The following is a 64,319-nucleotide window of genomic DNA, read 5'->3' on the forward strand; positions in this document are numbered from 1 at the left end:
CACTGGCAACTTAGGCAGAAAAAACACAACTTCCTATTTCCAGCCCGGATATTGTTGGCAGGACTGATGAGTCCAGTTAATAAAGGTGAAATGATGAGTCATGCTTACAGACAAAAGTCCAGAAAGTGCCAGAGCGGTGAAGTGAAACCGATCGCATGATGCAGGAAAGTTGGGTTTTTTTGACAGTAACTGGCGAAGCACTTTGACATTTCAATATGTAGAACTAAGCTCCAGCTGTCATTTTGCGAAAGTGGAAGGGGAAAAAAAAAAAGTCTACAAGACGTATTAGACAAAAACAACAACATGAAAAACAATAACGGCAGAGTAAGGGGAAAAACAGGGAAAGCTGATCCTGTTTGTTTCTTAAAAAGGACCATTGGAAAGGCAGTGTGGTAAACAGAGGAAAACAGAGTCAGTGGAAAGGATACTAATCTAGACGTAATCCCCTCAGCATCTGCCACTGATGCATTAATCAGACAGAAAGGAAACATGTTATTCTGTAATGCCTCTTCTTATCTAAAGCCACTGTTGTTGAATTTTACAGAGTGGACGTGGGTCACAGTTTTTTTTCCTCTAGAAACAACAAAAAAAAACACCCTTGTAAATCAATTTCACCCCTTCTTGGATATTAATAATTTACGTAGAGTGAGAGTGTTTAGCTGATTGCACTTATAACAACACTTTGAATTAAGGGTACATGTTTAAATGGGTGCCAAAGGATTTTCAAAGTGCTTCTGATTAGATTATAAAAGATTTACAGGCTGTATATTTTGCGCTCGTGTCCTCTTAAAGGGTTCTTATTAAATTCACTGCCTCTGCTGTTCTGCTAGCAGCAGATCGTGGTTATTTGCAGGTTGAATCGACCCATATTTGCTCATATTTAACAGTGCTGAGGTGTTCAGCATCTTGTGTTGCGTTCTAATCACACCTCCAAACGCAGCCCCGATCTACTGAATCAATCAGAGCTCCAGGAGGCTGGCAAAATGGCGTTAACCCTTTGAACCCCAAGCACTTTCTGGACTTTTTTGTGACATTTTTACTCACTGTGGGCTCATTTTTCACGGCAATGGGAAGTCCGGCACCTCTACAGAAACAGCACAATCATGGCTAGAAATAGAGAGAACTCAAAAATATCTTGTAAGCAGTATGAAACAGCTATAATGTTATAAATCACATAAACAGAAAAAGCGGAACTTTCATTTCTTTGCATTAAAAAACTTGAATCGGTATTTGTGACATTCTTCCTGGTTCCCAAGGGTGTTACCAATACTGTACTGGGAAAAGTGAGGGGTTCACATCATGTAGATATTTTTAATGTTTTTAATTTGTTGCTCAGTGTAAACACAGCCTGCAGTTCAGGCAAAAAGCCCCTGAATTGTTGTCATAGCCGAGTGACTCATGGCTTTACAGTTGTTATTAAACTTTGTCGTATTTTTAGTTTTTTGCAGAATCCGGTCTAAGTTAGCCACTTATTTTTGTGATTTTTAAAGTGATTGAAATGAAATAATTTGATTTTAAGCTTAGGTTTGGTTAACGTTGCCAACCAAACAGTAGTCTGTCAAAGAAAGATCACCAAAAAAATTTTAAAAAATTGTGGATTCTCTCTGTTTTTACAGTTTCTTGGTCTGATAAATGGTGGATTTTTTTTAAAGACAATTTGTGTTTTAGACCCGCTGACAGATTTTGGAGGTCAGAAGGTGAAAGTTAATCCATATATTTATCTGTTACAAAAATCTCAATGAATGTCTCAGATGAGTGCATTTCTGTAACTGGAATAACACTGCATGGTTCATTCTAGTATCAGGGTGCCATTAGCACATTGATATAGATCAGTCAGTTCTCACTTTGCCTGCCACTACACCTATTCTCACTAAACAAACACGTCATCAATAGCACCACAGTCGTTACCATAAACGACCTCACACCGCTGATGCCGCGACTGATAGATTCAAAGCTGATTGCCTGTGCATATGGATCCAGACGGAGCCAGTGTATTGTTTAGATGATCAACAGCACCTGGAGGTGTGATGCCTGGTCACTGATGGGATCTTCACCCAGCGTTTAATCATCATGAAGCACACGCTGTCACTCCACATCCCTGAGCCCCATCAGTTAGGAAGAGGACCAGTCCCAGCGGGGCTTTCGTTACCGGGGATGTCTGTAGAGCGAAACAGGCCTTAAGGCTTTACATACATATGCAGGGACACTGTGATGTCATTTTAGGACCGAGATGATTAAAGTAGCCACAATGCGCATCAAATCTCAAACACATCATGGGATCTGCTGCCTTAATCTCCCCGGAAAGGCTGGGCTTTTCGACGAACAAAAAGCAAACACTCGGTCTCCTTCTAAAAACATAAAACGTGTTTACACGGGCTGAGGTCAGCTGCTCAGCACTGATTGGATTCACTTTGTTGTGTGTTTTTAATCGGGTAGCATTTACAGCAGCGATGCACAGTTAGCGCCGAGGTGTCGACCCTGCTTTCCCTTTTTATTTATCTCGGGATGTCAGATAAAAATTAATCTACTACATCACGATAAACACATTGATTATGTAATGACACGTAATTAGGATAATGATTCAATCTGCCACACATGACAGCGAGCGCCTGGGTTTAAAAGGAAATAAATAACCCCTTTAGCACATGAGTTTTGTTTTCAGATTCGTCTTTGCTCATCTCGATTAGTCTCATTAAGATCTGCAGCATCAAAGGCATTTCATGATGTGTGCTGAAAATGAATAAAATATATAGTTCCATCGCATTCGCTTGCACAAACATACACAAAAAGGCATTATACATGAGCTCTTGACAAATGAAGTCCTGTGTCTGCATGTGATGTGCGACTCCCTCTCCATTTCACCCTCACGACCTTCCTCCTGGTACACAAATATTGCTCATTACATGGGGGTTTATGTGCTCGATATAGCCATTGACCCTCAGCCTGCCGCTGGCTCCTGCCTTTCCTTCTCTCTTCCTCTTCTCCTCCCTGTCGATGGCTAGTTACCGATGGGGCCGTAAATTATAGCGAATGGGCTGGGATTAGGTATGAGAGGTGGGGGGGTGTCTGAGAGGAGAGAACGCACACACAAACGTCCCCACACGGATGATTGTCTCTTCGTATGCCAGACAACTCCACATTTTACTGCTCCTCCCCCTCTTCCACCTGCAGACTGTGCTATCAATCAATCCAATTTCCTGTTTTTTTTTTTTTACTATGTTTGCAGATGCACAGGTTGGAATGCGTCTCCAGCACATTTTAACACAGGAAAAGGAATATTTCTGCAGCTGTTCTGGCAGCAAACATGTTGGATAGCTGGGAAATGAGTGCGTGGACTTGTTGAAGAGAACTTAGTTTGATCACCTTGTTAAAATCTCGTACAGAGGTGTTATATGTTGTTTATTTTGTAGAAGAGCTGGTGTAAGAATCTGCCAGTGGGTGGGATGATTACATTTATTACCAGTGGAAGAACTGTTGACACATGCACACAAAATTTCAGTCATTGTCTCCTATCTAAAACTGCATATGGGGGTGAATGAATTGTAAAAGTGGACATAGTTTTTTTTGCAGTGCATGTTTGGGGTAAGAGGAGCCTGTGGTCTTAATATAGGGGATGACCTCAGCAGTGTCCTATCCTCAGCTCCCACTGTAGACGGACTGTGCACACATGGACTCGCGCTCAAGGCAACCGATGGAAATAGACTTGCTGCAGGGATTTTCTCCACCAAATGACCTGGAAAACATTGCCTGCTTGACTTGTGGGAAAATATGTGTATCTCCTGCGTGTCTTTACGCCGATATCTAAAGTCTCAGGACGGCAGAGTCATCGTTAGCCTACTTGCACCATTAAATCACGTCCTGTTTTTTGCATCATAATATGAAATGCGCGCTGCTCTGCATCGCAACATCAGGGCACTTTAATGTCTTAGATATCAGGACTGCGCTGTGTCGTAGGAGCAAATTCACTCCATGACTAAATGCTAAACCAATTCAAGACTGCTCTCTTGGTGTGACTCCAAACTATTTGGCATTCCTTTCTCAGTTCTCTCTGCTGCGCGCTGCCAAAACATTTTAGAAATAATTATGTGTACTTCTGTGAATACGCTCAGGAATCTCCTTCTCTCCCCTTTTCTTTCCCTGCTCTCATATGCCCGAGCAGATATGCAAGTATTCGTTGTGTTCGCATGTGCAAGTGTGTGCCGTGGAGTCGGCGTGTGGGGTCTTTGTGTCCAGGAGTGAGAGACCTGCTCCAGTGATTAATGGGGTCCCTGTGTGAGGCACTGCAAGGCGCCGTACACAATCGCTGGGCCAGACCGCAGCCCCGCCAGGCTTGTCCTTCACATGAGAAGAGAAAGGCGGGAAGGAGGCGAGGGGGGTTTGGAGGGGAAAATTTTTCCCTCACTGTCCTTTACTCTCTCTTTCCTTCCCTCTGCCCATCCATTCTGCTTCTCCCTAAAACCATCCAGTTTTGCACAGACTCCCACCTCCTTTCTACCTCTCCTCTCCTCTCTCTCAGCTGGCCTCTTGTCCTCTGTTCACATGTGCTCTCACACGTGCACGCAAGACACCATGTGAAAAACATTTTTTAAAAACACACACAGGAAAAAGGAAAAAAGTGCGAGAGAGAGAGAGAGAGAGAGAGAGAGAGAGAGAGAGAGAGAGAGAGATAAAAATGAAGTGCTGGCTTTGAAGAAAAAGCCGGGGCGGAGGGTGAGTGGCCTGCTGTGAATCCCTCTCCCTCCTTCCCTCCCTCCCACCCCAGCCTACCCTTCCCTGTGGTTCGGGTATGTGGCCCCTCTTCTCAGTGTTAAACAAGCCTTTTAAATAGGCTTTAACCTGGGCCCACCCTCAATGGGGCCATTGTGGGAACGGATGTGTGGACAGTAGTGCTCGGTAAACACTGCTACTTGTCCCTTTCGCACATTCTGAGGCCGTGCAGCGAACCCGGCTAGCCCGGAGGTTGGATGTGTGCACTAGGGGGGGAAGTGTGTGGTTGTGTGCGTCACATTGCGGAAAAAAAGAAGAAATTAGCTGATAGAGAAAGAGGATCAGGTGCAAGAAAGTGTGGTAATCAGGCAACTCCGGCACATATAGCTGGTGAAATTAAAATTGCACCTACAGACTTCTTAATTTGTCAGTCGATAAATCTTATCCGGGGCTTTTTTTTAATTTTTTTTCCCCTAACATCTACCCACTCATCTTTTTTGTTAACGCTAAATGACTCTGGACTTATTTAGTTAACCCACGTCAGTCTACGGCTGGATTTCATTATCTTCCCCCTCCCAGGGTCTCTAATTGGGTCTCACAGTTGTCGGCCTGGCACCTGCAGTCAGCCTGCATGTCACTGTAGCCGTGGTAACAGCAACGCGCTGTGATGCTGATTCTCCGAGCCTCGGCGACTGCATGCCCCCCCACCCGCTCCTCCCCTGCCGATCCCCCATTACCAGCGCCGTATTGTCCTCCTTTCCCCCCTCCAAGTGAAAAAATGGCACTCATTAGACGTTATGTGGTGATTTTGTTTGACGACAACAACTGCCTCAGTGCCAAAAGATCAGATTTAGTTAATTGACAGAGCATGGGACTGTTTTGATGGACTGGATGCACGCATGACTTAGACTGTATATGTATATGAAGACAAAATGTATCCAAAATGAGTGAAATTGATGCATTTACAGGATTTACAGCAACCTTGTTTGATCACGTAGACGGAGGTGTTTCATGTCCAGCAGGAAATTGAGGATATTTGTTGAGAAAATGCTCAAATAAGGTACTTTGAATCAACTTTAATAGCATGTGCAAACACTTAGGAAAGAAATCAAGGATATAAATTGTTAATTGTAGGTTTTTTAGAGTGTTCAGGTGTGACTGCGAGTGAGCTGTTTGACACTTGACTCACAACTTTGCTCTTGTTCCTCAAGACAACATGATCGAGTTTCTGCAGTCGCCCAAAACGTCACTGGGTCGGCTTGCATTTTCCCAGCATCGTCCCTTTTTATGATAAACTGTGCGCTTTGAAATTGCTACACAGACAATGAGAACAACAAAAAAAAGGAGGAAGTGCTCAGTTTGTTACGGGAAACATGGCAGTGTGTGATTTCCTTCTCCTTGTGTCAGTGAGAGTGTGACATGACGAGGGACTTCCATTACATTCAGGCCGATTCTCACCTTCTGTTGCCGAGAAACTGCTTTTTGATTCTTTTAGCTGAGGCAGGTTGTTTTTATAAAGCAGTATTAACACACATAAGAGGAGAATAAACTGAAGTAAGTTATTAAAAGTCAGATGTAATAATAACTTGACTTGCCAAAACTTGCAAAAGGCTGCTGTAACAGTTTTATATGATCAGTTTTGTGTCGTATTCTAGCACGTTATCAGCTCTGTATCAGTATCAGAGGAGCCACTTGCAGCAAAGCGCTTCCTGTGCTTCAGAAGCCTCTGTCTTTTCTTTGAAAGCACGTGTGCCGCATGTAAACATTTCAATGAGGAAGAGCTGCAGTCAAAGGAAAATAAGCTGATGAGGGGTTTCGGTTTTGTTGTCTGGCACTCGGCTGAGCTAATATCTCAGCGCGCACTCCTACACTACATCTTTTAGAACTGTTATGTAGCCATAAAGCACGCGTTGCCATGTATTGATTTCTTGGGCAATGCAGAGAGCCATCAAGCGCTGTAAATTCTGGAAGACTGTGTCCCGACAACACTGCCGCCTGAGCACTGACGGCGGTTCCACGGCAATTGAGGAGAGTGTGATGGCAGCTTAGAGGTCCACGATGATCACGGCGTCTTTGTGATGAAGTGGCCAATTGCAGGGTCCCGTGTTGGAAGTGAGGGTTAGCTCAGCGTTGTGAGTGATGACCCCGAGGATTGCTGAGTGATGCGATTGGCCGGGCTGTGGGCTAAAAGCAGGAGCCTCGTTCTCTAACACCCAGTCATCATTAACCCTTCCAAGACACAACATGCCTCTCTTTTTTTGTTCCACTTTCGTTTCCATGTAACTGCTTCTGGTGCACATAAATCCTGTGCAGTGAGGGATGTTGTTCGATTCATAGTGGAAAACACTGCGATAACAGATTCAGCCTGTTAGCGTTTTATGGTGCGGCTGTTATTTGGACCATGTTAAGGTTTTGATATTGTCCATATATTTATACTCACACCCACATACTTGAATCTATACGGAAAAGCATTTACAATTCTGTTCTATATGTACACACGTGGACAAAATTGTTGGTACCCCTCAGTTAAAGAAGGAAAAACCCACAATTCTCACTGAAATCACTTGAAACTCACAAAAGTAACAATAAATAAAAATTTATTGAAAATTAAATAATCAAAAACAGCCATTACTTTTGAATTGTTGATTAACATAATTATTTTAAAAAACAAACTAATGAAACAGGCCTGGACAAAAATGACGGTACCTCTATAAAAGATTGAAAACTATTTGACCAGAGTGACATGATTAACTCAGGTGTGTCATTTAATTGACATCACAGGTGTTTCCAAACTCATAATCAGTCAGTCTGCCTATTTAAAGGGAGACAAGTAGTCACCCTGCTGTTTGGTGAAAAGGTGTGTACCACACTGAACATGGACAACAGAAAGCGAAGGAGAGAATTGTCCCAGGACATCCGAAAAAAAATTATAGACAAACATCTTAAAGGTAAAGGCTATAAGACCATCTCTAAACAGCTTGAAGTTCCTGTGACAACAGTGGCTCATATTATTCAGAAGTTCAAGACCCACGGGACAGTAGCCAACCTCCCTGGACGTGGCCGCAAGAGGAAAATTGATGACAAATTGAAGAGACGGATCGTTCGAATTGTATCCAAAGAGCCCAGAGCAACCTCCAAAGAAATTAAAGGTGAGCTCCAAGGCCAAGGTACATCAGTGTCAGATCGCACCATTCGTCGTTGTTTGAGCCAAAGTGGACTTCATGGGAGACGACCAAGGAGGACACCACTGCTGAAAAAAACTCATAAAAAAGCCAGACTGGAATTTGCAAAAATGCATGTTGACAAGCCACAAAGCTTCTGGGAGAATGTCCTTTGGACAGATGAGACCAAACTGGAGCTTTTTGGTAAGGCACATCAACTCTATGTTCATAGACTCAAAAACCAAGCATACGAAGAAAAGAACACTGTCCCTACGGTGAAACATGGAGGAGGCTCAGTAATGTTTTGGGGCTGCTTTGCTGCATCTGGCACAGGGTGTCTTGAAAGTGTGCAAGGTACGATAAATCTGAAGACTATCAAGGCATTCTGGAGAGAAATGTGCTGCCTAGCGTCAGAAAGCTTGGTCTCAGTCGCAGGTCATGGGTCTTCCAACAGGACAACGATCCAAAACACACAGCCAAAAACACCCAAGAATGCCTGAGAGAAAAGCGTTGGACTATTCTAAAGTGGCCTTCTATGAGCCCAGATCTGAATCCCATTGAACATATGTGGAAGGAGCTGAAACATGCCATTTGGAGAAGACACCCATCAAACCTGAGACAACTGGAGCTGTTTGCTCATGAGGAGTGGGCCAAAATACCTGTTGACAGCTGCAGAACGCTCATTGACAAATACAGAAGTCGTTTAATTGCAGTGATTGCCTCAAAAGGTTGTGCAACAAAATATTACGTTATGGGTACCATCATTTTTGTCCAGCCCTATTTCATTAGTTTGTTTTTTTAAATAATTATGTTAATCAACAATTCAAAAGTGATGGCTGATTTTGATTATTTAATTTTCAATAAATTTTTATTTATTGTTACTTTTGTGAGTTTCAAGTGATTTCAGTGAGAATTGTGGGTTTTTCCTTCTTTAACTGAGGGGTACCAACAATTTTGTCCACGTGTGTATATAGCAGTACACATACAGACTCAAGCATGAATTAGAAGTACCTTTTTTGCAGTTGTTTAAACACTGGATCTATTTAATCCATTTTGTTTATATCTCAGTAGCTCATTTCAAAAGCCTGTCCATTGGCAGAGGCTGCATATTTTTCCATAGCTGATTAATCTGTCAATTATTTTACTGCTAATTAATTAGTTTTAGAAAATTGTTAAAAACTGTTGATGAGTTTCCCAAAGAACAAGATGATGTCTTCAAATGTCTTGTTTTGTCCACAACCCAAAGATATTCTGTTTAATGCCATAGAAGAGTAACAGAACCCGAAAAACATTCAAGTTTAAGAAGCTAGAGTCAGAGAATTTCGGCTTTTTCTCTTTTAAAAATATTCCAAGCAGTTAGTCAGTTATCAGAATAGTCGTTGATTGATTTTGGAGTTGACAGCCAATGAATTAACTGATTAATTGTAGCACTTTTGCCACAGATTACTGTCATTTCAGATATATATTTTGCACATTTGTTGTATTGCTTTTTCCTGTGCAGCAAAGTTTAACTGTGTTTAATTAATGGAATGAACATAAAAAAACAACTGTCAATCATTTTCATAGTTCTGGTAATCTTCACAGTGATTTTAAAACAAATTTGCTACACATTAGAATAGATTTAGCTTCTCAGTTGTGAGGATTTTGCTGCTGTGTGTTTGCCAGTCACACATTATAACATCTTTCACAGTACGGGATTTAGGAAACTGCAACTGTGACTTTTTAGCCCAAACAAACGCCTGATTAATTGAGAAAACAACCGGTATATTAATGTCTAATGATAATCACCATTTGTTGCAGCCCTCTCATTGTTTCTTCAATCAATTATCTGCAAATCTAAAGGTACTCTCATCTCTTGCTGCCTTAAGTGCAGCCATTCTTTTGATAGTCTATTAGGAAATCAATAATATTATGTCAGGGGGGAGTCTATAGCACATCACACCAATGAATAAAACATAGAACCAACGTCCTGGGAGAGACAATCCAGAATGCATTAGTCAGACAGCACTGTGACGTTGCCAAGTAAACAAAACACAAACTGGCAGCTTTTCTTGCCCTACAGCTAAAGAGACATAGTAGAGACAAGCCATAAGAGCAAACACACATACTGTATGCAGCGAGGGCAGCCCAAACATAGTGCCTGTTTGTTACTGAATGAATGGAAGCATTGAAAACCGAACATTTCTTGTCGCAGCGAAGTGGTGACAAAGAAAGACGGCAGAGGCAAGTTGCTGAATTTATGAATCGTGCCTGTCTCAGAGCAGAACAAATGAAACTCGTGAATATTACTTTGCCGTTCAGTTTCGGACAATCGTGGAAGGTAAAACGTGAATACAGCGCTATAAGAATCCTTTTATGTAAATTATCCGTGTGAGAGGGAAAGGCAGTTGTTCCTCAAAGAGTTCTTGGAAATCACATTTCCTCAGTTATCCTCAAAAGTGGAGGAGAAAAGAAAAAAGTGACCTCTCCTTTAATGGGCAGCTGATGATGTCATATCACTACACAGATTCTTTGGTCTCCAAGTAAACCAGCTCGGCTACGTGCTGATTGGCTGACTGGCTGTAAGAGGGGGAGGGTGTATTTTCTCTCCCTCTTGCTTCTGGATTAATCCCTGCGCCTGAGTGAGCTCATCTCTCCTTCTTTTTTCTTCCCCCTCTCTCTCTTTCTCTTGTAACTTTAACAATTATTCCTAATGTAGCCATGTCCGAGTAATGACATGCAAAATTGGATGATTTAGAGGGCCGCGTTTTCATTACAACCTGATGAGGTGTGTGTTTTCCGCTCAGGTTTTTGAGTAATCTTATTAACTAAACACTTAGATGTCGAATTGGTCTTTCTGCTTAGAAATCCTATAAATTAGCCTCATGCATGCTTCCATTTGGCCAAATCCTCAAGAGTTCCTTTTTATTCCTTAAGTCTCATCCTCCCCTCCTGCTGCAGACTGGCTCGCTTGTTTTCTTGGCTGTGATGAACAGCGGCCTGAACTCTGCATTGCACTGGTTGCCCTCTGCAGTGAAACACAATGCCTTGCGCCTCGATCACACTCATGTCTGGGGCTACAGGTGACCAGCTGTCTGCCTGTGTTCCTCTCCTCTGGGACAGCTGGAGCCATCAATCAACTTCCTTCCCCCTCTTTCGAGCCCCGCCGTTGTGTCCGTCTGCCTCGGCCTGACCACCGCAGACAACACCGTCTCATCTGGTCTCCTCTAGGGAACATTTCTCGACTTCTACCAACGCGAAGGTTGTTTAGGATTTGCCTCTTTCTCTTGGTTTCTGAAGTGCTGTTTTCGACTCTTGCGTCGATGGCGGTGGCGTTTCACTTTAGTGCCCCCGATCCTTGTGTTAAATGTAGTTTTATGATGCCTCAGATGGCCATAAATTGATACATTGTTGAGCCCACTCCACACAGCACGTGCAGTCACAGGCCTTTCTCCACTCCGCAGATGGAAAGCATTGAAGTCCATTATTGTGCTCTTGGAGGGGCGTCTTCCACCATGAACTCTTTGGCACACTTTTAAAGAGAGTGGCCTTAATGTATTCAGGCCTGATTCACAGTGGCTTTGGCACTACAGCTCCCATCCCCCCATCCTGAACACACACACACACACACAGCTCTTTTTCTTAGAAGAGAGGGTAAACATGTGTGAGTCGCACTGTTCCCTGGAACTTCTCCTTGTTTATCAAAAAGGGAATTGATGTGCCTGACAGGGGACTTCAAAGGGGCCGACATAAAAAGCATGAGTCCTGCCGCCAAGACATTTCCTGTTTATCTCGGGAGAACTTCATGAAGGACACTTCATCAAAGAGCCAACGCTCAAGACGACATTTTTATGCTGCCCAGATTTGCCCGTTACATAATGCGTGTCTGTCGAAACAACATTGTTGAACCTGTGTCAGTGATCCGATGTTTGCCAACGCTGCTGCTATAATTACGCCGGACCAAACCACAGAATGTCTCCGAGCTGCAAACAGAAACTAGTCCAACAGAGGGCTAATTGTTAACGTTGCTTGATTATTAGGTATTTTGTGTGTGAAGAGGGCAGAATTCCTCAGTAATGGCCGTGACTGCTGCCGCTGTGCATGTGACCGTCGGTTTCTTCCTGCAAGGCTGTGGATGGCTCATTGTTGAGTGTTAAGGAGTTACAGGGCGACAGGGAAGCTAACTGGGTGGAGTCAGTCTGGACATGCAGACTCCCAGGCTGTCGGCTGAGCATGAAGTGCGTCACGAACCCTCACCTACCCCATCACACACCTTTGGCCACATGAAAACAAGATAGTATCATTATTATCGCACGTGCTGTCTGACCCGAGACAGCAACAAACATTCCTAATGCTGTGTTTGTTCAGTCGCGTGCTCACTAATTTAATTACTTCACCTTTTGTTTTACTGCTCCACCTCAAGTGATTTGTCACGAGCAGCTTAACCTGGCTGATAATTAAAGGATTTTAAATGCTAAAAGTGATAAAACTGAAGCAGTCTGACAAAATAGCACAAGAATGTCTCTGTTTTTTCTTTGCCTTATCCCATTAATAGTCTTACAGCTCTTGGGATCTGTGTTCTGTTTTAGATCAGAACAATGCAAATGCTCTTCACACATCCTAATTAAGTGTAGCATCATGTGATGAAATGCACATATTGTTTACTACATTTGTTTTTGTTTCCACATGGATCACACTACCGGACACGGCAAATAAAAATACATCTTTTCACTGTTGTCAGTCTGGAAGTTCTCTCACTTCAAATTACTCCCCTGTGTGCACAAATAAGACACATGACGAGCTGCGATCTGTAACGTCCTCATTATCACAGAGTTATTGTTCAAATGCTAATTTATGGCTCCAGTGAAACTACTACCTCCACAGCAAAAAAACGAAATCAAGTGAATCCACATGTTTGGATGCTGTGTTGTGTTAGTATTGAAAAAGAAGCACATCCTCACTTTAGCTGTAATGGCGCTGTTTCTGCTGTCACTCAGCTTGATGTGCTTGTTTTGAGAGTGACGCCCTAAATGAGGCCCTCAGGCGAAAAAGCCAGTGAGGATCCTGCTAAAAGGTCCTCTATTAGCAGGAGACAATTAGCATAGGCCTACGTACACAGCTTTAGGAGACCTCTCCCCAAATATCTGAGCCCAGCACCTGTATTGACATTGGCGGAACACTTTGCCTCAGGGTTCAGGTCCAGCTGAGAATGAAAGCAAAGCATCTCAGTGTGCTGGCCTTGGGCAGCTCCACTCGTAAATACCTGAGAGGAGTGAGTTCAGCAGAAGAGGGAAGGGTGTGCGCCAGCGCTGCTTCCAGAGAAAAGTGTCACACATTTACCCCATCAGTGATTACAATAGTGTGGAGTCACAGTATCAGAGCCCTGATGGGGAAATCGTTCATGTACAGCAACCTGGAAATTCATTCTTGATCCCTGGAACAATAGTTTCAGGGTTTTAGAAATACTGAGATCATAACAAAAGTCTGCTGAAACCCCCTCACACTAGAATAAAATCTGTAAAGTTTTGTACTTTTACTTAGCTGAGGCTGCAAAGTCCTGCGAAGATCAACTAGTGTCTATAAGCTCAGCTAACTAAACTCTAGCAAAACGACTTTCAGTGCCTATATTTTTTTTTTTAAGATATAAAAGGATTCAGCTTAGCATTTTGGAGCAGTAACTTTATGGAGTCTCCAGTCGTTGCCTAGCAACTGCTTCTAAAAAACTGTTCGGCACATAACCCTACATAAGACTACATATTATTGTTTGTACGCCTTATGTGTGGATTAAACAAATGAGATAGGCTACAGTATGTTAAGCAGGGAAACTTAAAGATGCTAGTAGGTGGAATTTATCACCTGTTGCAAGATTTGGCCCAAAACCCTTCGCAGTATTCGTAGTTTTAGCTTAAATCTCCACAACATTGCTATAAAAAACACAGAACATGTGACTACAACAAGAAATCATGAGTCAGAGCGCATATGTCATGGTCATCTCTACTGAGTTCATAGAGTCAAGGGTTTTCTTTTAGTCTGTTTATAATTTTAAGAAAGAAATCATTTTTGTTTGTTATGGTAAAAAGGTGCTGTTTCCGCTAAAGCTACTGTTCGATGTTGTGTTCCATGTAAAAGAAGTGAGTCATAATTTCATAGACCTTAGTCAGTGTTTTCCTTTAACTGGAAATAAGCCACACCATGCAGCAGCACAGCACCTCCCACGTCATAAATAGAGATGATGTTATTATCTGTGTGGTGATCACACTGGTTATTTCTTACTGCTCACCAGCCACTCATTTAGAGAGCAACATGAGCATTCCTAAAACCGGTTTATGAGTGTATGTAAGCGGGAATAATAAGACTTGGGCGTCATTTAAGTAGTTTATTTGCACCATGTAAACACCATTATAAGATTATGAAGATTGTGAGAATATTCATTAGACTTCCCGTAAACACATAAAATCATTACAGTATGTTTCAGTAAGTCTATCTATCTATCTATCTATCTATCTATCTATCTATCTATCTATCTATCTATCTATCTATCTATCTATCTGTCTATCTGTCTTTTCTTTTTACACAAACCATGTTACATACATTGTGAGATTTATACTAGATTTACACAAAAATATACAGAATCATTAAAATATCAGCCAGTCTCTTATATGCGTTCTTACGTCTTCTATTCTTACTCGGCTACATTGTGAATGAGATTTTGTTAGAGTTGAAAGAAAGGTTAAATAAATGAATAAAACAGAATCTATCTATTCAACTACCATCAGGCAGTTTAGATGTTTAATTTTAGCTTATTTTACCTTGTGCTATTTTTGGTATAATAGATTTTTTTATTTTGAACTTTGTTTTTCCGTAGGTTTTGATTACTTTACATCCAAGTTTCTTGTTTGTGTACACAAACCTTTTACTTTCTGACTTGGCCTTCAAACTTCAATGCATTCCGAGTTTGTTTGTTTTTTTAAGTTTTCTTTGTGTCGAACATTTGAAGGGACTATCATTGCGTAGACTGTAAGTAGCCTATTGAAGACTTGCACTAGGTTTGCTATCTTTCTGTTTATGGTTTTATCTTTCTACTAATTGTCATCGTTAATCAAGTTTCTTATCTTATCTTTTTCAGGAGAATTTAAGTTAATTTAATTAAGCCAACTAATCTAATTTATTGAATCTAAAATGTTAACCTTGAATGGTCTAGCTATTATTAATCTTTTTATTATTTTACTTTTTTTTTTTTACCTTCATACCTATCCATCTGTCTCAACTTGTTTTAATGGATTTATCTGTTTTTTTTATAGAAATTGTACAATTATTTCTAAAAGTTTTAAAGATTTTTACAAATTTTACCTTTAAACATCTATCTGTCTATCTATCTATCTATCTATCTATCTATCTATCTATCTATCTATCTATCTGTCTATCAGATGTTTCCAAGCTCACCACCAGAGGCTGACTAAAGCTCTGTCGTGATATTATTTTCTTATTATCATCACCACCATTATTATTGTTATTGTACTCACACTTGAGCTGTGTCTACATGTATTTTCTCACGCAGGTAGCTCTGGTACAGTGAGTGAGGAGGACAGGCAGGAAGCGGCGTGGGCAGCCTCCCTGTGTCACCGCCTGCGTCAGACCAGACGCCAGGAGGGAGTTTTCCACTGACGAAAAAGGCTGCGCTTCTCGGCAGTCTGCTACAGACAAGGGAAGCGCTTCAGCTGGTACGGAGCCCCGTACGGCGCACGGACGCACAGACAATAGCACCGAGACACCGTGTGTATATGCGGGGATCACAAGGCGCTGTGTGTCCTTCGTGCCATTCGGATTACTTCCACTGTTGAAGCCGCTGTTCCACCGACGCTATTTGGTCCCTGATGGTGATCGGATACTTGAATTGGTGGTGAGTACAACACAGAATCGGGGGAGTTCGCTGCTGGTGTTTATTGAGCCGCCGTAATCAAATGTGTTTAACCTCAGCACAGGAGGGAATAGTTTCACTGTCGGTGTCATTTAAATGTCCTGTTAGTGTCGCTGTGTGAGGGGGGAGTCCTGTTTAAAGCGCTTTATTCTCCGGATTCCTTTAAAAAATACATTTAGTTAACTTGACGCATTATTGGAGGTAAATAGTAGCCGCTTGTTAAAGTGAGTTACTTCACGTACAGGTGATCACAAACTGTTAACAGCAAAGAAATGTAATGATTAGTTGATTTAGGAGAGATCCCAGCAATGATTCACTTATTGGTTTATGGATTATACAAATCGGTGATTTTTTTTTTTATGGTTTTTTTTTTTTTTTGGAAACTTCCCAGCACACGCCGAGGAGGTTTGCGCATTGGGTTTGCGGTGTTTTCCTTCCTTTTTGTCTTTCTTTTTTCTCTTTCTCTTTTGGATGTGGATTTAATTTGTGTGAACTGTTGATGAGGTCGGCTTTGTGTATTGAGCCCGTGTGGAGTTGTTCTTGTTCACCTCAGCGGTGCTGGTGCGCCTCTTGTAACTAGAGCGACTCCTGAAGGCAACTACATCTGAGCGCACAGCTGACAGGGGCTGCTGTCATTAGAATTAGCATTAATCATGAGGAATGATCGGGTCAGGCGGTGGAAACTGCACCCGGCCGGCTTCACGACGCACGGTCCAGATTTAATCATTGATTCCTGATTGGTGATTGATTTCTTTTTCTTCTTCTAAATGTATTTATATGTAACAAATTAACCTCCGCGCAGGTAGCAGCTCCGGTGCCAGGTGCGTGGTGTTGAGCTCCTTCATTGTTTGAACAATTTTCCATATTTTTTTTTTTTTTTGCCACAACCGCTCATTTTTTGGGAACATAAATCCCTATTAAAACGTGCGTTAATTTAATTCCCAAAAGCGCAGCGATCCTCCTTAATGATTGTTTTTTGTTTTTTTTTTGTCACCTAAAGCTGTTTATTTATGCATTTCCCCCCCAGATATGACAGTTGTCTTATTTTTTAAAGCTACACTGTGTCTGTTTTTGATAAAGCGACTGAATCAATCCAATCGTCTCTAGCGCGACCTCACCCGGATCATTTTTGGAATCATGTTTTCTGGAATTAGGCTACAGAGAGCTGAATGATCCTTTGTTTACTGAGAGGGAATCTAACACTGGGTGCTGTGCATTTAATGTGGCATGCATTTCCCAGGAATCCTCAGACATCTTAAACAGCTCTTTATCTTCGCTTTTGAAAACCATTTTTTCCCATTTCAGCCCACGTTTTATACTCTTGATTTTCCTTCAAAACAAGAACTGACCAGTTTGTTGCCCTCTCATGAAATCTAGCAGGATTGACATGAAAGCTGCGTGAACATTTGGAGGGATTTCAAGCACAACAAATGCCATCCATACATCTTAATTCCCCCCCATCTTCATCATGTGATCCTGTGTTCAGTTAACCTTGTGGTGCCTGCAGCTGTCAGACACAGCAGAGATAATCTGGATGGCCTCTTCCTGTGCACTGCAGTGTGGGTTTCACAACCTCAGGAAGCTCGCGCACACTTTTTTAGTATCCGTCTCCCCCAGCTGGGAGAGGCAGCAGTGGCAGCATTGCTGGGTTCAAACGAGGTTGTCTGTGCCTGCTTCATTTTGGTCACGCAGGATGGCCCCACGCTTTTGTGCCTGGAGACGAGAGAGAGGAGCAAAGTGAGGGAGGCGGAGTGTGTGTGTGGGGGGTAACGGAGAGCTTGCTGACAGTCTCCAACACAGCAGCAGAGAGCTCCCATCTGCTTTGTCCTCTCCCAGCATTCCATACAGCAAGTGTCCCAGACTGGAGCACGACCCCTGAACCCACAGTCGCCTCCTCCCTTCCTCCACACTCGCACCCATAAAGCTGCACATGTTCTACCGTTATGCAAAAGAGATTATTTTTTTCTTGTGTTTGCTGTTTTACACTCTGTTACTGATCCTTGCAAATCTGACAGAAAAAAAAGGAAACACAGCTGCATTTTTTTGTTTGCTCTTTCTGTGTAGCGACTACCACACCTTTCCAAGGAATTAAAGTGAAACCTGTCTTAAAGTAGGAGTAAACCAACCCAAATCGGTGAGAGTCGTCTGCATGCATCACCCAGACGTTCAAGTCTGTCCTGCGCCAGAGATTAATGACAGCTGAGGGCAGGCGAGGTCCACGTGCAAGCTAATACCCTGTCAGGTGTGGCGAGGAAAGGTAGCTCGCTAAAATGCCTTAAGGGAGCAGGACTTTCCAGTGGTTAGCAGTAGAAAACACATCTGGGTTAGATAGAGCCTGTGTTCTTCTCCCACTGTTACAGCAGGAGTAGCGCTGCCAGAATGGAATTCCTGTGGCTTGGAGACATGACATTATTTATTTGTTTTGTACAATCCTCCCTCCTTCTTCCCACTACCTCTCCTTTTTGGAATCAGTGTGTGCACGGGTCGAGAGCGGAGGAACAGAATGTTTCTGTGGCACAGTCACGGCGAGCTTTTGGGCTCCAGTGTGAACAACAGGCTCATAGAGGAGAAAGCTGCAGCTCTCCCTGCATTGTTCCAGCAGGTGGAGCGCTTCTCCACCAACAGCTGAGTTGAAGAAATGAGCCAGTGTTTCCCCCCCTCTACAGCTGTGCAAGAGCTGGAATCCAGCCCGCCGTCACCTTGATGGCTCCAATCAATTACCTCCGTCTTCGCGGTGACAGAGCTGGAAGTGAGAGGTGCAATACCTTGAAGCCCAGGGGGTGGTGAGGAGGGACGGCCTGCCCAGACACGGTTGCGCACACGCAGGAAAGACTCCCAGGCTCATCATTATCACATTTTATGAGCACTCAGTCAGTCATTCAGACACTGCACAAGGTTGTCAGTGTGCCATGTAAATGCTCTCGGCTGGCTAAGATTAGTGCGACTTGTCGCTCCCACCCACACTGTTATCAGCTGCAAAGGGGCTGGACAGGCGGTGCAAGGGGGCAAAGTCAACTGTGACTTGTCCTGTTGGGCTGCAGGGCAGACAGGGGCAGTTTAAACAGGCTGCTTTCTGATGCCTCTGCAGAAATGTGTGCAAAAACTCTTATAGATTTTTCTGGACAAACAAAAGATAAGCTTTAGTGCTTCTGATTGTACTTCCAATAAAATAAATACCTTTAGATGAATTTCCAAGAGTAGAGCTTTCATTTTTTTTAACAGCTACCTTCAGTGAAGAAGTTCAGCTATGTTATCATATTAGATTTATTACTGAATCTCATGAAACTAACTGTAGCCTTTCTTACGTCCTGTTCCCACCTCTTCGAATAATTTAAGGCTCCTTAATACAGACTTTAGAAGCTGTCTGCAGATAAAATAGAAATGAATTGGGATTCTGAAGTCGTATGAACAGCCTGTAGCTGCATGTATCAAGATAATCTTATTCGACTGACATAGTTATGCATCTGACTTGAGCTGTGTAGTGCTTCTGGTGACAAATCTCCTCGCCAGAGATTTATCTTCCCAACTCTGTGACAACTGGCTGGGGAGCACCTCAGTGGATGCGTCCTTTATCTGCCTGCCTGTGTGCGGTTGATGGAATGACAGTGATGCATAATTTAGTGCGTGCTGAAAACATGCTGTGCTCCCTCTCTGACTCGGCTGTCCGATCACATCCATTCTCCATTTAGAGCAGACATTCACAGGCACTGCTTTCTTGAGGAGCCAGCTCTGAATTCCTCTCTTTTATCTTTGTTCCTTTTTTTTTTCTTCCACCGTCTCCCTCCACCCTTTTGCAAATGAGTCATTGTACGATGTTGTCTTTTTAGCCCCAGTCCCTTGTTCCATCCTCTCGCCGTGCTCTCTTGGCCTTGTTCCGTGAGTGCAGCGGCTGAGCAGGCTGAGAAGCTCCAGATTGACTACAAGCCGTCCCCTTGCCAGGATTAACCTCTCACCATTGTTTCTGCCCGTTGAACAGGATTAACAAATCAATGTGTCAGGTAGACTGCAGTCAAGAGACAATGACCCAGTTCTGACACCACTGCCCCCCCACCACCACCTCTCTGCCTCTCCTCCCCCTTCTGCCTCACTGCAGCCTTTAATTAAAAAGACTTTGCTTAGCTGGCGCTATGCTCTCCCTTGAGGATGCCTCACAGCTTTGTTTTCGGGTTTTTTTTGCAGGGAATTGGGGGTGGGAATAATGGCAAAAATGTAAGGTGAACCCCTTATGTGCTCCTCTTTTCCCACACAGAAACATACGTGCAGCATTTAAGCCACACATGTCGTCCGATAAGTGAACACGTAAGCAACAGATGCTGCGCCCAGGTGTTTCTAAATATTTTTTCAAGGCAAATCCCACGATGTGATAATATTAGTAGCTGTGAAAGGCATTTGGAGATTATTTCGTGCTTGAGTAAAGTTGATGGATAGGAATTTAGCGGCTTCTTCACTCATTGGTTCTGTGATGCAAAACACACTGAGGCGCTGCGGTGGCTACAGTGTGGAGAAGGCTTTTTGTTTGTTGCAGAGACAGTATGAGCCAACTTGACCTATTGCAAGGTGATTCATTCATCATACGAACACCGGGGACAACAATATCTGACTACAGCAGTAACAATAACCCCCTATACAGCTGCAAAGTTGCCCTCGCTGCCTATACAAAGGTGTCAGCCTCTTGCCCTTGACTCTGACTTCGCCTTTATCCTTGTCAAAAGGAGGACTGCTTTTGCATAATTGCTCCCTGTTGCATGCTGAAAATGACCCCTTCCTTGCAAACCCGCTTAGGTGTTTTCCCCTCCCCCCGTTCTTCAAGTGCTGACACTTGCATAACATTCTGACAAGACAGGCCCGACATGCAGGTTGAAGTCAGTGGAGGATTTCTGACATATCCTTCCTTTGGCACATTTATCTGTCTTTTAAGGGCTGCTGGTGACACTTGAGCCTGCTGGCAGGACAGTTTGGTGTTTATGTGTCTGAGCCATGTTTTATCTAATAATTGGCACATTTAGGACTTAAATTTAACTTAATCCAAATGTAAACTTGCCTAATCTTTAATTACCCAAGAAAAAAAAAATCTGGAAAAAAAAGTGCAAAAATTACCTTTGACTGTGAGCATTTTTACAATTATAGGCATTACAGAGAAAATATTTGAACAAACGCAGCTAAAAATAGCCAAAAATTGAAGTGGATTCACAACATGCTCGAGCTGCAGCAGCTGTAAGTGATTTGGCTTGGATTCCGAGGACAGTAAACAGTGCGATGGTGAAATGATCTCTTTATGGGTGAAGTAAAAGCCTCCTTTCCCATTCCACATCATCGTTGGGAGTGTCTGCGCTGGAGCTCAGCCCAGTCATGTCTTCCCTCTCCCCTCACTTCCTTCCTCCCTCCATCCCTTCTTGTTTAAGTTAGCAGGAGCTCGGCCCCAGACTGTGATGATGACTTGTCCTGTCTCACGGCCGCCATCGCCTTGCGCTTCCCAGAAGTTGCAAAAAAGGTTGTCTGTTGTTTTCTTAGGCCTGTGTGAGACATTTAAATCCCTTAGCCAAAAACCCTGTACTCAGAAGAGGTTCCACAGATGTTGGGCAATATTTTTGAAGATTAGAGGGTAAATGGCATCGAGAGCAGTGAGTGATGATCATCTTTTCTTTTCCTTTTATTTTTTGCCTGCCTCTATCAAAGGATTGATTGTTTGCATTGCTGAACCAGCAGTGCTTTGAAGAAATGCAGGAGTTGCATAACAAAACATGTAGACGATGCACAGCTGCATGTAACGTATGTGCTAGGAGTTCCATGTGAACGCATTAAACGGGACAAGTGGCAAATTGCTTTGGCTTCGGCGTGCATGTGTGATTGTGAAGGCTGTCTGGGGAGAATGGCTGAAATGAAATGTCTATGGTGAGATGATTGGGTCACCTTTGTTCAGTCTTTCCTCTAATCAATGCGTTTGCTGAGCTGATGGGATTTGGAAGAGGGTGAAGGGTCCAGTAATTGTTGACTTAGGCGAATACGACTGATTGATTGCTTCCTGTGCCATGACTAACTCCCGCTCTCAGCTGAGTGCAGCACGAGACTGGGGTGCGTATAGTCTCACATGGCCGAGCGCAGGACTCGGTTGTACCAGTGACACTCTACAAAGACTGCACATGTGTTTACAAAGGCTTCCATGCAGCATACAGGCAGTGAAAATGTGTATGTCCTTTTAAAGTCGTTGAAATGATTGTGGATCATTTGCTAATAACCCCTCCCTCTGCTCCTTTCTCCAGATTGTTCGCACTAGCGCCATGAGTGGGCTACTCAAGAGGAAGTTTGAGGAGGTGGATGAGGACCCATGCTACTCCTCACCTTCACCCTCTTCCCTCTCCTCTGCCTGCTCAGGCTGGGACTCAGAGGGGGAGAGCTGCTACTCTGACACCCTGGATTCAACTCCCAGCAACCCCAGCTCCCCGGCAACAAATTTCAACAGTGAGTGTCCTCCCCGAGTGACAGTAAATCATAGAAAGTGCTGATGGTACATGCTTCCTTTTTAAAAAATGTGTTCTCTCACCTTGTCTTTAACATCCACAAAGGCTCTAATAACAAGCTCATAAAAAATCGGGGGAGAGGTTAAGGAATTTAGGCAGCTGGCAGCCCATGAAACACTTCACAGAAATGATTTCAGACTTCTGCAATGAACACCTCTTTTGATTTCATGCCCTAAAGCTGCAAAATGGCTAATCGCATTATGCAGTGGCTGCTCACCTGGGCTCCAGCTCCACCTTTCTCCCAGAAGCCTCGCAGACAGACGGAACCTCACCTTTCCTTGAGAGATCTGGGTCGAGCCGCTTTAGGGTGTTTTTGTCTGGACCTGGGTGCGTCTCCTTGGTCTTTAGGGTGACCGACCGGGTTGGAAGAGGGATTGTGGTGTACAGGAGAAGGGCAAACAGTTGTGAGGTTTCCAGGATGGCGGGGCAGGAAGCCAGGAAGAGAAGCGTGGCAGGTTGCCAAGGCTGGGAACACATAGAGCCTTGTCTGAAGCCCGGGCATGCACCCAGCACAGGTGCTGAAAGAGGCTGGGTGAAGGGATACAAAAAAGGGGGTAGGACAATCAAGAAAAGAAGGCATGTAGACACATCTAGAAGAGCAGATTGGATGGAACATTATAATCCAGTGTTTGTGTTGGACAGAAAGTTGTTTGCCATAGTGAAGCAAAGGCGGCGGGGGGGGGCAGCAGCAAGCAAAGCTATCTCATTTAAAGGCAGTAGAGAGGGTGTCATTTGTCTCCTGTGGGTGTCATAAGCCTGACTGGATTTGATGGATGTGAGGCTGAACCTGGCAGTTTGTTTCATCTGTATTACCCCCTTGCAGCAGATTAGACGGCATAGTGAGGCTATTGTGTGCCGCTCACCTGTATTGAGGTAAAAGGTGACTTTTCTTCGTACCAGCTTCGATTTTTACACGCCAATTGTCTCGTTTGACTCCTGTAACTTTCAAGGCCAGTTGTTCAGGGTGCCACATAAAAAAAAAAAAAAAAAACCTCCTCGGCTTGGAATCTAAAAGGGGTTTCCCACCACATAATAAAGGTAATGCCCAACACGTGCGTGGCGGATTATCATCTTTTTCTGTGCTCACATAAAAAGGAAAAAAAAAATGCTCTGGTGGCTTTAGCAGAGGAAAAAGTTGCTTGTCTGAGGTTTAAAAGTTGTGTTGAATATTCCTGGGCGTTGGAAGTGGAACTTATAATAAAGCTTAAATAATTGTTGAGATTTTCCCCACATATGGTTCCACTCTGATTCCCATATGGTTTTATTGTATTTGTCTGGGTATAGAAAGATGACTCGTTGCTGTGGGTCCTGAATGTGTTTAACAGAAAGAGGACCTTTGACTCCTGTCAGTTTCTAGGCCATTTGTGGGGATTGTCAGCCAGCAGGAAGACCAGGGTGGGCAGGTTTTTATTCCTGTCCTGAGAACTACACTTCCACCCTCCACCCCATCTGGAAGCCTCAAGCATTTACTCACCGCTCATTCTGTGATCCTGGCTGCACTGCTTCCTCCACTGTGTTGGCCACCAAAAGGAAATTCCTGGTCAGGGTGGTTTTTGTCGCACAGTAGGACAAGAAACAAAGCTAAATGGATTCTTGGTAGTTTAGGTTTCACTTTACAGGATGTAAGTGTGTTGGACTCCTGTTAGCCGTGTCTTTTAATTGGGTACATGATAAGGCTAGGGCAATGAATCAGAGAGGTGTCCTTTTACAGTCTGCTCAGCAGCATTTACAGGCATCTCAAGGATTCAAACGTTGGGGCATTATGCCATCTAGTGGCACAAAAGAATGCTCCAATGCCAGTCTCTTTGTAAACCTTCTTTCCTTTGGACAGTATATATTCTAACCCTGCCTGTTTTGCTTCTACAGCGACATCTATCCTTAAGAAATCCAAGAGAGCTCGACGAGGCAATGTGACGTTTGACCAGGTGACGGTGTTCTTCTTCCCTCGGTGCCAAGGCTTCACCAGTGTACCCAGTCGAGGAGGATGCACTCTGGGCATGATGCAGCGCCACAGTGCGCTCCGCACGTATACGCTTGCGGAGTTTGCCGTGGAGCAGCGGCTCCTGCGCCAGGAAAAACTCCTCAACAGACTCAGGGAAGAGAAGCTGGAAGCTCTCAAACTGAAGGTGAGCAGTGTTGCAAAGAAATGTTAGTTTGTTGGTGAAATCTGTAAAAATATACTCATTGATTCAGTTTGACAATTAAATGTGATTTCTCTGTTCACTCCAGCTGACTAAGAATGGAACCCAAGAGAATGAGGAGGCAGATCGGCTGACTGTGGACGACATCCCAGAGCAGGACATCGACATCAGCGGTGCCAACCTGGATGAGGGCTCTTTCCTGCAGCCTTACCCATCGAAACGGCGCTATGCACTGCTCAAAGCAGCTGGCGTGAAGAAGATCGACAAGGAGGAGAAGAGGCAGCTGCACGAGCTGAGGATCTCCAGGGAGAACTGTGGTTGTGACTGCCAGGGCTTCTGTGAGCCTGAGACGTGTAGCTGCAGCCTGGCTGGCATCAAATGTCAGGTAAGAGCTGAAAAAGTCCCCAAAATTTCCTGCTCACAACAGCTCTCTGAGACAATACAGCTAGGAGTTTCTGTTACGTGTTTGTGAATAGCAATTTAACTACTTCCTTCTTCCTCCTGCAGATGGACCATTCCTCTTTCCCGTGTGGCTGTACCAAGGACGGCTGCGGAAACACGGAAGGTCGCATCGAGTTCAACTCCACCAGGGTACAGACGCATTACATCCACACTATCATGAAGCTGGAGCTGGAGAAGAGACTGGAGGAGCAGTCCAGCACAGAGGAGGAGGAGGAGAACACAACAGGTGCCACCACACTACCAGCAGTGCCCTCCTTCCCCTTCAGCTCCGAACTGGCAGCAGCTGGAGAGAACAGTTGCAGCAGTGACATGACGGACTTATCAGACTCTTCAGGTCAGAGTGAGGACTCAGAAGTAGGCCAGAGCCCGTGTGAGCATCACACTCAGCTGGATGTAGATGAGAAAGGCCTGAGCCGCATACTTTGTTTCAGCGATACAGAGAACTGCTCGAGAAGCAGCAGGGACGGTGCGGATAAGAACTGTAAAGACACTTGTTGCACAGATCAGCAGCAAGAGCAACAGCAGCTATCTACGGAGGCATTCAGTAGCTTTAGCATGGTGGACTTTGCTGACGAGAACGACAACATAGACGCTGCACTGTTGGACTCTGCGGATGATCACACAGACAATCGAGCGACAGCCATTTCAGAACTTTTGGATGAAAACGCCAACCAGGGAAATGCCCTATTCCACAGCAGTAGTGTGCCACACACACCTTCTCCTACCATCGATCGCTCGGCGAGCTATAACATGGACCTGAGCCTTTCCTCTGAGTCAGACTTGGAGTTCTTTGATGGTTTCCCCTGTTTGGGGTCCAGCTCGCTCTACAACTCTCTCAAGGAGTACGAGCACATGGACAACTTTTTTCAATTTCAGTTGCCTAGTTACCCCAGTTTCCCTGCAGCAAGTGACCCTGGGACCTGCCTCCTGGAGTCACTGATCGGCCTTTCAGAATCCGTCCCAGAACCCCCTGCCACATTTACAGACAATCAGCTGTTGGAGGAAGCCATGAAGTTGTCTGTGATGGAGTCTGTGAAAGTTTGACAAAACGTGAAAACTCGTGGACAGTGCAAGAAAAGCGGAGGTTTGGGAGGGGACTGAAAAATGCACATAAGATGTCAACATGTTGGAGGAAGCTGTGATTTCCCTCTTGCCTAATAAATGTTCAAATTCCAGACTTGCCTTCAAAATGTTAGCAAAGCAGTTTGGGATTATCGCTGTGTGAGATGGCAGCTAGTGTTAAAAGTGAAAAAAGAAAATTCAAAATCAATTTGACCAGGCCCGTAGAAACCAATGATGGCTCTCGATTCCTAAGAAAGCTCTTTTAACCAAACCAAGATCACCAACCCTAAGCTAAACAGGAATTAACTGGGGCCAGGTTGGGAATCTCAACACAGCTGAATGTGCACCTCAGGGATTTTTTTTCTAGCTTTCTAGCTTTTGGAGGCAATGTATGGTGACCATTGCTGTGATGGCCTTCATATGAAACCCGAGTCAAATCGCAACATAGTCCTGCTCACGTCCTCCTTTTGGGCCAGGTGATGTGAGCAGGTGGGGTCCTCCCTGTGTTAAATCCTGAAGCAAGTGGACTCTTTTGTCCACAAGATCTCTCCCATGGTACAAAAAAACCCCCTCTTAAAGCTCCTCGATCAGCACTTTATCTGTGAACATAGTTATGTATGAATAGGCATTGTTTTGGTCGTACGGGATCGATTCAACAGTTCAACGCTAAATTATGGAGTTTCATATTTATGAGCTGGATAACTAGAAATAATGCTCATACCATTACAAGCTGTAGCTGTATTGTCTTTATTGCTTTTGTTTTAAATTATTTCCTTTATGATTTTATTTTATTTATTTCAGATAAAGCCTACTTTCACTCAAGCAGCACTGTGGTTTGATAATTTCACCTGAAAGTGCAATCTTCTTTCCTTTTTTCCATACCACCTTTAGGCGTCGTTATGGGAAATGGGGCCACAAGTCCATCAGAAAGTATTTAATATCTATTCTCTTACACATTTTTTTGGTAACTTATTATGTCATTATTTCACTAGTTATTTAATTTAAGACATTTTGGCAATAACATGGGCTGTTGTAAAGTTTACTGGATGTGCCTGCTTATCAGGGGAGCCATGCCTGCCGATGGTGTGTGCACAGGGCTTCCATTTAAGCTTTGGGACTGAAAACTGTGGAATCTCCCTAATCACTGAAACTAAATTATGGGTCTATTGTATCGCTGCCTATATTATAACCATATAAAATTACACTAATATTTTGTAACTAATTTATGTAGGATGACAAAAGAATTCTAATCACTGACAAATTGAATATTTTATTAAGAAAGCGAAATGAGTAATTTTCAATCTGAGACAACCTTTGTAATATATGAATTATAGAGAAATGTATACTTATGAAGGTTATTGCTCTCCAGCATTCTGAAGTATTTTTAATAGGCAGCCTTATGGTTAGATATCTTAGAGAAATGCCACTAAAACTAAGTAAATTGCAAAGATCAATTTGATTGTACTCTGAATTTTTTGGAAGTCTGTGACTTGGGTTACACTATGTTTTAAATTACACATGTAAAGGGGTTTTTGTGGATAAAAACTGCATATATTATACAATTTTTATCGCACACTCAAACCCCGAAAATTGAAGAGTTGCCTCAATAATTCTAGAACAAGACCTTTCAAAGGTGATTGTGCTGTCGCCTGTGTGAAGAGCTGAGGGACACTAGAGAGTTGATGTACATATCTCACCCTTTCTGCAGCTGTTTCAACAGCCTTTCTGGACCCTTTAGAAATTATGCATGCAGGTCCTGTTTGTTAAAACTTGTTCTGATTAATTGTATACTTTGAAAAGTGCAGCGTGCACATTGGAAATGTATTATTCGCTTTTTGCCTTTTTGATTATTTTGAAATCCATCCGATATATGTTCTTATGCCATGAAGAGGGCACTAATTTTTGCAGACAAAACATTTGTTTCTCTTGTATAAAACATCAAAAATCTCATGAAGAAATGGCAACAGTGAGTGTTTGTCAATGTAATGTATTACAGTACAGTTTTATTTTGTTTTCAAAGAACGTGTCTTACTTTTTGCCTTTTGTGTTGTACATATTTCTGCTTGAATGGTCCTGCAGAGCAAACAAAGCTGCTTTATTTTTTACATATTCACACATTAACCTGCTGTTCAAAAACAGTTTCTTTCATCTAAGCCATTTTGACAGCCTGTCCCTCCAAATAATAATAAAAAAAAAACATTTTCTAAATGCTCGACTTTGTTGTTTTTTCGTATACTAATTTATTAACATGAAGTTTGTGCACTGGTCTGAGAGGTAGTAAGATAATTTACTTGGGTAGATGGAATAGAATGCAATGTAAACCACACTTTAGTAACAACACAGAAGTATTAGTGGCTAAATACACTTTGAAAACACATTTCAAAGTGGCCTCAAGGTAAAACTATTAGAATTAACTGCTTTAATATGTAACATTTCAGTAGATTATAGAAGATTATAGATTATAGAATATTGAATGTCTTTACATAAAGTCTTAGCTTCTTAACAGTTAACATTTTCACATGACATAATGAGTATACTCACAGTACATGTACCTTCAAAATAAGAGCTGTACTTGAGCAGATGCATATATTTACCGTACATCACTGGTTTTAAGACGGATAATAAACCCCTTCTGCATTAGTGAAGTTCAGATTAAGGAGTAGGATAAGCAGATATACTAATACAGCAGCTTTCATCAATTTATTTCATGTGCTTTTTGCTTCCAAATTGAAAACACCTGCAAAGTTTTGTTCTGTAACCGTTCCAAAACTTTAAATGTTCCTGTTATTGAAATTAATCCGCATTACACTCTAAATGCACTATGACAGCATTCTTCTTTCCATGTCTACCACTGGAATTTATCTGTGGTTTGTGGTCTCTATGGTTTGGAGAAAAACACTTAATGTGATGTCACTGCTGTAGTCTCCTGACTACCACCACAAGCATATGGCCAGAAATTCCAGACAAGCAGGAAATGTTGAGTCGGTGACCGCATATAGCTCACATGGCCATAATAAAGGTTCGGTTCATGTAAGGTTACGATCTTTAGGTAGAAATCGTGAGAATCTTCTGGCTTTCTTTGACTCTGGTGACATCAAAACGGATTTACCTTCACACTACTTAAGCCCCTTTAGCCTGATAGAGGTCAATTCCCTTTGGTCTTTTCCATCATCTGATGCTGCAGCTTGGCAGGTCAGAAGTTCAGGATTGTGACCACTTTGTTTGTATTCCAGCAGTGAGACTTTAACTGTAGCCCATGTGTGTAGATTAACTGCAATTACTACGAAAATGCATTCAATGAAAATAAATACATTTCTGAGAATGTGGGAAAGTACAAGAGCACCAGGAAACGTGTCCAGTTCTGAGAGGAATCAGTGTGTTTTCAGTCAGAACATGATGCACTTCCGCCACCCTTTGGTCAATTTAAGAACTGCAAGCAAACACCTACTGCACAAACGGCTGAGATGCACGAGTTTTATTTCACAGACTCCGGTTCAAGCCATAACCTGAAAACACAATAAAAAAGAGATGAAAATAACTAATTTTCTAAATTGACCAATTGACTAAAGTTACTAGGTGTTAAAGGAGACTTACTGAATACATCCAGTCCAGGAAGGAGGAGACTCTGGTGAAGACTGTGGGTTTTTTATACTGGTTGCACATGCCAGCTGGACCATAACTGACAACACCATGGACTCTCCAGGCTCCATTAGTGTAGCAGCTCAGGGGACCTCCAGAGTCACCCTGGGAGATGTAGTGATAAAGAAAGATACTTAAATAATTCACATGCTGCTTTTGGGTTGAGACAAGCTGGTTTCACTGTACCTGGCAGCCTGATACGACTCCATCCCCTCCAGCACACACCATGGTGTTCAGAGCAACACTGCCCCACCAGTCATACTGAGAACAGACTGAATGCTCCACCACATCAAGGGGAGCTTCCTGCAGGACGGTAGGGACGTTTCCTTCGACTAATTTAATAAAGAGGTGGTGTTGAAATGTCTCTGCTCGATTTCCAAATGGTGTAAATGTGCGTTTATGTGTGTATACTCACAGTCGATTAATCCCCAGCCAGTGACGGTACAGGTGAATCCATGAGGCAGCGTCTCATCACGGTAGGGAAGGTTAGCGATGGCCACATAACCGTTGTCGTACACAGGATCAGTCAGTCTCAGGATAGCAATATCATTTCTAAGAGAAATACAAAATCATATAAAAAAAATGTATTATTAAGTAGCAACATGTTTACTGTGAGTCTAATGTGGTTGCCACTTGGGTAATTTTTGACATTTGAAAATGACTCTTAGGTGGAAAAATAAAGTTGTTCTCTTTTGTCAACTTGCAAGGTAAAATGCTAATATAGCAGTGTCTCCCCTTTTCAGTGTGAATACATCTGATTCTTCGTTCTCCTTGCAGTTATCCTCCAGCTCTAACACTGTCAAACTGTGATTTTTAAACAGCTTGTCTTTTAAATTAAGGCGAAATTAAGTGAGGTACTTTAAAATGCTGCCACTTTACCCATTGGCAAGGTCACCATTCCAGCCAGGGTGGACAACGATCCTGTCCACACGGATGAACTGCTCACTGCCGTCGTACTCATACAAGTTGTACTCCCCCACCACCACACGGTACTCTGTAGGATCCACGCTAATGGGCACGAAAGGGAGAAAAGAGCACATAGTTCTTACGTACACTTATTTATCAAGCCCAGAGAACAGTAAGATGGGACTTCCAGATGTACAAAATGTACAAATGATTGTCATCAGTAGCAATAAATTCCGGGGACAAACCTGAGGATACAGTGAGCTGCAGTCATGATGTGGAAAGCGTCAACGATGGAGCCTCCACAGATGTGGTAGAAATAATTGTCATTGTATGAATCATGCTGCAGAGAAACCTGAGAGAAAACAAGTTAGAAAGAACTCATAGTTTATTACTGATTCTATTTGTTCCATAGCAAGTATGGCATTTGCATACGTATATATATTTAAACACACTCCGAGGTTTTACCTGCCATTTCCAGGTGTTGGGCTTAGAATCGTGACCTCCTATGACTCTCTCATTGTGCACATTATGGTTGAAAGGTTCTTCAGCACAAATCAGCCCTTTTAGAGTTACATTAACAGAAACATATGACACAGTGGTAATATTCTTTAAAAAAAAAAATTAACAATGAATTATGTTAATGCATTTCACAGCAAGCTTACCAAAGCAGGCCAGAAGAGTCACACGCCAAATCATGTTGGAGTACTGAAATGTAGGTGCAGTTTGCTTTTAACTATTTATATCAGTTTGACACCAGACTGCTTAAATTGGAAGACGTTCAAAAAGACTTTCCAGTTTAGGCTACCTTTTTACTGCCTGCCAATATCAACAATCCATGTTGATATCCATATTCAATCCATGTTCTACATCGAATTTGCGTGTTTTATTAGCGAATGAGATACAGTTTTAAATGTTTGGGATATCTTTGTGGTTGAAAATTTATATAGTTCGTATATTCGCATGTCAATTAACTTTAAAAGCGAGAGAATTTATTTCGTTATCATGGTGGGAAAAAAACAGGTGCGGTTCATGGAAAAGGGTGCAGTCACAGTGAAGCAAAGTCAGCTAAACCAGCTGTGAAAAGTGTGAGTCGAACACAAGCAGATAGCAGATAACTGTCTGACTGATCAATAGCCAGTATGAAGGATAAAATGTTCCCCAGCCTGCTGACACGATGTGACTTTATTCAACAACAAATTGTGAAAAAACAAATGCGTTCTGATGTTAGCGCATAATACTGATGTGTAATTATTGTATACATAAAGTAAGTACATACATATACAAAAGCCTTGCATGCTCTTGAAGAGATGTAAATACAGTTCAATTGTGAATGTGTAGCAAGACTTGAATTTAGTTACTCTCTGTAAAAGTATTAAATAATTGTTTTCAGAGCAATGCAATGAAAAAATAGAACTGCTTGAAATATTATCATAACCAAATGAGATCAAATAGAATTTTTTGTGGTTCCTTTTAATGGTAAGATGTACTTCAAATGCAACAAACTTTATGGACATTAACTGTGTATGTCAGTGCCACGGCTTTAAGTGTATTTTGTGTGTAATGTGTTGTATCCCATTGTTAAGAAAGCAGAGTAAATGGGGTTGAATACAAGCTAATATTTCCAGCCTTTTTGCCAACACATACAGACGGTGGCAGCCGGGTTTTTGACCACATCCCTCATTGACAGCAGGGGCAACAATCTTGGGGGTTCCTCCGGGATTAGATCCTCCATCTGATGACAGCTAATCAATAAATGAACCCAAAGTCAACTCCCTGGACTAATGTGCTACATCAGCGACTCCTGGGGTGAAAAAGATGTCTGCTTTCCAAGAACTAAGAAGGGGAGTCCAGCAGCACTGTTACTTCATTGTGGACGTTTTGATGAGGGATGAGCTGGCAGGTCAAGATGACCAACAAAAGCAAACGGCTACAGAAGAGCAACGTGAGTTTGTGATTGAGACCATATCTTTAGTGGCATCTTCAGTGGTGAATTTGAAGGCAGACAGATCATGAATTGTAGCTAGACAAGTAGCTGATGTGGTAAAGTAGACAAATGTGTTTTTTATTGTTTTTTTTTACATCTAATAGAGAATTGAAGATACACGAGGAACAGATTTCTGACTCAGATTTGGATGTTAGCTGTAGCTGACTGCGCAGGCAGTTTGATGAAGGGCTATTTGAAAATTTAACAGAGGCGGAAGTAATTAATACTGCCCAAAAGATCATCAAAGTAGGTACCTTTAAAGACATGCTGATGACTAAAGATGGGTTAACTGTAGCTGAGCTCAAGTGTTTCCTCAGACACAAGAGTAGCGCAGAGTTATTTCATGAGTTTAGCAATGCAAAAAACAGGACAGAGAAAGTACACAATGGATCATGTACCGGTTAATGGGTCTAAATCAAAGAGTCCTGCTTGCTTCCCAGTAAAGTAGCTTAGAGTTTCAGTATGATAACAATGGAACATAATATTCACTGCAAGTTATGGAAGTGACACCTGCATGTGCATCGGGCTTTAAGCCTTTCATGATGAACACAAGGGTAACTGGTCATTTTATCTTGTCATTTTTATTATTGTAAATGTCATAGTAAGTTTTCAGTAGTCACTACAGAAATGTATGCCAAAAAAGATACGTTTTCAGTAACGGATACCAGTTGAAATATCCAGGAAACCACAGCTGTGTGATACCTCACAATGAGAAGCACCTCATTCTGGCCACTGCAATATCTTGAGTGAACACATGGGGGTGATTACAACAGCAGTTTGTCTCTGCCCTAAGTATATTTAAAAAAAATCATAAATCTGGGCTTTCAAAGCATTAAATGGATGTATTTGACTTAAAGTAGTCTTTTGTAATTTGTTGATTGTCATTTCACATCTTAGTTTAACTGTGAATATAAAAGGTTAGCTTAAGACAAAATGGGACACTGCAGAAATGGAATAAATCAATCACTAAATCATATGATCAAAGACATGAGGGCAGGATTGATGATTTTTAATAAAAAGAGTGAGAGTTTTCATGCATTTGAAGGGAAGATGGTGTAGAGCGTTTAGAAACATTACATATCTGTTCTAACTATGAATGAAATGAAACATTCAAATGTCCATTTAACAATATTTGTAAGGCCAGTTACAATTAATTTATTTTTTAAAGTTATGAAGACATTCTTAAGAAGTAGGAAAGGTCTTTAAGTAAGGACATATGATAAGGATACAACACAAACTTGGCTCATTTTCCTGAATGACCTTCTTCTAGGCCGTCCATATATTTTTTTTCTTAATCAGTCAACACACCACTTGCATTGGCTTATAATAGTCTAACACAATCATAGATGTTACAGAAGGCTTACTGAATACATCCAGTCCAGGAAGGAAGCAACTCTGGTGAAGACTGTGGTTTTTTTTATACTGGTTGCACATGCCACCTGGACCGTAACTGGCAACACCATGGACTCTCCAGGCTCCGTCAGTATAGCAGCTCAGGGGACCTCCAGAGTCACCCTGGGAGATGTAGAGATAAGAAGGACATTGTATTTCTGGGTTGCAAGGAGGAATTCTTAACAGAGCTGGTGTCACTGTCAGAATTATTCTCTTTGATAAGTCAACAAACCTGCAAACAGGATCACTGAGTAGCATTTCAATTTAGAAACTGCATGACACTTTAAAGGCTGCTGAGAAATGCTTGTGATCTTCAGATTTTTGTTTTGTGGGAAACTGTAAAAATAAGTTAAATAATGCCCTTTCTATTTTCAGATTGAGACAAACTGGTTTCACTGTACCTGGCAGCCTGATGTGATTCCATCCCCTCCAGCACACACCATGGTGTTCAGAGCAACACTGCCCCACCAGTCACCCTGAGAACAGACTGAATGCTCCACCACATCAAGGGGAGCTTCCTGCAGGATGGTGGGGATGCTCCCTTCATCTGAGTTGGTGAGAAAGGATCATAGGAATTTTTGTATTGGATGTACATATGGTGTGTGCATGTGCATTGACGTGCATAGTCACAGTCCCCAGCCAGTGATGGTACAGTTGAAACCATGAGGCAGCATCTGTTCACGGTAGGGAAGCTCAGCTAGGGCCACGTAACCGTTGTCATACATGGGATTAGCCAGTTTCAAGATAGTAATATCATTTCTAAGAAAAACACAAAATGCAAACATTTATTCGCAATAAATTGTGCATTTCAAATTAAGGGTGGTTTAAAATGCTGCCACTTCACCCGTTGGCAAGGTCACCATTCCAACCAGGATGGACAACGATCTTTTCCACACAGATGAACTGCTCACTGCCGTCATACTCAAACAGATTGATAGATAGATAGAGCTCTTTATTGTCCCAAAGGAAATTTGTTTTCACAAGCTGTCATGTCACACATCATAACAGGTTGTACTCACCCACCACCACACGGAACTGTTTAGCATCCATGCTAACAGAGACATAATTAGCAAGAACAAACAGTGCTACAGTTATTTATGAAGCCCAGAGAACAGTAACATGGGACTTCCAGATGTGCAAAATGTACAAATGATTGGCATCAGCAGCAATAAATTCAGGGAACAAAACCTGAGAATACAGTGAGCTGCAGTCATGATGTATAAACTGTCAATGATGGAGCCTCCACAGATGTGTTAGAATGATTCTTCATCGGATGAACCATGCTGCAGAGAAACCTGAGAGAAAACAAAGGCCAAATACACAGAGGCAATGTAGGGGGTTTAATTTCAGAGCTCTAAGGACTACTATTTTAATACTGATCAGATTTGCTTCAAATAAAATAAGCCACTACCATTCAAAGTGTCCCTCTTTTACCTACCATTTCCAGGTGTTGGGTTTGGCATCATGACCTCCTATGACTCTCTCATTGTGCACATTATGGATGAAAGGCTCGTCAGCACAAAGCAGCCCTTTGAAATACACATTAAGATAAACGGAGGGCACAGTGGTATTATTTTATTAAGGTTCACTGGATACCTATCAGCAAAGAAAAAATCTGTAGTGAATTATGTTTCAAGCTCACCAAAGCAGGACAGGAAAGTCACAAGCCAAATCATGTTGGAACAGAGGACTAGGAGCACTCTGCTTTTAACTATTTATATCAGTTTGACACTGAAAGACCTTCAGAAAGGTCTTCGAGTTCAGGCAGCTGTTATGCTACCTGTCAATATCAGCAATTCATGTAGATTATCCCATCTGCTGTGAAAGGTGAGAGTCAGACACAAACAGATAACATAAATGTATAGACTGATAAGCAGCCAGTGTTCTGAACAAAATGTTCCCCAGTCTGCTAACACCGTGGGACTTTTTCAGTGTACGATACAGGTACGTATTTACGAAAGTACCAAAAGTATATACATATAAATCGATATAGACATATGCAGATTCAAAAGCCACATTACAAGTAGATATATTATGAGGTAGCATTTTTTAAAATTATATATAAAAACTTATTTAGAATAGAATGCCATTTATTGTCACTATACACAAGTACAATGAGATTTAGAGCATCTCCATCAGTGCAAGATACATGTAATAAAAATCACAAAAAAGGATAAGTTAAAACAGTTAAAAAGAATAAAAGTGCATGGTCAGTGTGATATTGCACATTAGAATAGTCCGTATTGCACAGTAGACGGTTTTGAGGTAGTCTGGGGGGGGGGGGAGGTTTGGAATGTCAGTGCATGTTTGAATTCAGAGTGGTGATGGCTTTTGGAAAGAAACTGTTTTTGAGTCTGTTTGTTTTGGTTCTGATGCACCTGTAGCGCCTTCCTGAGGGCAACAGGACAAACAGGTCGGAACCAGGGTGGAAGTTGTCCTTGATGATGTTTCCTGCCCTTTTAAGGCAGCGGGAGGTGTAAATGTCCATCAGGGAGGGGAGGGGGCAGCCGATGATTTTCTGTGCTGTCTTAACAACCCTCTGAAGCCCCTTCCTGTCTGCCATGGTGCAGCTGCCGTACCACACTGTGATGCAATAAGTCAGCAGGCTCTCAATGGACGAGCGATAGAAGGTCGTCAGCAGGGTGGGGTCCAAGTTGTGTTTCTTGAGAACCCTCAGGAGGTGTAGCCGCTGCTGTGCCTTCTTAATGATCGCCGTAGTGTTGTCCGTCCAGGAGATGTCAGAGGAGATGAGGACGCCCAGGAACCGGAAGGTGTGGACCCTCTCCACACACTCACCGTTGATGTAGAGGGGGGCTAGGTCGGTGCTGAGCTTCCAAAAGTTGACAATGATCTCCTTTGTTTTCTTGGTGTTCAGAGCCAGGTTGTTTTCTGAACACCAAGCTGCCAACTTCAGGACCTCCCCTCTGTAGGCTGCCTCATCTTCTCCTGTGATGAGTCCGACAACTGTTGTGTCGTCAGCAAACTTCACGATGAGGTTGCTGTTGTGGGCCGGACGACAGTCATGGGTGTAGAGGCAGTACAGGAGGGGGCTCAGCACACAGCCTTGTGGGGAGCCGGTGCTCAGTGTCCGTGTGGAGGACAGGTGGGGGTCGAGGCTCACAGCCTGGGGCCGGTTGGTGAGGAAGTCCTTTATCCAGGCACATGTGAGAGGGGGGAGGCCGAGAGTGTCCAGTTTGGTGATGAGAATGTCCGGATCCCATTTTGATGAGATATTGCCTAGATATTGCTACATTGTTCTCTTAAAGTAGCCTAATTTGAAAAATGTTGGAACATAATTGTGTTATCAAAAAGTACTGTCCTAGTGTGATTCTGGAAGCTAAATAATAAATCACAGACACCTGCTTGGTACTGACCATCTATTTTACTCTTGCTTTTATTCATAAAAAAGGAAACTTTATGATTTTTAAAAATCAAATCTTTTAAAATTCTCCCAGACATGCTCTGTATCAGGTAAAAAAAAAAAACTGTCGGTATTTATTTATCATATATGTTAATGAGATATAAAATATATGTTTTTTAAAATCATTTATTTGTGTATGTGCAATATTTTATTATTGAATACCCAAATACAACACGTCTCTTTTCATGAACGGGATCCTGAAGCTTGTAATGACACGTTATCTGTTGCTGAGTAAATGCGTAGAACTCCAGTGAAGGGCGGCTAATCGAATGCAGATTTCTTGAGCGCTGCACAGACAGGATCGATTATTCTGCTCTCTTTATTTATTAGCTTTGTCTAGTCCTCCGGTTTCTGCTGTCAACCTGCCTCAGCTGTCGGCGCTAGCTAGCTCGAAGCCGGTGTATATCACCTAGTAATGACTTCTAACACAAGTCTACCTCTGTGACATTTGGTCAGTAGAAGTGTGACATAAAATCTGAAGGCCATGGGGCTGCCGCAGAGTTCGTTTTTGTCGGACGGTGGAACTAATAGCGGATATCATGTCCACGGGGTACGTTGTAACATGCAAGGTTATACTAGTATGTCCCGCGGTTCCTCAGTCCGTACAGGTCACTTTTAAAAAACGTTTTTCTCATTTTTAGCGCACTGACTTGCTAACAATGCTACACCGAAACAGAAATGGTCACATCATAAATGTATAAAGAGCAGAGTAGTAACTGACAGGCTTTTCTGTAAGTGTAGTAACTCGTGGTCAGCGTTAATGGTGTCCGCCCATGATGAGGTGGCATCTGGCTCCAATCCAAGCTACTTTGCCTTGCTGGAGTTTGTAAATGTTAAGTAGTTGCTGTAGGAACTCCATACTAATAAGGATATGTCTTGAAATTAAAAATAACAACAAATATGCAAGAAACCCCAGCTGTGTGATATCTCGCAATGAGGAGCCCCAAATTCTGGCCACTGCAGTAACTTGAGTTAACACACGGGGGCGATCGTAACTGTGTGTCTTTTATGTTTGTTCAAACAAATCTCAAACGTGTTTTCTTACATTTCAGGTTCAAGAAGAGTCACCTGCCCAGAAGGCTGGTCTGGAGCCTTTCTTTGATTTCATTCTCTCTATTGGAAACACCCGGCTTGTGAGTAAACTCCTGTGATGCCAGGCAGGACTTGCTTAGTTTGTTTCTGCACTAAATGTAATATGCATTTGACATCAAGTAGTCTTTTATTAATTTCACATTTTTATTCAGTATTCATTTTTATTTTATTCAATCCCGCCATTCACATATTCGTTGAACTGTCACATTTACCATGAATTTAATTAGTTAACTTTGGACAAAATCAAAATAATACTGACTTTTGAAGTAGCGCTTTAAATGAAATCATCCCAAGAAAGGGATTCATTCGATCACTGAATCACACAATCAAAGAGATAAGAACAGGTTTCATGATTTAAATTTAAAAAAGATTGTTGAACTTAGAGTTTTTATGCATTCGATATGAAGATGGTAACACATATTTGTAAACATGGCACATCACAATGTAACCATGCATTCTAAAGATGTCAAATATGCATTTAACTGTGTTTTTAAGGTCAGTGACAATTGACCATTTTTTATGTTGTTTAAAGTTTAAGTTACATTCTGAAGGAAAGGATGATTATACATGACAAAAAGCATGTCATTGTACTAACTGCACAAACGGCACAGTTAATACAATGGCTGCATGTCTTTAAATGACAAAATTGGTCAGGTATATTTTTTTATTTTTGGTGATTTCATAAACCTTTCTATCCATAATCTAACTTCATCTTCATTTACACGAAAACCGTCTTTGTGCTGTCACAACTGGAGTTGCCCGTATTCCTGTGTTTTCCCAGAATAAAGAAAATGACTTGCTGAAGGACCTTTTAAAGGCCAATGTGGAAAAAGCAGTCAAACTTGAAGTGTACAACACTAAAACCCAGCGGGTGAGGGAACTGGAGGTGACACCCAGTAACATGTGGGGTGGTCAGGGCTTGCTGGGTGCTAGTGTTCGCTTCTGCAGCTTTGAAGGAGCCAGTGAGAACGTGTGGCATGTCTTGGTAAGTCAAATTTACTTTCCTTTGTTCAAGCTGAATTTAGTTACTTCTTGTTGGCTGCCATGTAAAATAGATTACTGGCAGCTGTGAGATGGCATTCCCCACATTTTCTGTTGGTTTGTGTTGTGAGGTTAAAGCAGTTAAGATAAATAAATGAAAGGGGTAAAAACAGAACAAAAAACACTTTGTTTAACTTAATGTTTTGCCAAAATTGCAAGTAATACTTAATATGTATTTCTTGTAGGTATGTATCTTAATACATTTTTTTAACATGTTATTGTTACATGTTAAAAATATCTTTTCAGTCACAATTTAGTTCAATTTAGACAGTGGTTCTAATTAAACATGCCTCTTTCCCGTTTTAGGATGTGGAATCAAATTCTCCTGCAGCACTGGCTGGCCTTAATGCACATGATGACTTTATTGTTGGAGCTGACCAGGTGTTACAAGACGTAAGGTTTCCCATGCTCTTCTTAAATTTTTAATCTTAAATTGACTTTAAAAAATACGCGTACACTGACAAAATCATTCGCTATTTTTGTGTGACCCTTGCAGTCAGAGGACTTCTTTTCTTTGATTGAAGCCAGCGAGGGGAAGCCTCTGAAGCTGTTGGTGTATAACACACAGACTGAGCAGTGCAGAGAGGTGGTGGTGACTCCCAATGGAGCATGGGGAGGAGAAGGGAGGTCAGTGTTTGTTTTGTTTACAAATGAAGATGCATAGTTAAAACAGTGCACAGATCTTGCTCATTATGTCATGCAAATGTGTTAAACCTGAAATAGTTCCAATGGCCAGCAGGGGGCAGCACCTCTCCTCACTAAAACAAGTCCAAAAGTCTATGAAAATGAATACCCTTCTTCTCTCTTGATTTGCCAGATCAGTAATCATTTTCCTAATGAGTTCATGGTCTCAGTCACTAGTTTTATATCTCTTTTATTGCAGAATGATGTTTATTTAATTAAGCATGGTCGCATTTAGAATGGGATAGACCATAGAATAAGAAATGCTTTACAAAAGGGCTTCCTTGTAATTGACAAGTCACTACCCATTTCAAAAGAGGAAGATGGCAGTGGCCAATAACAAACTCGAGGTGTCCATCTTTTATGTACAGTCTATAATTATGTCATTAGTATGCTCACAAACAGACCAAACATAAATTGAAATATCTGTGTGTTCTCTGTGCTACATTTTAGCTTAGGCTGTGGCATTGGCTATGGCTACTTGCACAGGATTCCCACACGTCCAGTGCAGCTTAACACCCAGAATAAAGGTGTTATTCCTCCAGCGGTCAGTAGCAGCAATGAAGAGAGGGTTGCAGTTGATGGCACTGAGGTACAGTTAATCTTATCTTTTTTTTGTTTTCTTAGTAAATGTCCTTTGGTGGAGACTTTTTGTAAACTCGTGTTCTTTATCTTCAGATGCCTTCTGTGGCTGAAAATAGCCCACCTACTGAAACACACTTGAATCAAATTGAAGGAGGTGTGCAGGATCTGAGTGTGATCTCACCCACACAGCAGGCTGTAGAACCAGGTACCCAGCCTATCTGAAGACATATTAATCTAACTGACATAACGAGTAAGCTCCCACAAAATAATGGGCTTTTCTTCTTTGCCATTTTTAGATATTTCCAAGACACCAGAAGTGATGACTTCAGATTTGTCAGATGTGGTTTCCTCTAATGGCGAGGGCCACACCTCCATGTTTGCTAATTATGGAGATGACTCGGGTGATCAGTGTAGCCTGGGTAAGTATTTCGCTCATGATTAAATTGTGTGGCTCTGAATAAAGCAATTAAGTGCTGATAATGCCATCCAGCGCAAAAAGAAAAATGAGAACAATTAAAACCAGCTATTGTTGACACGCCTCGCAATTTGGGTCCATTTAATCCCTTGGCTGGTCCATTAGTTTCTGTTCCAGCAGAACAGAACTAGCCCACCCAAATGTAGAAAACATAATTATGTTTATAGATGCAGGTAATATAGAAGCATCTGAAGCTATATCGGGTTTTTGTTTAAAATCCAAACATAGGTTCAGTCCTGTTTATCATCAATCATCATGGGTGTATGACCTGAAATTAGGCAATCTGAGTTTAAGTTTAAACCCACAGAAGGTTTAGCAGCAAAGCTTTTCTGCCCTTTAGTCCTATTAATGATATTAAATGAAGGAAATGAAACAAGAAATTTGGTATACCTGAAGAGTTGACCAAATTCATCATGAATTACCCGCTCCCATTTTGAGACAATGTAACAGTGTTTTCACTACACCTATGAATATTATTTTGCAGATAATTCGTCCATTGACCAAAGACCTTCATCTCCAGAGAGGGAGGAAGAACCAAACATTCAGGAATCTGAGCAGAGGTGTGACACAGACCTGATCACCAACACTTCTCCCACCTTAGACCCTGCACATGACATTAGTGGCCTTGAAGCTACCACAGAGAACCTCAGTGTCACAAGTCACCCAGAGATGCAAGATTCTGGTTCCTCAAGCTCAGCCCGTAATATAAAGGAAGAGGTGTTGGAGCCTCCTGCGTCAGAAAGTTAAGACGATTAACCAGAGAATAAGTAACCTTCAAGCTAGTTTGCATAACAAAAGATTAAGAGCACACGTGTTACAGGAAAGCTTCCGTTATAATTGTAAGTTGTATCACTGGAACTATTTTCAATTTCCAAGAATTTTGTTTATACACCAGTGCCATTGCTGCATGCTAAATTGCACATTTAAGAATGATATTATGTTGACAGATAAGATTAGAAATACAGATGGCTAACGCAATATGAATGTATTCTATAATTTAGGAGCACTGTATGTTTAAACATCAAATGAGACGATTATTTAGCTTGGTCCAGCTGCTGCTAAAAACCATCCTAGTTTGCACAAAACAGACAATGGTTAAAAAAAAAAAAGGAAAGTAGTCTTGTTGTTTTTACTGTCATCACCTTCTAAATAGTTTAAAACGCTGTAGACAAAGAAAGCTTGACCTGGAGTTCACATATATCCATCATATGGGTTTACTGTTTAGGTTTTGGAATCAGAGTTTATGTTTCAGTCTTCTCATAGGTGAAAGATTTTTTAATCTCAGGCTTTTACCATTTTAGCCTTTATGCCTTTTATGTCTTGTTTGAGATATCTTCTTTTTTTATATGTAAGTCTGACTTTTGATTGGTGGAACTGAGTGAGTTTTCTGTCTCTTTGTGTTGATTTTAATTAAATCTGTTTCTGATCTATGTGGAAGGATGAAAATATACAGATGTTTATAAAAAGATGCTCAAGAGAAACCCCCACGTCTCTGGTTGTCTTTTCTTCGTTAAGTATTTGCATAATTACAGTGGAAAGTCTTGCTATTTTGTGTAATTAAACCACCTGTAAAGAAGGCTGATGATATAATGACAGTTTGCACATAACTGTTCAGAGTCATCACACCTAATGCAATGAGTGTCCCCGGTTGTTGTCGTTTTTAGTACAAGCAATTTCTAGAAGAGTAACTTCATGCTTTTAGACAGCAGATGTCAGCAAATACTTCTCTATAGCTCTCAGCTGGGTAGGCTTTCATTTTTTTTTGTTATTGCAGCTTCAAGAATTATGTCAGATTAGAGCTCACATTTTCAGGAATGATTGGAGTCATGAGTCATTTATGGATAATGTTTTTTAAAAATCGCTTTTCCTTTATGGAATTATGCAGGTCAGTGATGGGATTTATTTGTCTGCTCTTAAAAAAACAGAGACTTAATAACACTGATGCCTTTCAGCCTCAGTGACATGCTGCATCATTTGTACCATTTAGTGCTGCATATTTTGTACCTAGAAAAGGTGCTTTCGTCAGTACTGGCAAAATATAGAGGCTGTTTGGGTTGAAAATCCATTTGACTGAGAGCAAAACATCAAATGTAAATGATAGATGGATACTGGTGTTTAAAGAAAAAAAAGCAGGTTTTACATTTTTTAAGAATTTAATCCAAATCCCATACTGGAGAATCCTTCATTCATGAACTACACGCAGCATCAACTATTAATATTTCAGATGTTCTGTGTCTATACTTGTATCCCTTCTTAATCTTAGATTCAAATGACCAAATGTCGGTTGCAAAAATGAATAAATAAATGGATGCAAATCAAAATATTAAACGGGGGAAGCTACAGTTGCAGAAGGGGAATATGGCTCAATTATTTACCAGGGCACTCCACACTCAGTTCAAGGAGGGGGATGGGCATGAGGGGAAAGAAAAGCCTGTGTGGTGGGAAGAAAGACGAGAGGGAGATGGATTTGTCTGTTTCCATTGGAGCGGTGGAGTGCTGTTCTTAAAGAAGCTTTCCTCTGGAACACCTGTGAGCGTATGTTAAAAAAGGATTATGTTTCCTCAGTGAATAAGAAGTACCTCAGTGGCTGCAAATCTGCCTGCACACTGACATTTAATAGAAGCAAAGTTGAAATTTTGGAGAAATTGGAACCTAAAGCTTATCAAACCGACACATTTTCAGTGCCGAGTTGGACGGTTTTTTGCATTTTTTTTTATTTTTTATTATTCCTCGCCCTCAGGCTTGACATGCTATTTCATTAGCTCCACGTGAGGTTTTGCAACATGAAGATAGCTTTGTTTGTAGAAGCCGCCCTAGGCAAAAGCCAGCAGCTGCATGCCAAGAAGAGTTGAGAGGTGAACTGTAAAGGGGGCCACCTCTGGAGGAACATGCCTTGTCTTCTTTTTTCTCCCTTTTTCTGAGATTGTTTCAAAGGACACTGTAATGCAGCTCAACCCACATGTCAGCTTAGCTTTATCTCAACCCCTGAGAGGCTCGGCTCACAGGCACCAGCATAGTGCTCGTTGCCTCAGTCTATCGTTGCGGCATGACAAATTGTGAAATAGAATAACTACGGAGAAAGATAGAAGGGAGGGGGTGAGACATGGATGGAAGGAAGGGATGAAAAATGTACAGATGCAGGGCTGAAGAGTGTTGGAAAATAAGCGAGCAATTGCTCCAACTGCATTGGTGACACATCTCCACATAAAAATGCATCGTACTCTTTCATCTTCTGGCTGAATTAATGTGCACTGTTGACGCTATGGCACACAAAGTAGGTTATATTAGAGTCTGTGGGTGTTTAAGTCGAGTACAATTAAACCTATAGACATAAAGTGACTCATATATGGCATGTAAAAGTGAGATATATCACTGTAGATGCACTCTTTTCTGTTCATATGTGTGGGAACAACACTCTCAGACTTCTGTTTTCATTTTTTTATTTAATCCCCTTCCCACCCAAACCACAAATATCTTGGTGGGACGGAGCCTATATTTGGAAGTGCTGTGAGGTGTATTTGCATACAAGTGCCATGCAGTGTTGTTCACAGTGTGCACACCAGAGCCTGGGAATAATCTCAGTGAGTGCCTGTCTGTGTTACGTACAGGCCATAATTACATTCATTCATGCAGGAGAGCTGTCACTCTGAGGGGTCTGAATTCATTAGGAAGTTGTTTTCAACTTCTGCAGTCATTACCAGCTGGCTGCATGTCTGATTTTCAATGGGAGATTTGATTTTTATCCAGTAAATATTGCAGCTTTCCATTGATTTCATTATAAATTACCGTTCAGCATATAATTTCACCCTTTGGAGTAGCATACTGGAATATTGAGCAACCTGAGTTAGCTTGCAGAGCACATAGTGAGCACATTAGAAAACTAGACAACCTGTGAGCAGCACTGCTGGTGGGGAAGGAAGGAAGTGAGTGTTTAGTTAAATTCAGGCACAAGAAACCAGTTCTGAATATTGAAAGTTGATCAGGTCTAACCAATGTGACAGCTGGTAGGAGAAATGATGTAAACTGCGGTTAAAGACTTTAAAGTTAGAAACTTAATCGGGCAGATCTTCCCTCAGAGGTTTTGTGGCATTGTAACATCAGCTTTCACTCTTTCCAGCTTCCCTCTGAGGGAGGACAGTCATTAATCACATGAGCACCTACGGATGGTTCAGTTGTTGTTTTGTAAATTGTAATGATTCTTTGGGCACACAAGACTCAGACTCTACAACCGTGCTAGCAGTTATATGAAGCTACATCTAGGTAGAGTGGTGCTGTGAGCTAAATGCTAACAACGCCTTTCTAACAAGCTCAAAATGAAAAGCCTAATAGGATTTATTTAGTATGTTGGCACAAAACATAAAATAAAGCTCCACCTAATGGGAATGTCATTAGTTTTGTGGGTGCAGCTCTAAACCAAAGTAATGAGCAAATGTAATCATCGACTCGCTAATGGCCCTGCAAAAGTTGAAATCCCAATAGTCATTGATCAAACCGCCAAAAACTCATCTCTGTTTACCAAAGTTCCATATTTAACTATACATATATTTTACATGAAAATAATACATTCATACCTTAATGGCTGCAACATCTATCATTTCCATGTTGTTTTATGTCAAACGTCTTCAGAGAGCCATTTTGATTAACTTTTTTCTTATATAAGCAAAAGTTTCCAAAGGATATGCAGTGCTGATCCATAACGAAATCCAAGAGCAGACAGCCAACAAATGTTTGCATGATTGTCGGAGGGTCATCATCTATTGTGACACTGCCTAATCGTATGCTGCAGAACTAATCGCTTCCAAAGATACCCTTGTGGATACATGTACCCTTAGAAGTAACTCTGCACTGTTGTTTACTTTAGAGTGAGAGGATCTATAGTCACCCTTCCCCACCAGCTGCCGCTTGAGCACACCAGCTCACCTAGACTGCTCGAATTCTGTCATCCTACTCTGTGCGCCTTAATGGCAAGTTGTAATATTGGAGTAATTCAGCATGTATACAGCATTTTAAAGGTGGAAATGCTCAGCCATGGTGTTGACCCTTTATTTCAACAGTGGAACTGTTGAGAAGATAAAACAAACAAGGTCATTAAGAATTCAGCCTCTGGAGAACATCATTGTCTTAGTCAAATGTCATTGCCATCCGTTTTTAAATGGAAGTCAACCTCATGGTATTGCCAGAGGAGAAGTCAAGGGATCACCAAAGTCATCAGGATACATAACCTGGAAACCATGAATATCGTCTATGGAGACTGAGATATTTTAACCTAAAACTGGCTGACAGACTGCGTGAAACAGCCATACTTAAATCCATGCCACTAAAGAGGCTGAAGGATAAATGCTTCATCGAAAAAAACAAAAAACCCTGTCTCTCTCAGAATTCTTAGCTGTCGCCTTGTACTGGACCTGTGTCACCTCTCCAGCAGCAAATAAACCTTTAAACTTGGGCAATTTGCAGTGGTTTCCTGATGACAACAGAGCAAGAGATAAGGCTAATTGGATGCCACGGCCAATGAGAGGGTTAGCGAGGGTGGCCTGCTTTCTCTCCAGCACTAATTCCCATTCAGCAGGGGTGAGGAGCTGGACACACAAGACAGCACACATTGTTCTACTGTCAGGATGACCCTGCTGATGTCAAACCTCCACCCATCTGCTACTGTGGCTCTCAATCTGATGAAGGACTTTGCTTGTATCTGTGCCATCAATTTGTTAGCCTTACAGAAACATCGAAGTGAGGAAATATGTCATAATCAGACTGTTTTTTTCCCAATTTCGATCCATTATCTGACAGTCCCGCCTGGTCTTTTGATATTTTCTGCTAATACTGGAATCCAGGGAAATTGATGTTTAGCCATAAGCTGTTTAATGATGGTTGCTCATTAAAATTCTCTTTTGAAAAGTTTGAAAGCAAGGCTCACTTTCCATTGTGTCCTTGAGGCACCTCTTTGAAATTAGTAATATTAAGAAATTGTATTACTGCTACATTATCACTGCAGTCAGTGGTGCTGCTTTCATCGTAGCACAACAAGAAACAAGTTTGTTGTGACAGTTTTCTCTGTGTGTCATATACAGATTGCTTCGAAAAATGTCAAGCTGCTGCAAGTCTACAGAGTCTGCAGCATATTTTCCTCCCAGTTTTCTCGCTCTTTTGTCTGACTGATCAGAAAGCCCCCTTGCTCTGTTGAAAAGCAGCAGATGAGGCAGAGAGATAAAGGTTTGGCTCAGCGTCTGACAATGAATGTGAATGGATGGGGGAACACTACTCAACACGTTCCCTGCTGCTTCCCTGTTTCTGTGACATATTTGCTGTGACATCCCCACCACTATCCAGGCATGGTTTTTACCCGATAGGGAGCTGTCTCTTGGAGTTAACCTCATTTGCCAGTTAACTATCACCCCCACAGGGCAATGCATGCCTGGCCTTGGCCCTCCTCCGTCAACACGTCCAAACATGCACAGGGACACAGTGTAGCATGCTATTTACTCATGGACACCTAGAACATGAACAACTCACATTTTCAGGATTGACCTTAATGTCAGAAACAATGATGATTTTTTTTTCATGTTAGAAGTGTAATTTTGAGGTAACAATGCCGCCTTTATGTAGGTGGTCTGCAGTTTCCAGCCTTTGTAGCTGCAGTGCGACACATAGGCGACAAATTAAAGGAAAAACCAGCATGAAGTGCCTTATGGCGCTTTTCCACTAGCACCTACTCAGCTTGAATCAGTTCAATACTACTTGGCTTGTGAGGTTTTCCATTAGGACCTAATACCTGGTACCAGGTACTATTTTGGTACCTACTCAGCCGAGGTTGCAAGCGAGCTGAGTCGAGCCGATAATGTGACGTCTACAGAGTGCAGGCCACTGATTGGACAGGGAGTGACGACACACAAGAGCAACTCCTTCACGAAAACCAAACCAGCCATTTCTTTAGAAAGCTGACAACAGTGACAGTGCACATTGCTCTTCACGAAACTTGACAAAATTTGAATATGGCAACCAGACCTGTTCCGTGGCAAATGAAGAGGTCCTCCATTGGTGTGTTGCATTTGTGTTGCACACAAACTACGCTAAGGAACTTCATGCCATGCTATGACGACTCCACCCGCAATGAGGTGGTACTCAACTGTAATCGAAAACAACCTAAACCGAATTGAGTCGAGCTGAGTAGGTGCTAGTGGAAAAGCCTCTTTTGGAAGGTGTTGAGTCACCAAATCCCACCAGAACAGCTTCAGTGCATCTCTGTATTTTTTCCTAAAAGTCTCTGGAACCCTACTGGAGGGATGTTTGCTATTCTTCTGAATGATATTCACCCATTTGGTGATTTGATGCTGGTGGAAGAAAGTGCTATCAAACAAGTTTGTCCAAAATCTTTCATAGGTGTTGAAGTGAGTTGAGATCTGGTGACTGTGAAGGCTGCAGAATATAATTCCCCTTATTTTCATCCTCATCAAACCATTCACTGATCCCTTATGCCCTATTGATGTAGACATTGTTGTAGTGGAAGAGACTCCATCAGGATAGACATGTTTTATCACAGAATCATTGTGATCTCTCAGAGCAACTTCATCTTGATTTCTAGTGACCCTCACCACTGTCTGGACGAGTGGCCCCAAATCATGCCAGCAGAATACCTTCCACAGCATAGAGAGTCAATGATCCCTTCACTGTAGGTGTCAAATTAAATTTGTATTATTAAACTCATGCATTTTAATAAATGCTACTTTTGATGTCAGTGTTCTTCAACATATGCAACTAAAACACATTAAAATCTATAACCAACATTCTGGCCTGGAGGGAAAAAGCCTGACATTGAACATGACATTTTTCCTGTGCCAACAAATAAAATCCTCACTCTCATAATTTATCATCCACTTAGACAAACGGCTACAGCACTTACTTCCAATTGTAGCCCCTTCAATCAGCTCTGCTCCCTGTGTTTGTGCACATGAACAGATGATGACAGCCTGAATTTGACAACACAGCATGTGCGTCACTCAGCTTGTGTCCGTGTCAAAACAGAAAAGCACTGATCCACCTGATAGAAAGGGGGGAGTGTGTGTAGCAGGGCCGTGCTCCTGCAGGCTAACGCTACCGATACGGTAGAGAGCCATGAACTAGATCAGCTTTTCAAAGCAAAAACCGAGCCACCATCTTATAACACCGGGGAGAAGGGGATTAGAGGGAGACAGATAGAAAAATGTAGAAAAATTATCCAGTTGAGCTGTCGGAGGTGTGCAGATGGGTGAGGGCATGTGAGAAATTGCCTTCTTTTGTTGTAAATCTCTCATGTTTGAAGATGTGAAGTAAACACAATAACTAATTCACTTCGCACATCAAATATGCAGCATGCCTAGGTATTTATTCTTTCACAGATGGACGGTAAATGCTCTGTTTATTTCATGGATCGTGTTGTTCATTTGGTGCAGTATGCAGAAAGTAAACAGAGCTGGCATGAGTACAAATATACCAAAAAAAAATCTTTAATTTTCTGCTTTGCTCAGTCAGCTGCACAGGATCAAATAGCAGACTAATATTGGAGTGACTGTAGGTAGGTAAAGCTTATGTAAACATCCGAGGGCTGACGGTGATAGGTTTTGCTGCTGAGCTTCAGTTCTGTGGCTCTCTGTACACATTATTGTGACAAAAGCTGAGCCCCCAGACACGGAGAACGTAATAATATTCCGAGTGAATGCAGAGAGGGTGAAAATCAAGAGAGTGGATGCACAGGAGAGGGAATGAAAACAACGACCAAAATGAGAGTAACCCAATGGAAAACGATGCATGTGTGTGTCTGTATACCAAAGTGAAAATATGCTGTTATCACGTCAGGCCAGAGCCACATTCTCCAACAACAGCTGAGCTACATGAACAATGAGCCTCCCCTTGAGATTCTTTTTTTTTTTTTTGGCAATTACTTTGCAGAGCAGGGGGTTGCTGCGCTTTTCTCATCCTGTCCGAAAGCCTTACGATCCTGTTCCTCCTGCTTTTAAATGATCTGATTCCTATCAAGAGCCTCGCCATTGAACCATCACCCACATTGATATTACGCCCTTAAATGCAGCATTTGTTACGCAAGCCATTAAATTGCTATTACATTTACGTGCAGAGCTATCAGTTGCTGGCATTAGCTGTCGATCTGATTACAGTGATTGTATTAATGGGCCGGTTTTGCATCGGCGGGTGGTGTGATTCAGCCTCCCTGAGTCCATGGGGACCAGCAGAGGACCACATGTCTGTGCCAGTGCTAAGACAACACAGAAATGAGAGCTGTATTTACCCAGAGAGAGGTAAACAGAGAATGGCAGGTGGGTTCAGGTCGCCGCCTCCACCTGTGGCTGCAATTACTTTGACAAATGGAGATCAGGACACTCAGGTGACTCAGGGAGGGCCGGACCATCGCTTATCTGGTGGTGAGTCATCCACTGCTCCCACTGTCAACAACAGGCAATCAGACATGAGAGTTGGAGGGGAACATTGCACATTTGTATGCATCTGGATATGTGTGTGTGTGTGTGTGTGAGGATCCATGTTTGTGTGTGCATCATCTGCATGTGGGTGGGAGGCTTTCAAAGCCCTGATGTTAAGTTTCCACCGTGGTCATCTAGTGTGCTCTGACAATGTGACCGTGGTCTCTCTTTTTTTATTTCCCTTCCTTTTCCAGCGCTGCCTGCAGATACATGTGTCACACCAACATGAAGATGAAGGCACAATGTACTAGACGGGGCACTTCACTGATTTAGAGTACATTGTGTTCTCTGTATGCACTTTGCCGTAGTGGAGTGGACAAAGCTCCATCACATATGGAAGGCTGTACGTCTGGAGCCACGGTGAGAAGGTTAATTAATTCCTTAGCCTTACTTTAATCACAGTCTGCCATCTAAATTAGAAGTTTTGTCTGTGATACTCTCAGGCAGGAATGTGGACGAGCAAACTTACAACATGAATATAATCCGATCAGCCACAACATTATGACCACTGACAGGTGAAGTGAATAACATCGACCATTTTATTGTAATGCAATCTTCTGCTGGGAAACCTTTAATCTTGTGCACCCCCACGCACCGCAAAAAGTGCTCAGGAGAGGCCCGGGCACACGACAGAGCTGAGCTGTTCACCCAGGTTAATGACACTCCCCAGATCCAAATCGTATTGAGTGTCTATGGGAAGTGCCAGGATAAGTCTGCTCCAGGTAGATCCTACCCTGCAACCTACAGGACCCACAGAAATCACTGCCACCATCCCAGTGCCACAGCACATCCCCAGAGGTGGTCATGATGTGATGCCTGATTGGTGTATATGTTTGACTACAGTATTTTTTAAATAAGTGCAGCTATCCAGTGCAGAAACACTGATTGTATGTTATAGAAGCAACATGATCTGCTTTTAGTTTGTTAAATAATTACTCAAACATTTCTGTCTCCAGCACAACATGCGTGGTTTAATTGATTGCATTGTCCCCGTCCCCATGGCAACTGGAAATTGCCATGAAGGACATAATCACAGGCTTCTCCAAGATGTCTGAACATTCATGGAATAGTGTGTCTTTTTTTTAACTTGCCTGTCTCGTGCGCCTCCTCTCCTCTTTTCTATTCCTGTTACATTCAGATCGATTTCGCTATTGATTTTTAGGGGTTAAACTATACTGAGCTGGAGCTGCAAAGTGCACAGTGTTCTTAGATGTCAACGCTGAGAGCGGAGCAGAGATGAACCTATAGGTGCTCGTGGCATGCAGGGAAGCACGATCAAAGTTTTCTCTTTACAGTAACACCATAATGTTGCTCATTTGGTGGGCGTGACTGCAGCACTATGCCCTGAAGTTGGCCAGCTGGCAGCTGCTGATTTTTCTCTTCCTTTCCACTGCTAGATTGCCACCCCAGATTTCCATCATGACATTTCAGGCAGCGTGCAATGCCAGAGATGTGAAAAAGAAATCTGCTCACATCCTCTGTAGCAGTTATAATACCAGAATATGTTCATACCTCCATCAGGCACCATCTGTTAAATTTAGATTCAGTTTGGTGCGCTAACCCGATGCTGTGAAACAAATTTCTCTACTAATTTCTATTATTCTGCCAAGGAAGCTGGCACATTAAGAGAAAATCCTTTCCTTCTTTCCTAGACAGTAGCTAAAAAAATGATACCTCTCTTAACTGAAATATTGATGTTAAGACATCATATCTTTAAATTGAGTGCACCTAACCCCTCAGAAACACAGAACAATAGCATAAAAGCAATAAAAAAAAAAGAATAAAGGACTATAGAATATAGCCTCTAATACTCATCCTAAACTGCTGCTCAATTAAAAATGCATAGCCTGTGTAGCATTACATTTCTAGTCCCATCCTTAACCACATCTTCGTTTGCACTGTGGTTCCCGCTCATCCCCTTTCCTGCTGACCCAGTGTTAACCTCTACAATCGGGTTGTGCTCTCGTCAGAAACAATCAATTGATCGAAAAGGCTAAGTAGGATCCATTTGCATCCCGAGTAAGGGCTTCTGGCAGATAGAGGCAGTCTTACTTCTGCATGTTCCTCAGTGCTGGGGTGCTTTTGGGCAAGATAAGGGAACAATTGTGTGGTTAAAAATGGAGCAGGAGCAGCTGGCTGTGGACTCAGAGGGCTCTAAGCTTCTAAAACCGTGTGCTGGAGGCTCTCAGGGTCTGACTGCTGAGTGCTTGTCCATATTCCGTCTTTTTTTGGAGAAAAATATACAACTTCATGCTTTATATTATGGTAGCCTCCATAAGAAAGAGGTTCCACTTTTTCTGTTCTTGAGAAGAGTAAGGAGAGTGAGAATATTAATACCATTTTTATAGACTTCAGACATGGTATCTTGGGAGTTATTCTCCTCACTGAAAGTTAATGTACCATTAAAATGAATTTGCAGCTGTTATTTTAAGGTATAATGGTTGGATAATGATGCTTTTAATTAACTGCTAAACATTTTGGGGGAAAACCTGTTCAAAGATGCCACTCTAATATATGTTCAATGTATGCCTTTCTCTTTGATATACCCAAAGGTGTTCTTTTGGATTTAAGTAAGATGACATACTTGTTTTTGTTCTCTGGAAACTCTTGTATGATTTTTACAGTGTGTGTTGGATCGTTATCAGCCTGTATTTTGTTATGTCCTCAAGCGTTCATGGCACCATCTATAAATGTCATCTCAACCCCTTTTAGACTCATTCAACCCCATATAATCAAACTTCCACCTCTGTGCTTCACTGTTGGGACTATGCATTCACTGTGGTAGTCTGAGCCAAACAAATTTATCTTCGCCGTCATCTGATCAAAATCTGTGCTCTTAGTATTCATCAGGCTTCTTTTCATGTTCTCTAACAAACCTTAGTCTTGCCAAATGCCGAGCAAGAGTATTTCTATTGAATGACCGCAGTGGTTGACATGTGTTCTTCACATTGTCTGAGCTGTGACAGCAACTCTTTTCCATTGATAACCTCTATGTCAAGTCTGAAGCATTTGCCTGTCTGATTTTCAGAGCTAGATTGTGCCCACTCTTTAAAGTCAACAGCCGCTGCAGCCCAGATTTGTGTTACTATGACTTGTCCTGTTGCTACAACTGTGCTTCAGCTGCCTTTCACCTGATCTGCCTGTATCCTTCTCTAGCTTTGTGAGGAATTATCATCAGATTCTTCAGGTCCTCTGGCAGGTCTAAAGTTGAGAAGATTCTGTTGTTCACAGATCTTTTTATAGCCACGTCAGCGCTCGATTTAGATGGTCACCAGGTCGCCGCGAGCGCCGGGAATGATAGGAGGTTGATGACATCATACAAAGTGGCTGCCTCCATGAAGAAAACATGATACTCGAATAATCGATCGAGCGGGTTTGGACGGTCACCGGGTCACCATTTGCGACTAAAAACGTCCAAATCCGCTCGATCGAGCTGAACCACGTATCATGTTTTCTTCATGGAGGCAGCCACTTTGTATGATGTCATCAACCTCCTATCATTCCCGGCACTCGTGGTGAACTGGCGACCGTCTAAATCGAGCGCTGCACGTTCATGCAGTCTGGCTAATTGGAAATCACAGGTTTTCTCTTTTATTTTTCACTGATCACATGCTTTCTATCTTGCTAATCACAGCTGTTTTCACTTCTGCTGTGTTGAGTTTCTACTTTGGGGCTTGTATTTTCTATTTAGGTTTTTGAAAATGTTTGCTTTTGATTGTTCGCAAGAGAAAATATTCTACTTGTCAACTAAAAAAGTAATGCTTGTATTGAGAGATGAGACAATTTTGAATCATTTCCCATTTAAGTGACATTGCACAGAGACTTATTCATCTGCTTGCTAATAGCTGGTTAGCTTAGCATAAAGGCTGGCAGTTACAGTCTGCATCTTACATAAATGCCAAATGTTTAGTTACGAAAAAAGGTGGCTTTTTTCTCTCAAAAATGCATCTTTTCACAGAGATTTACTAATTAAAGATTTAACATTTACACGTGTCCTCTTGACTTTACGTCATAAATTGGGGTTAAAACAGGTGGCTTTATACTTCCTTGTCAGTTAATAAAAAGAGCACCACAAATGCAAAGATACACACACTCACTTTCCTTTTTTCATGCAAAAGATTTCAATCCAGACACAGTCATCTGGCTTTCGTCTCCCTGAAGATATAAATTGTGACACTGTGCTTGTTTGTACCCGTAATATGAAAATATTAAAGTTGTTTGTACGACTGAACTATTAAAGCTCTTTCCAATATTTCATCTTTAGCCGCCAAATAGAAATATTGCATTCTAGCGTCCAGGTTATGATCTATAAAACTGGCACCTGCTGTTAATGAGACCCTGTGATTGGATTTGTCTTCCCTGATAATGTTGCTCTCAGACTGCTGCCAGGGGCTTTTATCTTCATCTGCTTTTCCGTGCAGGCAAAAGGAGCCTTTTATCTTGCCTGTTGATTTAATAGTAAAATGGCTGTAATGTCCGCTCGCCACCACACACACAGACGTGAGCAACAGATAATCCGTATCTGTGGCTCAGTACATGAAAGAAAGGTATGAAGCACAAAGGGTAAAAATGTAGTATGAGAGCAAAAACAGATAAAACTTTCATATTTGTATGGACATTTTTTTTATTTATTCTAGTTGAATCACATTTTATTTCATGTGTTCCCCATTCCCCAGCCCTCCTCCCTCTTAGGCAGGGTCAGCTTTTTCTTTCTCATGCATCACAAACAATATGAACAGGCTCATTTCAGAGATGCTGTGAAAGCTGAAGGTTTTTTTTTTTTTTTCTGCAGATCCTGGCGCTTTGCTTTTACCGTCACTCTGCAGTAATACATGTATTTCCAGGTGCAAGAATGCGCGTCAATCCATTACCATATTTTCCGGTCCCTGCTGGCAGTTTTATTCATTTCCAGCTCTATTTATCATCTGCAGCAGCAAAATTATAAGAAATTGCTGCTATTTTGAAAGCATGTGGATTTGTAGCAGGCGAAATAACACAACAGCTTAACAACAACAGCCAAGAAAGCATCCAGACTACAGAGTTAATGCAAGCATATGTAGATTTAAAGACCGGTCCATCGCTGCTTGATCGAAGAGCCCACTGAGAATTTAACAGAACAATAATTGCTCTGCAGAGGAACATGTAGTTAAGCTGCTTAGCTCTTCCACCCTGTGATTCGGTACATTAAATTCAGTGCATGAGTCAGCTGCATTTGAAATCGAATTTCTTTTTTTCCCCATTTTCACACATTCACTTTTTTCTCGCCTTAATCCCTAAAGATCTGAAACAAGGATAATAAAAATAAATTGAGCGTGAGAGGATCTAATCCCCCGGGTATGCAGAATATTTATTTGAGAAAAGCTTCTGATGTATTTTTTTGGAAATAACTTTGTGCTTTAAGATGCTATGTGTTTTAAAATATTCAAATTATATATGTTATATACACTATGTGTCATGTGGATTTGCTAACATTACTAGTTGAATGATTTTTCTTCCCACTGCTGTTAACAAAACACTAGTGTGTTATCACTTTACAGAGCTCATCACAATAAATTTAAACCCAAGATATCTTTTCTTCATTTAGCTCTTTTGTGTCGCCAGCAGCTCTTGAAAAAAAATAAATATCTGGCACTGTGGCTGCTAAATGCAACGTTTATTAGTTGGTTGTTTTATCTGTCTCTCTATCGTCTGGTGCTTTCAGAAATGGCTTTATGAGAGTTTTTTTCTTCGATAACACCTCATGCAGCTTCTGGAAGGGCTGAGAAGAGCAGTGAGACTGAACAAAAGCAGTTAAGCTGGGGGACATAAAATGAATACAATGGCATAAAAGATGCAAAAGTGGCACATTGAACTGCACAGGCAGCTGCACAGTTTGGTTTTATTTCTTTGTGGGTTTGTCAATGCAAGCAGCTTCTTTCAGAATGTATACAGACATTTAATCTATTGTTTTATGAAGATATTGATTCGAGCAACTTGTAAGTGGAACTGAAACAGCACATTTTTAAGCTATGGTGTCAGTTTGTGTGTGTCTCTTTTCATGTTTTATCATCATAAATACTGTTTTATGTGTACTTTTCAGGATATTCATATCATTTTTTATTGTACATGCACAACAACATTGTATGCACATTCTCAAGTGCAAAACAGCAAAGTGCATCAAGTCAGACTACCGTTCAAAAATTTGGGGTCACCCAGGCAATTTCATGTTTTCCATGAAAACTCAGACTTTTATCCATGTGCTAACATAATTACACAAGGGTTTTCTAATCATCAATTAGCCTTTCAATATGATTAACTAACACAGTGTACTGTTAGAACACAGGAGTGATGGTTGCTGGAAATTCCATTATGTAGATTATTTCTTTTACCACATTAACAATGTCTAGACTGTATTTCTTATTAATTTAATGTTATCTTCATTGAAAAAAATGCTTTTCTTTAAAAAATAAAGACATCTCTAAGTGACCCCAGACTTTTCAACAGCAGTGTTGGTATATGAACAAAATGAATAAATTAAAGCAAAATGCTTCTAAGCTAACTACAAAAACATTATTCAAAAAGAGAAGGAAAGCTTTTAAGAAGGAAAGAAAAAGAAGAACCCAACATACCACACATACAAGACCTTTGGAAGTTTTGGTAGTGCTAAGTGCAGTTATGGCTTTTAGGTGAAGGGCGAGGGATGAAAAAGGAATGCAAGAGAAATGTAATGTCCTTTAAAAAAAACGCTTCCACTTGCAGAAAGTAACCTTTCAAGGAGCTGACGACACTTTTCAACACTTCAAACTAATTCAGCTTACTGGAAATCACGGCAAATTTAATACACAGTAAAATGTACCATAAAAATGACATAACAAGGGGAGTTACTGCGGTTATCGATCCAGGATTCTTGCCTGTTTTCTTACCACTAATATGACTCATCCCCTGCCTGCCTGCAGCCTCTGGGTTGGTGCTTACATGACATGGGTGCTGCTTACCTGCCCCGTCCATCTACATCACTGTGCTATGACTCATGCCTCATTTTGTCGTGACTATCAGACACCCCTCCTCTCGCTCCCTCATTGACTCTGCCTCCCTTTTCTCCCCTCTCTCTCTCCCTTTTCTGTCCCTTTCTCTCTCAGGAATACATTTGTAAACACATTACTGCACACATCGGCACACACACTCCCCACGTCCCCTTTCTTTTGCCTCACTCGTCTTTGATATGAGCCGAACAGAAATAACAAAAGCAAAACAGAAAATTAGAAGTACTGGATGTACTGACATGAATATATGACATTTTCAGAGGGGCATGCTGCCTTGTTAGTGAAATCACAGCAAAGCAGCATGACCTGATTATACATCCGCTGTGCTTCTATGCTGCTCAGTATGTGGCATGACTTATTCTCTCCTGCGCTTCTATTTTGTATTCTGTCTAGAGTCCTAGAAATAGCAGTTCACATTTCAGGCTGCTCTGCTGTCAGCCAGGCTGTCCTGTTGACAGCTGGCTGGTCACATAAATAGGATCCTGCAGGCCAAACCCACACAGAGGGAAAAGAGTGTGAGAAAAAAGACAGAGAAACAAGATGATACCAGTTGGAAGGGTGTAGATCTGTCTCAATTTAGCATGTGCTCAAGTCGCTTTGTGCACCAGAAGGGGGTACGCCAGAAATTAGGGCAGGCAGTACTTCAAAAATCTCTTTGGAGAAGCCCAACACTTCTTTGTGTTGTGAGTCAGTATGTGGAGAAATGTCTCTGCCAGGGAAGAATCTACCCTAATGAGGCCATTTTGGGATGAAGCAACGGATAAATCAACAAATCTCCTCGCAAACAGCGGTTACTGCTGTGCTCGCTCCCATAATAACTTCAGCAATACTTCTTCTAGCATTGCTTTGCCAGGTTTTTCTGTTTCTTGCTGTGAAAAATCTTGAATTCCTTGTCTTCATGCATCGATGCATATTGTGGAATCCCTTTTTTACAGAGATAACAGTGTTTGGCAGGTAGGAATCCATGGTTCTCTGTGACAAATGTTTCTAATCAGTGACAGATTTTGCGCGACTGAGTGGGATGGAACTAATCTGCATATTTAGAACCGCAGATTGTCCTTTGATGAGCAAACACAAGCTCATGAGCAAGTTAAAAAAGAAACACAAGAAAGCTACAAACAGTAAATGGTGTATAGTAGGTGGAAAATTTTGCATCACAGGTGGACAGAGATACAATTTTTTGTTTAAAGCAAGTGGTACCAGGATAGCTGCTTCTGTAGATGATCCATCCATCCATCCATCCATCCATCCATCCATCCATCTATCCATCCATCCATCCATCCATCCATCTCCTTTGTATTTGTAGATATTCCCAGGCCGGATGAGATGCATCACCAAATCCCTTGCTCAAAGGGAATCATTTGGATTAGTTAGGGTTCTCGCTATTATTTTGTAAGGTCTTCACCTTGAGATGACACTTGTTGTGAAATGCCCATATATGAATAAAATAAAGCAACATAAATTGAACCTAATTAAAATGAAAATAATAAAATCCCTTCAGCAAGTTCTGGATAGCCCCGCAGGTCTCCTCTAAGTTACCTGTGCCTAGAAAACCTCCAAAGGAAGGCACCCAGTAGGTCTCCTCGGCTGGCAGCTTTTGACCTAAAGGAGCACCAGTTCTACTCTAAGCTCCCTCCTCAATATCAGAGCTCCTCACCTTATCTCTAAGACTGAGCTGAGCCACCCTATGAGGAAACTTATTTTGGCCAATTGTGTCCACAATTTCATTCTTTTGGTCACTAGAATTAAAACGTAGTTCAGCAGGTAAACCAAGAGATTTGACTACCAGCTCAGCTGCCCCTATACCACGGTTGTCTGACACAACGCCCTCCTTGCTAGAGATGCTGCAACAATCTGACTGTTAATCATCATACTTCACCTTCTCATCATTCATGAACAGGATCCCAAGACTGCTTTTCTTGAGGTAGCAATTTACTACTAACCAAGAGGTGGCAATCCACAAGTTTGGGGCAGAGAACCATGGCCTTAGGCTTGAGCTCGACTCTCGTTTCAGCTGCTTTTAACCACCCCAGTACACCTTGAATGGCACAGTTGGTGAAGCCAGCATAACCATGTCATCCACAAATAGCAAAGGTGCAATTCTGAGGTTTCCAAACTTCATCAATCTGATCCATTTCTTTACACAAGTCCTACTCCACAGTCATACGAGCAGTTCCAAAAGGCCAAACTTCGAGACAGTGATGCTTTGAGCTAGCATCAGCATGCTAACATAGGCTAATTAGTGCTAAAGGCCAAATACAACGGAGGCGAATGGGAATGTCAATGTGACTTTGCAACAAAGGAGTCAGAAACAACAGCACTAAGTGGAAGCTAATTTGTGAGTTTCCATCACTGGAGTCAGGTAAATGACAGTCCAGTGAGCCGGTGTTTCTTGTTATTTTAGACGTGCACCTTCACAGAATGAGGCCTAAATCCTATGAGTCCTCTTCTTAACAGGCGGTTTTCCCAGTATGGACTCTCTCTTTTTGTTATTTTTCATCCTATTTACCCACAGTCAGCAAGCGTAGCCCTGTAATTTGTGCATCCTCGCGCCATGTGATATCACCCATCTCCTCCTGATCCATCTGTTCATACAAAGACGGTGCATGGGGTTTGTTCTGTGTGCCAGCGCTGACCGCCTCCATCTGGTAACAAGGCAGTAAAGATAATGGCCACTGGGAGAGGTAGCCAGTCAATAAGGGCTATAGCTTGTTCTGCGGGTCGATGAGGTTTTTTTTTTTTTTTTTGCTGGCTGTGATGCAGAAGTGTATGAACAATGACGTACTACAGCTTGCTGTGGTGGCCTTTCACTGATTAGTGGTAAGACTGTAGGGGAAAAATGCATTACTGGATTGCCCCGGTGTCATTTGATTTAGAGCATCTTATTGTACAGGTACTGATGAAACCTGTCCGTGACACCTTTTATTTAAATTCACACGAGAAGCAGCCCACAAAGGAATAAATTAGGCATGGGGGAAGGTGTTGTCGGGACCCTCCAAAATCACCTATTTTTAGTCTCATTAAACTAACCAGCTATGCTCGCTTAAGAGTTTTATGTAACACGCTAAAATTCTCTCAAACCAGATTTTCTTGTGTCGTATGCGTGAAAACCTGGCTATTCTCCAGTTCTTTATCACCATTTTAACATTTACTCAGAATGATTCATGTCCTTGCTTTAATGCCACTATTCACTGATTAAAACACGTCAGCGCACACAGCTATTGTTGTCCATTTCAGTTTGACATAGTGATGTTATTTGTACTAGTATTTTATTACACTATATTATACTATGAGCATTAACAGATGTTACATGTTCCTGCCAGTTCTGACTGAAGCGTTGCTGTTAACACTGGTTTGTATTATCTCACAAGCTCGTTTTCTCGTTCCGATTATCTGATTCTCGTCGACCTTTTCAGCGCAAATGCAAAATTAGCTCGACAGTGGCTTTTATGTCGTGGCAACTGTGTGGGCAGAGATAAATGTAATGGGGTGGCCTGCCTGCTTAAATCAATATTCTGCAGCATCCAGCGACAAGGAGAGTTTGAAGAAAATGTTCCCTTCAACCAAAATCAAAACAAAGTGCCCCTGGTCATGGTCTAATACACTGAGAGAACATCTTGATGGGCACTTCAAGGAGGCACTCTGAGGACATAATGGGAATGCAAGAAGTCTAGTAGGATTTAAAAGCCGAATTGAAAAATGCGTGTCGTCAGGGATAATGAAGAAATAGCAAGTTACAGCTGTTTTTAAAAATATATTTCCGTGCAAGATGCATTGTATGTGAAATTTAGAGCTAATAAAGAAGGAGATAAAGTTATGCTGATTGACACATTTGAAAGTGGCGCTGTTCTACACTTTTCTTATCAGCTAAAACCAAACAGCAGCAGTGCATCCATTTGTTGCTTTCTGATTTCCCCATCTGTGGTATACAGCCTCAAGCCTATTTATTCTGACTAAGCCTTTAAAAACAACCACAAAGCAAATAATTTGATTTTGTAGAAAGCTCTGTAATTTTGCAAAATAGTTGAGCACTGATTTTTTTCTCTCTCTCTTTTCAAATCCAACATTACTCAAACAGCGGCAGAGAACACAGCAGTGTGCGGCTCTACTGGGAAATATGTTCAGTTTGATACACGTTTTGTGTGTTAGAGATTGTTTACAGCACCAGGACTGAGCAATGTCAGAACTTTGGTCCAGAATGAAATATCTCAGTAATTATTGGATTGATCGCAATGGTATTTATGTCCCTTGGAGGATGAAAGAAATTGACATTGATCATGTCTGCTGGCAGCACGGTGAGATTTCACATTTATAGCTTTAAGTGAAATGTCTCAGACGGATTGCCTTGAAGTATTTACAGGTATGCCACCTTCAAAATGAATAGTGATTTCTTTCTTTGATCCACTTGCTTTTCATCTTCTCATGCATCTTCTCTAAAATTTTGGTTTGCCTGCAAAACTAAAGGCCTTCCCATGATCTTTGTGTTTAGTGATCCGCGTCAAAGTTTGCGTGATGACTTGCTAAACTAAGATGCTAACCAGCAGCTAACATTAGCATTTAGCTGAAAATTCCACTATGCCTAAATAACCCCCCTTTGAGCTGCTAGTTTCTAGGAGGTCACATGTCAACAGGATCAAATAATTAGTTCATTTGAATCTTTCCATTGGGTTTTTGACACTTACGATCCAGTGTGTAACATTCAGAGGAAAGTAAGAGTGAGTAAATAATGAATACATCTCACCTCATATTCCCTTGCAAAGCGTGCAGGAGGTCACTAAAAGCACAAAAAATGCACAGACCTGGAGTTCGGGTTTGTCCATTCTGGGCTTCCGTAGAAAGATGGCAGCGCAACATGAGCAGGCTCTGAAAAAGAAGCCTCATTTTATTCAACAAAAACACAGCATATTCTTTTTTTCAGGTCATCACAAACCAGTAAAAACATACTTGTGAATATTAGTTTAATGTTGTCCCTCCATCCTACAAACTGGACATTTAAATATGTATAGTATCAAAAGAACTGCCCTTAAAATAACAGAGCTGCTACGAATCGAAGTCTATTCCTGACAACAAGCTTCACTGGCTGTCCAGACACGGCCGTTCTCTCTTCATAAACCATCTTGTCTTTAAAGTCAGAGCTACATCAACATATATTCTCATTTTATGGAGCTGCAGTGTCAATGAGAGTGCATGCAGTGATGAATGGGATCATTTTGATTGAGATCTCTGTTTCACACGGTGGCTCCAGTGAATCCATCGCCTCCCTCATCGCCGGCCAATAAATCAACTTGCTCTCTGACCTCCTTCACTCGCCGTAGACGACACCGCTCAGATGCAGATGATGATTAATTGCCTATCATGTAACGGATTGTGATAATCTACCACACAGATTACGTCGTAATTATTGTCGTGCATCGGGATGGTGTCACAGCTATGAAATGCCAGTTTGGTGAAGGAGTCATCACATGTCATAAGATAATATATTTATTCTTCCCCTGCTCTCTCTCTCGCTCTCTCTGCTGTCTGTCCACAAAGAAACCAGAGCAGGTATTGAACATGACAAATGTATTCGATACTGGACAGCTTTTTTTTGTAGCCGACTCCACAAAGGATCTTGAAGGGCACATTTATTCCCAGGTGCTGCAGTCAATCTGATTTCCATTTGCTGTTGTTTGTGATTGATTTTATTCAGGCTCTCAGCAGTGGTGGTTTATGCCTCAGTGGATTTTCTGTAAGACAGCCGAGGTGTAAAACAGAATATCCTATTGATCTATTTTCATTTTCATAGCCTTGTACAAGGACTATAGTAGACTGATAGCACTGTTTCATTCATGATGCCAAATACGGTTAGAAGCTCCTAAACAGTTTCTGTGCTGATCTGAGTTTCCTCCTAACAGAAATGAATTCAGACAGAACACAGAGCAAAAACAAAACAGCATGAATACAAGTCAGTGGTGGAATTTACGCTTGGAAGCACAAACTGATTAATAAGTTGAGTCATTTTTACAGTGGGGGAATTCACCTTCCCACCCCCCCATAAAGACGTTCCCAGTGTTAATCTGTGGTTATCCTACAGGGCATTTCTAGCAGCAGTAACATCCTTCAGGTGTCTGTGACCTTTGTAAACGCCTCATGACATAAGAATAAAACGGAAATATTAGCTACATTCTCTGGAGATGTGCTAAATGTCAAGCCTTAGTATAAAAAAGCAGTTTAATATTATCATGAGGCTTAAAATATATATATATATATAATAAAGAACAGCCTCTGTATTGTATCATTTTCTGTTCCATTTGGATGAAGTTCCAGTTAAAACCACTGATCAAAAAGTCTGTGACTTAAGAAGTGGATGCTGGATGGAATGTGACGTGCTCTTCTCAAATTTGTTTGTATGTCATTGGCATCAATTTCACAGTTTTTTTTACTAAGTCAAGAAACTAAATGAACATGAGTGCAGCAACATTTAGAAGTAGAAAATAAGAAAAGGTGAAAAACTAAGATTTAATCATATTATAAAGACCAGGCTGCAATATTATTTCCTTTATGGATTAATCTGGTCTATATAATGTCAGAAATATGCCTCTTTGTCCAATTTGATGTCTAAAAACAGCCTAAAACCTAACAGAACTCCACTGTGATGTTGGATTTAAACAGTTCCAATTGATA

At 41.7% G+C, this 64,319-nt stretch overlaps 3 protein-coding genes across 3 annotated transcripts; 2 read left to right on the top strand and 1 right to left on the bottom strand.

The window, feature by feature from the left end:
* Positions 1–15,503: 15,503 nt before the first annotated feature.
* On the top strand, positions 15,504–28,156 carry csrnp1b (cysteine-serine-rich nuclear protein 1b). Its single transcript, XM_022211506.2, has 5 exons — positions 15,504–15,747; positions 22,026–22,224; positions 24,150–24,409; positions 24,513–24,809; positions 24,932–28,156. The coding sequence occupies exons 2-5, from the start codon at positions 22,044–22,046 to the stop codon at positions 25,928–25,930; spliced, it is 1,737 nt and encodes a 578-aa protein (XP_022067198.1). The 5' UTR covers positions 15,504–15,747; positions 22,026–22,043; the 3' UTR covers positions 25,931–28,156.
* A 1,252-nt stretch (positions 28,157–29,408) lies between these two features.
* Positions 29,409–31,203, bottom strand: LOC110963248 (elastase-1-like). The gene is made up of 8 exons (XM_022211507.2): positions 31,156–31,203; positions 30,959–31,053; positions 30,739–30,845; positions 30,467–30,595; positions 30,003–30,139; positions 29,774–29,919; positions 29,543–29,692; positions 29,409–29,454 (listed from the first exon to the last, which is right to left on the bottom strand). The coding sequence occupies exons 1-8, from the start codon at positions 31,187–31,189 to the stop codon at positions 29,443–29,445; spliced, it is 810 nt and encodes a 269-aa protein (XP_022067199.1). The 5' UTR covers positions 31,190–31,203; the 3' UTR covers positions 29,409–29,442.
* A 6,411-nt stretch (positions 31,204–37,614) lies between these two features.
* On the top strand, positions 37,615–42,645 carry LOC110963249 (Golgi reassembly-stacking protein 1-like). Its single transcript, XM_022211508.2, has 9 exons — positions 37,615–37,840; positions 38,343–38,423; positions 39,164–39,367; positions 39,730–39,816; positions 39,920–40,050; positions 40,558–40,696; positions 40,783–40,894; positions 40,986–41,108; positions 41,649–42,645. The coding sequence occupies exons 1-9, from the start codon at positions 37,775–37,777 to the stop codon at positions 41,909–41,911; spliced, it is 1,206 nt and encodes a 401-aa protein (XP_022067200.2). The 5' UTR covers positions 37,615–37,774; the 3' UTR covers positions 41,912–42,645.
* Positions 42,646–64,319: the final 21,674 nt, after the last annotated feature.

This window comes from Acanthochromis polyacanthus, chromosome 20, assembly GCF_021347895.1.
Source record: "Acanthochromis polyacanthus isolate Apoly-LR-REF ecotype Palm Island chromosome 20, KAUST_Apoly_ChrSc, whole genome shotgun sequence".
Lineage (NCBI taxonomy): Eukaryota > Metazoa > Chordata > Actinopteri > Pomacentridae > Acanthochromis > Acanthochromis polyacanthus.

What these genes read in the sequence shown, in the direction of transcription:
- csrnp1b (XM_022211506.2), top strand. Translation starts at nt 22,044, where the DNA reads ATGAGTGGGCTACTCAAGAGGAAGTTTGAGGAGGTGGATGAGGACCCA. An exon ending in TGGAAGCTCTCAAACTGAAG is followed by an intron (nt 24,410 to 24,512) that starts GTGAGCAGTGTT and finishes TGTTCACTCCAG; the next exon opens with CTGACTAAGAATGGAACCCA. An exon ending in TGGCTGGCATCAAATGTCAG is followed by an intron (nt 24,810 to 24,931) that starts GTAAGAGCTGAA and finishes TTCCTCCTGCAG; the next exon opens with ATGGACCATTCCTCTTTCCC.
- LOC110963248 (XM_022211507.2), bottom strand. Translation starts at nt 31,189, where the DNA reads ATGATTTGGCGTGTGACTCTTCTGGCCTGCTTTG. An exon ending in CCAACACCTGGAAATGGCAG is followed by an intron (nt 30,846 to 30,958) that starts GTAAAACCTCGG and finishes GTTTTCTCTCAG; the next exon opens with GTTTCTCTGCAGCATGATTC. An exon ending in AATGGTGACCTTGCCAATGG is followed by an intron (nt 30,140 to 30,466) that starts GTAAAGTGGCAG and finishes TATTTCTCTTAG; the next exon opens with AAATGATATTGCTATCCTGA.
- LOC110963249 (XM_022211508.2), top strand. Translation starts at nt 37,775, where the DNA reads ATGGGGCTGCCGCAGAGTTCGTTTTTGTCGGACGGTGGAACTAATAGC. An exon ending in GCGGATATCATGTCCACGGG is followed by an intron (nt 37,841 to 38,342) that starts GTACGTTGTAAC and finishes CTTACATTTCAG; the next exon opens with GTTCAAGAAGAGTCACCTGC. An exon ending in CTGACCAGGTGTTACAAGAC is followed by an intron (nt 39,817 to 39,919) that starts GTAAGGTTTCCC and finishes TGACCCTTGCAG; the next exon opens with TCAGAGGACTTCTTTTCTTT.